Genomic DNA, 72089 nt, shown 5'->3' with positions numbered 1-72089 from the left:
AACCCATTAGTTAACAAGTGGCAGACAATAGGGTTGAGTCCCTGATGATGTTTAGGGGCAACTGGGTATTAGGGAACAGAATGGAGGACTAAGGAGTGTTTTCTGCTGCACTTGAAGCATAATGGTGGGGGCTCAGGGTTTTAGATTTTTTTTTCTCTAGTCTGTGTGTTATCTCAAGCCCTGAGTGCCACTCATTGCAGCTGTACCTGCTGTGGCCATAAATTGGCCTTAGAGTTTCAGCCTGGAATGCAACCTTTTAATGGCCATCTTGGAATGTAAGATTTTTAAGGTCATTGTCTATTATTGAATACATGAAAAGCCATATGTAAAGGGTCTCCCTAGGGGGATTGAAGACCAAGGTCTAGTTTTTTTTAACTTGATCTGAATGTTTGGTACTGCTTGAGAAATGAAATGACTTTAACAGGATTGTAGGACTGGGTGAACCTTAACATTTACATAATTACATTTTATCTATTAACATGACTTTTCTTTGATGAGTAAATGTGACTTTAATGCATCTTAAAGTATGGTGTAAATTTGTGACTTTCAGTTTGTTTTGAGAGCCAAGTCATCCTCCTCTAAATATGAATAGGATAATTTTATCCCCATGACAAGGCTTTGTCTCATGCTGAATTAAAAGTTTCAGATTGGGGAATTAAATTCTTCACATCCCTCTCCTCCAGGGTCTGAGAACACAGAGCTCTTCCCTCAGCCACATCATTTCAGGAGACTTTGTTTCCAGGATAAGCACGAGCAGCATGTGCAGCACAGTGCTTAGGAGAGGAGGGAATAGGTGCAGCCTGGCTGCACTCAGGACACTGTTCAAGGCCATCACTGAACTCTTTCTGCTCATGGTAGCTGAACAGGAGTAGGGACTGTACTTTCTGTATAAGGCTTATAGGGATTTATTCAAGACAGTAGTAGTATTCTATCATTTGGATATGTATTTACCTCCCTCCCTACACACATATATAATCTCTCTTTTGGCTTGGTCCCGATGTTCTTTCAAAGCCTCATGCACCTATAGGCAAGACTTCTCAGTGGTGCCTAGACCCAGGGCTTATGACTAGGTTTTAAGAGAATGTGTTAATTAAGTGGCTTCAGTACAGGTCTGGGATGGGACAGTGGAAACACCAACCTGTGCATCATATATGGCTTATCCCTATTTGAAGATTATGCAGAATGAATTTTCCTGTTAATAAGACCATTGCTGTGCTGGTGTCTGTATTTCCAAAACTTAAACTGCTAGTAGTATTTGCAAAACATTCTGCCAAGTCCTTCAATGTGAGTTTTCTGGCAAATTATCCATTTTTATTTTCTCAAATAGTTTCCTTTTCTCTTGTCAATTCAGATGCCATTCAATCACCCTCTCATTGCACAATTCTACCTCAGGAACCAAATCCAGGAGCTCTTCCAAATAATCCTAATCCACAGTTATGGTGGTATTTTTACTCAGCTCAGCAAGTTTGCTCACTGGAAGGATAAACTGATTTGTTGTTATTCTTGTTAATTTCCCTAAGCCCAGAAACGTTTGTGTCAGGTCATGGGAAGTGTATTTCACTTGTTCTCCTCCCAGGACTTGAATGCATGTGCCAGGTCATGGGAGGGAAAAATTGGCATCTTTTTTTCTTGTTACTCCTCTCAGGCTCAGCCTGGCTTCTGCTGCCTCACGGAAATGGGAAATTTGGCTTGTTCTCCTCTCAGGACCTGCATGGTTTGTGCTTATTAACAGGAAAGATGAAATGGCTTCTTGTTCTTCATCACATTCCTCCCAGACACAGCATGGCTTTGAAAGTGTTTTTGCTTTTAATAAAACAGACCATTTTAAAATTTGTGGTGACACTGAAACACGTGAAATGCTTTCAAGTGTAACATCATACACAAAATTGCAGGAAATGTTTTATGTGTCACAAGAGTACATTCAAAAAGAGCAAAATTTTACAACATTAAACAAGTGGATAAGTAAAATAATCATTCAATTTTGTTAACTACTATTATGTTTATACATGATTGTGAATTACTGTATGTGTTTGATGGGGCAGTATTAAAGTCATCAATTATAGGGATACATATTTATGTTACCAGAGCTCATAACCGATAAAATATGGAAGTGACCTATTTGTACTAATGCAGCATAAACGAATACTGAAAATGAGGTTGTACCTACCGGATAGAGCAAAATTAGAATTGATTTAAGGAATATGAGTGGATCTTAAGAAAATAAGTGTAAATTAATTCAGACAAAGAAATTTAAATATCACCTGACATGCATTAGAAACAATACACACATTAGAGACACACATTAGAAACAATTCAAAGAACAATATAAACTTGTTAAGGAACATAAAAATAACTTCTTTGGGAAGGTGAAGTAATTTAAAGCAGAAAGAACTACAGAGGGAATGTAAACATGAGCAAATTAAGACACAAAACCATTATATATCACAAACATGATAAAAATTTATAAAGAATGTTGGATAAAAATAAATGGTAAAATAAACTTGAAACATATTTCAGGTGAAACAGTAAACTAGACTATTGGGAAGAAAAATAAGGTGTCTGTAATACAAAATGGAAAATGGGGATGTTTACAAAGCACTATATGGTAAATGTGGAAATTTAAGAAATGTACACAAGAATATATTGCAGAATAAATATTCAAGCAAGATGTTGAAGGTATGAGTTCACTTCCCTTGACTGCAAATTGCTGAAAATATTGGATTTATTTATTGGCCATTTATTTTACTTTATTTTAAATTGGATAAAAACAGGGAAAAGAAGTAGAATAAAACCAATCAAAATAAACCAGGAGAATTGTCACAGGAGTTTAAAATCTTATGAAATAAACAATAGTTACCATAATACCTTTGTTAACTTCAAAATAGCTACAGATACCTTTGGGCACAGTAAAAATGAAACAGAGCAGAATAGAATAGAAACAATAAAAACAAAACAATGAATGCAGTCAAGGTCTTCAAAACAAGTCAATAGTTAATCCAATAGGGCTATGACAATGTGTCTTGCTATCTTTTAAATATCTGCTCTGCCATCAGATTTAACATAATCAAAACAAAAGAGAATAAAACTCAATCTAAGAAAACGAAATGAAAGGTTTTCAGGCAGGGATCACTTCCTGGTGAGGCCTTGCTCTCTTTTTCACAGTCTGCCAATGGCACTGACTCACAGAGAAAGGGCTGGCAAGGTCTTTTTAGAACAGAAACCTGCACTTGGGATTCATATTTAGACAATATATAATTGAATATTTTTAGAATAAACTAAATTTTACTGTGTGTGTTTTCATATGTTATAAACAATTGTATTCAATGCCATGCATGCATTGAAGTATAGATCTGAATTTAACAATATAACCTCCTCTGCAGTCTGGGTCTAAAGGATGCACTTCACACCCAGAGTGCCCTTAGGCTTCTTTGCTTTCATAAATCACCAATGTTCCCAAAACTCACTGATCTGCACTCATGAATAGAGTTTAGATAAACTTTCATAATTTTAAATAATGGTGCTATTTAAAGACATGTTTTAAATAGTTTAAATTTGTAAAAGTTTATCCTTTTAAATATTTTCAAAGTAAATTTCAAACATACTTGAGACAACACAGGTGTAAAATCTTAAGTTCCATGAAAAAAACCCAACTACAATAGTTTGCAATACTGTTTTAGGTCTGTTACAAAAACAAAGGGTTCTGCTTAACGTTGTGGGTATACATATCCTATAAAGGAAAATATACTCATTTGTAGCTAATATTCTTGTAACACAATGGAAAGACTTTAAAAGGTAGAAATCTCTTTAGGGTTTTATGTGACACAAAACATTTCATAAGAAAATGAAGAGATGAACACAAGGACAGTCTGGGTGTTTTTCAACTAGATTGGATACATCAGTGGATTACCAAATGTAGCTGAATAAACAAGTGTAGTCTCTTGATATTAATCTGAGTATAACTCAGCAAGTCTTGTGCAATTTCCACTATGTGTAACTGCACCTAAAGAGACAAGTTGAATTTCTTCTCTGTTCAGCAACATCCTGATTATTTGAAGGCTTTATGACTTTCTTTGCTGAAAGGTGAGCAATTCCATACTAGATTTATGATGTGCTGTAGAAAAGTGAGTGACAGATTAGTATGAGCTTCCAGGTTCTGTTGTTTTATCAAGGGCCAAAGTGGCATATTGTATGGCAGCAGTCCCAAAATTCACAAATATAAAAACTTTCTTTTCAATAATATGTTTTGCATTTGGGGATTCAAGTTGTGTCTACTTAGGTCTACTGGCAAATATGGCACCATCTTTGGTTCCTCCACAGTGTTCCTAAAAGCCCTTCTCCCTAAAACTGTGATGTAAAGGTTATGGATTAAAGATACCCGGTCCGTCTACTTTTTAATTTTTATTTAACTCACTTTGGGTATCTTGAGAGGAAGAAAATATTACTAATTGCCAATATGTGGGTTTTTCATTGCTCATAACTACTCATAAAATCAAGATACTTTCTTATTTCAAGATATGAAGAATATGTATTTATCTGTTTGGTTTTGTGTTTTCTACTTGATTGATTGTACTTGGTTTAAATGTGTGAAACTGTATGTTGTAGCATTTACTATTTTTGTAACCATTTTAAACAGTAATAATAACATACATTCATTAACTCTTTTCCTGTTTCTTAAAATCTTTAGGGTCATAAATTTTCCTCAGCTTTCCAGGTTTCCTGTGTTCAGGGTGCTGAAATAGGATGGGAAACCTCAGGAAATGAGACATGGCCTTTTGGTCTTTATTCATGACCTCTGACCCACTGAAAATGACATTACTCCCAAATTTGTATCCTTTGCCTCCCTTTATTAATAGTGTGTACAATGCACTCTGCACTTATCCCTCATTCTTATTGCAAAGAACAGATAAACTGTAGCATAGAGGAGATTCCAGGGACCCCTTAAAGTACAAATCGCCAGTACTACATATCCTGCAAAGAGAAACCCCACAATAGCCTAGGTCCACACTGATAAGACCTGTTGTACCCAAAGGAAGCCATAGAAGCCAATCCCATTCCTTTGTCAATGGGATTTTCTAATCATGAGAGCTGTGTCCCCCCCTCCCCACCCGGGACTTCTCACCCTTAGGCCACTCACTGTTTCTGTTTGTTTCTATCTAATACAGTTGCCTGTATATGCTAGTATGGGATGCATCCTGAATTGTCTTTGTGTTTTATAATCTGACAAACTTCCCTGTGAGCCCCATCTTCTTCCCTTGGGAGGCTTTACTGAAATCTGACCAGTAACTTGTGAGTTTCATGTTTTCCCTCAAAATTGAGCCAAGCCCTTGGTTTCCTTGAATCAGTGCTACCAGTAGACACTCAGAGGGGCCACTGAACATGCAGTGCATTATATTTGTCCATCTTCCTCCTTGTTGTAAGTGGTGAGGAGATCCACAGCATCACTGCACTTAACTACTATCACAGTCATACAAAATTAGAGTGTAGAGAGTAGAGAGAGTGTAGAGTGTAGAGAGATTCCTTAAGGGAAACAAATGACAAGGAAAATAATAGAATATGCACAATGATTTGTGCCCACAACTCAGAGTGAGTGGGTCAAGCTGACCCTTGCTACCCCTGACAATAGAGGTAGAATCTTTTATCTTAGCAGTAATAGTAACAGTAATGGGGAGGAAGGCCAATAAGTATGAGAAGGCAGATAAAGCTTTAATTGGAAATTAAAAGAAGCTGGGTAAGGCAGAAAGTGACTTCAACATGAGGAGAGCTGGTGGGCATTTGGCACTGATGGTGATCAGGCTGCACCCTAACTGCAGGAAAGTAACACCTCATGAGGTTACTGACATGGGCCAGCACCTGGTTGATCATTCATTTTGTAAACTGGACAAACATAGGAAACATGGACAAAGAAGAAAATGCAAAGCATACACCTAAAACACCTGAAATAATAACAACTGAATTACAGAGAGAACTCCATGAAGCTGTAAGGAACACAGATCCGAAATAATCTCTCTCAAAAAAAAAAAAAAAAACAAGAAATGACAAATGTAATAAAAGATATAATGAACACATCTAAACAAGACAAAGTTAAAAAAATGAGGAACATTTTAAAAAGATGCAAACCTTGAATGAACAACAGAGGAAAGAAACAAAATGCATGAAATAGATACAAAGAGATACCCAGGAAATCAAAAATTACATCAAAAGATGGTAAAACTGCTTCAGTGAAAGTAAAGATAGATTTTCAGGCCTTGAAGACAATATTGCAGGTAGTGAACAGGAAAGGGAAGATCTTATTAAAAATACAGAAAGTCAGGAAATAACAATTCAACAGCTGCAAGATGATGCAAAGAAAAACAACGTAAGATTGACAGGTATAAATAAAAAAGAAGGTGATAACATAAATGATATTAAAAGATTATCTGTACAAGTAATAACCAAATACTTTCCAAATATGGGAATGGACACTGACATACAGATAAGTGAAGCATATAGAACTCCAAATATCCATAACAAAAAAAAAAACTACACCCAGACATATAATAATCAATATCCCAGAAATTCAACATAAGAACATAATGTTAAAAGATGTTAGAGAGACAGATAACAAATAAAGCAAGGTCGATCATAAACACAGCAGACCATTCAACACAAACAGTGAAGTCAAGAAGAGCATGGAGTAAAATATTACAGGTCCTCAAGAAAAACAACTTCCAACCCAATTGTTGTACCCTACAAAACTGTCTTTCAAAATTGATTGAGAAATAAGATATTTCTATGACAAAGAAAACCTGAAGAACTTCATGACTACCAGACCAACACTGCAAAGAATACGAAAAGATTTTCTAGATAGACATAAAAATAATTATGACTTCAAGAATGCCAAGAGAAAAATACAACTAAGCCAGGCAACAAACAATTAAACAGAGGGGAAGGGTAAAGAACGAACAGCAGAAAGCTAACATGACTATCCATCCATATATATATATATATATATATCCATCCATATATATATATATATATATATGTATATGTATACACACACATATATATCTATATTATAATGACTAATGTAAATGGCCTCAATTCACCAATTAAAAGAAATAGACTGACAGAATGGATCAAGAAACAACATTCAACCATATGCTATACACAAGAAATGCATCTAACACAAAAGGAAATTCACAGAATGAAAGTCAAACATTGGAAAACAATATTTCATGCAACAGGAACCACCCTTCCACAAAAAAAGCATTGGGAGCTCTTCTGTTTGCAGACAATGTGAACTTCAAACCAAGATTTATCAAAAGAGACAAAGAAGGTCACTGCATACTAGTTAGGGAAAACTTCAAGAGGAAGGAAATACAGTGTTACACATGCATCAAGTTCTGGAGGACCCAGCTATAGAAAATAAATATTAACAAAAATGAAAAGTCCAATAAGCAAAAACATAATTATAATGGGAGACCTTAAAACCCCATTGATACAGAGACAGATCAACTAGACAGAAAATCCACAAAGAAATAACAGAACTGAATCACATCTGTGAACAAATGGACTTAGTGTATGTGTAGAGAAACATGAGAATCTACATTCTTCTCAGCTGCATATGGGACATTCTCTAAAATAGTCAACATACTAGTCCATAGAACATACTTAAGTAAATGCATGAAAACTGAAATTAACCCATGTATGTTATCTGATCATAGTTCATGAAAGTAGAAATTAATGACAAAAAATACAAAAAGTCTACACATGGAAATTGAATAATAAACTCCTTAGTAATCAGTGGGTCACAGAAGAAATAAAAGAATAAATTAAACAATATCTACAATCAAATTAAAGTGCAAATACAACTTACCATAGCAAGGAGTGGAAAGCAATGGAAGCTATTCCTCAGAGGGATATTTATTGCAGTGAATTCCCACATCAGGAAGCACCAATAAACAGCCTCATGCTACACCTCAAGCATCTAGAAAAAGAAGATCAAGTCAAGCCCAAAATCAAGAGAAGGAGGAAATTATACAGAGCAGAGAAGAAATTAATGTAATAAAGACTGAAAAAAACAGTACAAGGAATTAATGAATGAAAGAGTTGATTCTTTGAAAGAATAAATAAAATTGATAAGCCTTCCACCTACCAAAACGAAAGAAAAAAACTCAAATTCGTACAATAAGGAATGAAAAGGATGAAAACACTACCGACACTGTGGAAACACAGAAGATCAACAATACCTACTTTGAAAACCTCTACTATCATAGGCTTGATAACACAGAAGAAATGGACAGATTCCAAGAAATATATATTAATTCCCAAAGCTAGATAAAAAAGATGGAAAACTGCTAACTATCCCAATCTCAGTATAATGAAATCTTACCAACAAAGAAAAGCTGAGGTACTGATGTATTCACTTCAGAATTCCTGAAGAAATTCAAGGAAGACTTATTAGAGGAAGAGTTCCTCAAACTCTTCAATAAAAATGAAAGGGAAGCCATTCTCCCTAACTCAATCCTGGATGCAAATATTACCCTAATACCAAAACCAGAGGAAGACTCAACCAAAAAAGGCACCTGCAAGCCTGTCTCCCTAATAAACATAGATGCAATAATCCTCATTAAAATACTAGCAAACAGAATACATCAAATCATCAAGAAGAGTATACACCATGATCAAGTTGGATTCATCCCAGGAATACAGAGATGGCACAAGATACATAATCAATAAGTGTAATTTACCATATCAATAGAGCCAAAGATAAGAATCATGAGATCTTTTCAGTAGGTGCACAAAAAGCTTTGATAAGGTCCAACACTCATTCATGATAAGAATCTTACAGAAAATTGGAATAGATGATCTTTACCTCAATATGATAAAGGCCATTTATGACAAACTAACAGCCAGCATCATATTAAAGGGATAAAAACTAAAGGTTTTCACCTTAAAATCAGGCACAAGGTAAGGATGTGCCTTATCACTGCTCCTATTCAACATAGTACTGGAAATACTAGCCAGAGCAATTAGAAAAGAGAAAGAAATAAAAGGGGTAAAACTATGAAAAGAGAAAGTTAAATTATCTTTATTTGCAGATGACATGATACTATACATAGGAGACCCCCAAAATTCCATTGAAAGACTCCTAGATATAATAAATAAATTCAGCAATTTAGCTGGATAGAAAGTCAATACTCAAAAATCAATAGCATTCCTATACACTACCAAAAAAAAAAACCAAAATCACTGAGATAAACAACAGAAGCAACACCCTTCACAGTAGCATCCAAACAAATGAAATACTTAGGACTTAAAATCTCATGAAAGAAGTGAAAGATATATAGAGGGAAAATTATAATTCCCTGAAAAAAAGAAATAAAAGAGGATCTCAGAAAGTGGAAAGATATTTCTCATTCATGGATAAGGAAGAATTTGTATTGTGAAAATGGCCATTCTCTCAAAACTGTTATACAGATTCAATGCAATCTCAATGAAAATACCATCAACATACCTCATAGATTTAGAGAAATCACTCATAAAATTAATCTGGAACCAGAAGAGACCTAGAATAGCAAATGAAATTGTAAGCAGCAAAGGCAAGGCAGGAGGCATCACAATCCCTGACTTGAAGTTATACTACAAAGCAACTGTAAGAAAATCAACATGGTACTGGAATAAAAACATATCTGAAGATCAATGGAATAGATTAGAATATATAACCACAACTACAAACACATTCAACCACCTTATCTTTGAAAAAGTGGCCAAACATGCCGACTGGAAGAGCGACAGTCTCTTTAGTAAATGGTACTAGAAAAACTGGCTCTCTATATGCTGAAAACTAAAACAAGATCCATGCCTATCACCATGTACTGAACTCAAATCTAAATGGATCAAATATCTGAATATTAAAGCAGAACACTAAATTTGTTGGAAGACAAATTAGGGAAAAATCTTGAAGACATAGGGCTAAGTAGAGAATTGATGAACAGAAATCAAACCACATGGGAAATACTTCCCAGAATCATTAACTCGGATCACGTCTTATTAAAGAGTTTCTGCATGTAAAAAGAAATCTCCAGTGTAGTGAAAAGAAAAGCCATGAACTAGGAAAAAATCTTAGTGAACTGTCCCTCACACAAAGGACTTCTGTCTAAAATATATAAAGAATTTTTTAAAAATCAGACCCCCAAAATTCAACCAACAATCCAAAAATTGGCATCTGAGATGAATTCACAGTTCTCAGTTGAAGAAATACAAATGGTAAATAAATACATGAAAAAATGCTCACCATCATTTATCATTAGAAGAATGCAAATTAAAACCACACTGAGATTCCATCTCACTCCAGAAGCAATGGCCAGGATCAAGAAAACTACCAACTCAAATGTATCATATTGTGGTGAAATACTGTGTTGCTTATATTGTTCTGTTCTGATGTGCTTTGTTACGTCCTTGTATGTCTTAATTTCTTTAAAATTAAAAAAAATTTTCAAAAAAGCTTTATCCAATCCCCTGCACTCTCACAAAACAAATCAGCTTACACCAGCCACCAGAGTAGTTCCCCCATCAGAGCCTCTATCAGAGAGAACCCTTTGTTTGTATAGAGCTGTCACATCCTTCTTTGTGGTGATTCCTTTTATGCCCTTTACATTTATTAAACACTTTTCTTGTCTATTTGCCTTCTTTCTTCAATATTCTTCACTGCTGTAGATTGATTAGAAATCATTCCATATATACTCAGGTGATTAAATTTGAGAGAATCTTTACTTACAAATTGTTTATTCCATAAGCCATTCATAGTTTATGCGCTGCAGGGCCCCTCATGACATGTGATGTAAGACAGAGAGGAAAGCACAGACTGACAGGAAACAATTGTTCCCACATTCTTTCTCTGCAACTGATCATGGGACGTCTTCTTTGCTCTGAGAATTCTCCATGCCTTCTGCTGGTCATGGACATCATTGAAGGAAGATTTGTGTCTGGTCTGCAATCTGTCCCATCAGTATTTCCCTTACACACTAACTCACCAACATGTGCTCAGTTCCACACTGATAATTCATAGATACAATGTTTTCTTGACCTTGAGTCTCAGTTGGTCAAGTAGCCTTACTGCAGTGTGCATAGAATGTGCTTCCTCCTCTAATTATAACTAATAAGACCCAATCTTCCCCTTCCATGAAGCCTGGCAGATGCAGTACATATTATATCTACTGAAGGTGAATGCAGAGGCTGCAAAGCAGTCCACAGGGCCCTGAAAGCTCCAAGAATCCCCAGCTGCACCTGCTGTACTGCACATTGGACACCCACAGAGATCTTGATCAAGAAGTTGTCATGCATGTCACTGGTTTATCTCACTTGTGTACACTTACACACTCAGCATCTACTATTCTTCATAAATCATCTTTTAAAATATTGGCAACAAAAAAACATTTTAGCCTCAGGTCCACAGTGACTGTGTTCTGCCCTGATCAATGAGTGGGAACACCAGGGCTGCCAGATCTGGGATCCATTCCTGAGCCATAGAATCAGGGCGGGGCTGTTTCTCTTCAACAGGAGGTCCCATGGCCATGTCAGTTTGTTATGCAGGCAGTTCTGGTGATGGATGTCTCAGAGAAGGCAGTGTGCACAGTGAATATGAGTGACTATGGTGAAGTTATGTAATAATGACAGCCATCATGAAATTATCATGGCTTATTGTGTGATAGTGTCTTGAGTATGTATCTCTGCCCCTCTCACTTTTATGCATGTACACAGCTCATGTGTTTTTGTATTAATGGTGTTATATCATATTCATTTAAGATAATGTAAATGTACTCAGTTGTGTTTTGTGTATAGAACTTGATGCCCTGAAGATGTTGCTCTCAATTTCAGGTCTGTTTTCCCTTAAGTTCTGAACACACTGCTCCATGATCCAGTGCCTACACATAGAGAGACATGCATGCTGAAGTTTGGAGCTCCCCATTCTTGAGTCGTGAACTAGGTTGACTTTCCAAGCCAGGCATGTTGGCTTATCCCTGTCATCACAGCAGACAGGATTTTGAGGATCATCTCTGTGAGTTCAAGGCCAGCCTGGGCTATATTAGTATCAATTCAGCCTGAACTGTGTATTGAGACTTTGTCTCAAAGCATAGTGTGACTTCATGTTGAATGAAACAAAATGAGACACAGAAGGACAGATACTTCAGAAGGTCACTTCTATTTGGAAGATAAAGTAGTTGATCTCACAGAAAAGTGAAGAAAAGTTATTGACACAGAATTCATGAGGCCAATGCACAAGTTTGGGATTGATCCCACGTGACAGAATCACAGAGAATGGAGGCAATGACTCTGTTCTTTCATACAGAAAGGTGGTGATAGGTAATAATATTAGGCTATATAATCCAAAAATAGCTGGAAGAAAGTGCTAGTGGCAATCTCATAATACAGAAAGGATTACTGCTTGAAAGGATGGAAAACTTAAATATCCCGAGTTCATCAATATGCAGATCACAAATGTATCAAAATATCAAAATAGAGACTAAGGAAAGCATACAATAGTTCTGGCTTGCTGAAAAGTGAAATTTAGGGTAACTCACTTTCCCTGTGCCTTGTATCTCTCTTAAAATTTATTTTCCTTTCCATAAGTTGCTCCTTTTCTTAACCTTTGTTCATCCTAAAACTCGTTTCTCTATTTTGTAGAACAGAAACTTTCAGTTACAGACATCTAGCAGGTTGAGTTATATTCTTCTTGTATTATTTGGAGGTCCTAAAGCTTAGGAACTATATCATTTGGAGGTCTTCCTCACTGATAAGTGGAAATGGGTAAGAGTTTCTCTTTCACATTCTGGGTTGTGATGCATGTCAGTAATCAACATTTTTTATGCTTCAAGTTTTATGTAATATCTTGTTTATAAATGCCCTTATACATTTTCATGTAATGCCTTGGTAAAAGTTGCTCATATAATTTTCTTAAAATGATGATCCATTTTAATTGAGAACATAGAAATTTCATGCTGTTTCTTTAATGGAACACTTTATTCCTGTTTACCATATGTAGCATTTGGACTTAGTTACTAAATTTTCTAGTGTTGCTTGTTTGACCTCACTGCTATGGTTTTATAACTCAGCAACTCTAAGAAAAAGTAATGTTTAGAGTTCCCCCTAGTATATTTTGACATAAAATGCTATGAAATGCTATAAAATGGTCTTTTTCTGAAATCTAGTTCATTGTTAGAAAATATAATTACTTGTTAATAAATAAAGAAACCGTAATTGCCAATTAAAAGTCAATAGGTTGGCAAGCAGTGTTAGCATTGGGAGACTGATTTCACTGAGTCAGAATGATCATCATTGTCCTCTGCTCTCTAGGGCACATGTCAAGTGTGTCCTGCATCCTTTCCTATTTTTATCTGATCTACTTTGAGAAGGCACTCTATCTCTTGAGATTCTCCATTTTCACCTCTCCAGGCTGAGAACAACGACACATAGTCAAGTTGTTTAAGTAACTTGCGTGATCATCAAAAGAAAAGTGTAATTGACACCATTTTGAGCTCTGAATTTAACTAGTGTTCTGTATTTGACTCAGTAAAATGGAAAATTGCTCAAAGCACAATCCCAATGGAAAAGTAGGATAAGCTGTACATACAGGAGAAAAATTAACCTGATCAACAAAAAGGATACAGGTGTCAACCAAAAATTAATGCAAGATACCAACTAAATTGTTTCCAACAGGATGTCTTTTTGTGGTTCTCTGTTTTAAAAGCTTTGTAACTTTCCAGTTCAGGGGCACTGGGTGAGACTCTGAAATGAGCGCATGCTAGTGGTCGCTGAGCTCATCTAATTAAACTCCAAGTTTATGGATATGGATTCCTATATTAATCAATCCACTTGGATTCCTATATTAATCAATCCATTTCAAAAAGAATTTCTTTCTCCCACTATTTCAAATCATTTTTTGCCATTTCATACACTCCATTTGTTGGATATATATGTGATTAGACAAAAAAAGTAAACTTCTGAAACATTTCCTCTTTCCCAATTAAGCTAACTCCATAAAAAAATGACTATTTGCTAACACCAAAGACAGGAAATTCATTGTAGATGAGATATACATATCTAATCTGTGGGTCAGATGAGACATCAGAATTTTTTTTCTAGGAAAACAAAGATTATCCATAAAATCTGTGTCTTGATTTAGCATTCTGGGCAACAACTTACCTAAGGAGAATGACCCAGAGACACAATGGAAATAACTGATTTCTAGGTAAAATCACTAGCTTCTAGTTTCAATAAACCAAACTTATGAGACTAAAGCACATGTATCTGAAAGGAGGATCTCCTATCTTCTCTCTTCCCTCATAGATCTAGTTATAATTTACATGTATAAAATACTTCAATAATAAATTTTGGACTTGAGACTCTAAGTGAAAGTTATAAAGTGCAAAGGAAAAAGTGCTCAGGCTTTTAACTATCCCTTGTAGAATTCGGGCAAACAGTGGCAACTCTGCCAGCTTTTTAAATACTTTAGAGAAATTACCACTGTTAGAGCAGAGTATAGATTTCTATAGCCTTTTTGGGTGGTCCTCCATTGAGGCCAATGACCAATGGAATTTCATTGAGCCAGGCAGCTTGATTTGTTTATGAACCCAGATATCTGGTTGTGTGGGATCAAGCAACTGAGAAAGTAACTTAAATTTTCTGCCCAGGGAGCTGTTTGTTGGCAGATTCATAAATGTTCCTCAGTGGAAACTGTCTCTCAGCTGCAGAAAAGTTTCCACTTACCTATTGTACATCTGTTTCATTACTATAAAGATGAAAACTCCACCTTTTTTCCAAATTGTTAGAAATTTACTTTAAATCCACCTTGTCATTAGTCTGTCCATCTTCCAAACATTAGGCCTACTTCATTGTACAACCTTTTGCCTTTTTTGAAGGAAGAAAACAGCTATCAGGGTAATGATTTACATATGTGCCTGACATATGCTTATTAAGAGTAAGAAAGAGATTTCAGTCAGCCTTTTAACTTTCATGTGCATGAAGAAGACAAATAAGTATGTCTTTATTCACATGTAAATTTGATGGTTAGGTGATGGGTATAAATTTAAACTGTGAGCTTCAGAGATATATAAATTGTAGAATGGATTTAAAAGATGTAGCCTTGTCTTACTGGTACAGTACATTGCTTAAGTGATTAGAAAAATAGCACATATGTCTTAGAGACTTTTTCACTCTAAGACACAGAGTAGGATATTTAGCCACAACATTTTTACTTATTTGTCTCTGGAAGTGACTTCTTTGTTTGCTGGGTATTGTTCAAACTATTTCCAACTCACTTTTTCATATTTCCCATCTTTTAAAGAACTAGAAGTTTTAATTTAATGCTAAATGTCTGAAATCAATTAAAGCATATCCTTATGAAACCACTTATGGGTGTTAGTACACCAATTTCTGGAGAAAAAATATTGCACACCATTTTGAGCATAGATGGGTTTGTCAGATTTTATCTTCTGAGTTCTTTTTGGATAGTGTCCACCTTTTCCCTGGACACCATGCATCCTTAAGGCATGATTGCAGAATATAAAATCAAATAGTAATTAATGCAAATGTCTGGTATTTTATTCTTTTTAAAAATGATGAATTCAACATATCTTACTCCTTTAGAATATATTCTTAAGCACTGAAAAATATTTTATCCTTCAATGTTGAAAAAGTGACTTTTGAGGACCAAGGTTTTAGCCTGGTAGCAGAAGAGCTTGACAGGAAAGCACAAAATAATGAGTTGAATCTCTGGTACAAAAATAAATTAATAAATAGATAAATAAATAGTGCCATTTGATATTTTCCGAAACTGCACAGGAACAACATGTATTCTAGAGCCAAAATGGAATTCACAGAGAATTATTAATTATGGTGCTATACTATAATTGGATCATATTGTAGAAATGTTGACAAAGGGTCAAAATTGCTTTATTTTGAACTTTCATTGTGAAAGAAGTAATTATTATTTGTGCACAAACAATAAAAACATCTTATGAAGCTCCCTAAGTTTGTGCTTTTCTCTCTTTCTCACTGATTGAAAGCAGACTAAACTTAATCTAGGAAACTTTTCAGGTGACACTGACAAATGCATTAAAAGCTATAGATGACTTGCTCAGACCTATGAGCAAGCCTAGAGAGATTTACTATAACTTTTAAATCAAACCTTGACTTGTAATGAGAGACAGGCAGAAATACAAACTGCTATTGCTTCTGGGATGAATATCAGATTATTTAGTAGAAAGGACCAAGAGATAGACAGTCAGGGATACAAGCAGTCCCTCTGGAGTTCAAGTAGTAACTATCCAAGAGATTTGTTTACCTAACAGCTGAATGGGACATCAAAATAGGAGACATTTTCATGTATTCATGATTGATGGTCTAAAAATCACAAAAATCAAGGACTTCAATTATATTTTTTTTTCAGCAAGACTGCAAATAGTTGTGTTCAGTAATACAATCAAAAATATTAATATGGTCATCTATTTAAAACACCTAAACACCCTTGCTGTTGTATCCTTTATGGCACTTTTTTTTTCACTCTCTTTATTACAACAAAATTTACACATTTTGGGTTTTATTGCTCCCTTAGATCTTATTACTTTTTTGTAAGAGAATAAAATCAAAATATGACAAAACAAAGCTGGGAGTCAAAACCAAGGATAGACATAGCACATGATGTAAAAACAGAGTACAAGGTTATCAACAATGGTTACCATAATGCCTCTTGCTTCCTTAAGAAGAATTGTCTATCTCATTAGGTATTATAAAGTTGAACAAAACAGTAGAGAACAAGACCAATAAAACCTAAACACTGTGAATCTTACAGAACCTCAAAAGAGGATAATAGTCAAACCAGGATGGGCACCATAGTGAATCTTACTGTCTTCAAAGTAGTTGCTTATACTCTGATACTTAATACTTTCATGCAGAGCAGAATAAAGTCTAATCAGTCAACACAAGATGACGGGGGTATTACAGGACTTCAAGGTAATAGGAAATCAAAAAAGTTACTATAATATAGCCTGCTAGTTTTTTTAATTTTTCCCTCAGTTTAAAAAAGAAATTTAAAAAATTAAATAATTTTTTAATGAATAAGGGAGAGGTTGAGATAAACGGGGGCATAACAACATAACAATACAGGTTAAAGCATGGCACTTTCAGCAACCTAGTGCTTCACCATCAAATAACCCGACTTAATAGTAGTTACCATAGTGTCTTTTTCCTTGAAATACTTGAATATAACTACATATGTTATAGCATCAAACATATCAAGACAGTGTAACACCATTCAAGTGGATGAAAGCATTGTAGAGTATTTAGAACCAGCTAACAGAAAAATGAACAATGGATTCTATATTGTCTCTTTGCCTATAACAATTTTTGTTTATACTACCACATATGATAACATCCAGCAAGATACAACATGATAAAATCAATGGAGACAGAAAAGCCATAGTTTGGTGTGGCTTCAAAACAAGATGGTATTAAATCAGCACAAGCTATTAGGATGTCTTGTTTTCTTCAAAATAGCTGTTCATTGCATCACAGGCCATAATATCAAATAGCCCAAAATAAAGCCCATTCCAATAATGAGTGAAAACTTTATAAGGCTTCAAGGCTGCATATTGGGGAATCATGGTTACTACATACTTTTATATATTTGAATCATTTCTTACACTAGGGAAACTATTCGGTGTTCACAGATGTGAGTTTGATTTATTTCACTTATGAGTATGGTTTCAAGCTGCGCCAATTTATTGATAAATACCTCAATGTGATCCTTCTTTATAGCTGAGTAGTACTCCATGGTATAAAAATACACAACTTTTTTATCCATTCCTCAGTTGATGGACACTTGGGTTGTTTCCAGGCTCTGGTGATTACAAATTGTGCTGCTATAAACATAGGTGCGCATATATCACTGTAGTATGATGCTTTCGGTTCTTCTGGGAATATGCCTAGAAGTGGAATAGCGTGAACAAATGGCACTTCCAATCCCAGCTTTTTGAGAAATCTCCAGACTGACCTCCACAAAGGTTCTACCAGTCTACACTCCCACCAACACTGTAGGAGAGTTCCTTTTTCCCCACAGCCTCTGCAGCAAATGTTGTTGGTCTTCTTGATCCTAGCCATTCTTTCAGGAGTGAGATGGAATCTCAGTGTGGTTTTGACATTTCCCTAATGATCAATTGATGAAAATTTTTTCATGTATTTATTTGCCATTTGTATTTCTTCCTCTGGGAAGTGCATATTCATCTCAGATGCCCATTTTTGGATTGGATCTTTGAATTTTGGGGGTCTGAGTTTTTTTAATTCTTTATATGTTTTAGAAAAAATTCCCTTGTTTGAGTGGGAGTTCACTAACATTTTTTCCCAGTTTATGGGGTTTCTTTTCACTATGCTGGAGTTTTTTTTTTTTTTTTGACTTACAGAAACTTTTTAATAATAGGTGGTCCCAGTTATTGATTCTGGGAAGTATTTCCCATGCAGTTTGAATCCTGTTCATGAATTCTCTACCTACTCGTATGTCTTCAAGTTTTCTATCTAATTTGTCTTCCAAGAGATTTAGTGTTTGTTTTCATATTCAGATTTTTGATCCATTTAGATTTTAATTTAGTACATGGTGATAGGCTTGGGTCGAGTTTTAGTATTCAGCAAATGAAGAGCCATTTTTTTGAACACTATTTATTAAAAAGACTGTCGTTTTTCCAGTGAACCTGCTTGGCTCCTTTATCAAAGATAAGGTGGTTGACTGTGTTTGTAGTTGTGGTTATATCTTCTAATCTATTCCATTGATCCTCTGCTCTGTTTTGATTGCAGCACCATGTTGATTTTACTACTGTTGCTTTGTAGTACAACTTCAAGTCAAGGATTCTTATGCCTCCTGTCTAGCATTTGCTCCTTAGAATTGCCTTTGATATTCCAGGTCTCTTCTGGGTCGATGAATTTTAGGAGTGATTTCTAGATCTGTAAGGTATGTTCATGGTATTTTTATTGGGATTGCATTGAATCTGTATAACAGTTTTGGGTGAATGGCCATTTTCACATTGTTTATTCTTCCAATCGATGAACATGGGATGTCTTTCCATTTTCTGAGATCATCTTCAATTTCTTCTTTCAGGGTATTATAATTTTCCCTGTATAGGTCTTTCACTTCTTTCATAAGAGTAATTCCTAAATATTTCATTTTTTTGCTTGCTAGTGTGAAGAGTGTAGCTTCTCTTATTTCTCTCTCTGTGATTTTGTTGTTAGTATATAGGAATGCTATTGATTTCTGAGTATTGAGTTTGTATCCAGCTACATTACTGAATTTATTTATTATATCTAAGAGTCTTTCAATGGAATTTAGGGGGTCTTCCATGTAGAGTATCATGTCATCTGTAAACAATGACAATTTAACCTCTTCTTTTCCTATCTTTACCCCTTTTATTTTTCTCTCTTGTCTAATTGCTCTGGTTAGTACATCCAGTACTATATAAAATAGGAGAGGTGATAAAGGACATCCTTGTCTTGTGCCCGATTTTAAAGTAAAGGCTTTCAATTTTTGGCCATTTAGTATGATGCTGGCTGTTGGTTTGTCATAAATGGCCTTTATTATATTGAGGTAAAGACCAACTATTCCAATTTTCTGTAAAATTCTTATCATGAATGAATGTTGGACCTTGTTGAAGGCTTTTTCTGCATCTATGGAAATGATCATGTGATTCTTACTTTTGGTTTATTGATATGGTGGATTATTGATTTATGTATGTTGAACCATCCCTGCATGCCTGGGATGAATCCCACTTGGTCATGTGTATAATCTTCTTGATGATTTGCTGCATCCTATTCGCTAATATTTTATTGAAGATTTTTGCATCTGTGTTCATAAGGAGATTGGTCTGTAGTTCTCTTTTTCAGTTGGGTCTTTCTCAGGTTTTGGTACTAGAGTAATATTTGCTTCCAGGAATGACTTGGGAAGGATTGCTTCCCTTTCAACTTCATTGAATAGTTTGAGAAGTGTCAGTATTAGGTCTTCTTTCTTGTAGAATTCTGCAGTCAATCCGTCCGGGACTGGGCTCTTCTTTGTAGGTAAGGAATTAATTACGTGTTCAATTTCTTTGATAGAGATTGGGTTATTCAGCAATTTTACATCCTCTTGATCTAGCTTTGGTACTTTATATTTTCTAAGAATGTGTGTATTTCTTCTGTGTTATCAAACTTTGAGAGTAGGGGTTTTTTAAATAGATATTGATGATCTTGTGTATTTCTATTGAGTCTATAGTAACTTCACCTTTTTCATTTCGTATTGCATGAATTTGAGCTCTTCCCTTTTTTAAATAAGGTTGGCTAGGAGCTTATTGATTTTATTTATTTTTACAAAGAACCAACTCTTTGATTTGTTGATTTTTTGGATTGTTTTCTTAGTCTCTATTGTGTTGATTTCTGCTCTAATTTTTATAATTTCCTCTCTTCTTTTGGCTTTGGGCTTGACTTGCTCTTCTTTTTCTAGCAGTTTGATGTGTAGCATCATGTTGTTTATTTGTATTCATTCGGTTTCCCTGATGTGGGAACTCAGTGCAATAAATTTTCCTCTGAGGATGGCTTTCATTGCATCCCACAGATTCTGGTAAGTTGTATCTGTATTTTCATTTGTTTTTAGGTATTGCTTAATTTCTTTTTTAATTTCCTCTGTGACCCACTGATTACTCAACAGTGTGTTACTCAGTTTCCATGTGTTTTGGGGATTTTTGCAGTATCTTTTATCATTAATTACTAATTTCATAGAGCTATGGTCCAACAGCATGCAAGGGATAATTTCAACTCTTTTGCATTTATTTAAATATGTTCTGTGAGTTAATATATGGTCTATTTTAGAGAATGATCCATGTACTGCTGAGAAGAATGTGTATTCTGTTGTTGGTTGGGTGGAATACTCTGTATATATCTATTAAGTCCATTTGTTCACAGGGGCAATTCAGTTCTTTTATTTCTTTCTTGATTTTCTGTTTGGTTGATCTGTCCATTGGTGTCAATGGTGTGTTAAGATTTCCTGTTAGAATTGTGTTACTGCTGAGTTGGTTTTTCATTTCTTTTAGTAATTTTTTATATAACTGAGTGCTCTGGAGTTTGATGCATATATATTTAAGATAGTTATCACTTCCTCTTGGAGTTCCCCCCCCCACCCCAGTATGTAGTGACCTTCTTTATCCATTCTGATCATTATTGGTTTGAAGTTGACTTTGTCTGCAAACAGAATAGCTACCCCCACTTTTTTTTGTGCTCCTGTTGTATGAAATATTGTTTGCCATCCTTTGAGTTTTAGTCTGTGAGTATCCTTTTGGTTTAGATGGGTTTCTTGTAGGTAGCATATGGTTGGATTTTGTTTCTTGATCCATTCTGCCAGTAAGTTTCTTTTAATTGCTGTATTGAGACCATTTACATTAACAGTTAGAACTGTTATATATTGGTTTATTGTTGACATATTGTCTTTCTATTGTTGCATGTTTATCTTTCTGCTCTGTTTTTCTGCTTTGTTTAGTGGTTTTTTCCTAAATGTATCTAGGCTGTCTTTCAGTATTCTTTGCAGGGTTGGCTTGGTGATCATGAAGTTTTTCAGCTGATCTTTGTCATGAAGTATCTTATTTTTCCATTGCATCTGAAGGACAGTTTGGCAGGGTACATCAGCCTAGGTTGGAAATCATTTTCCTTGAGGATCTGAAATACATCACTCCATGCTCTTCTTGACTTTATTGTTTCTGCTGAGAAGTCTGCTGTGATTCTGATAGGTTTTCCTTTATAGGTCATCTGTCTTTTCTTTGACAGCCTTTAATATTCTATTTTTTTTTCAATTTCTGGGATGGTCAATATTATATGTCTGGGTGTAGTTTTATTTTGGTTATGGCTATTTGGAGTTCTATATGCTTCATTGATCTTGATATCAGTTTCCAATCTTGTGTTTGGGAAATTTTCAGCTATTACTTCTCTAAATATCCTCTTGACATCCTTTATGTTGTCCCCTTTTTCATTTATCTCTATCAACCTTATGTTGTTTCTCTTTGCGTCATCCTGTAGGTGTTGAATTGTTATTTCCTGATTTCTTGTTATTTTTAGAACATCTTTTCTTTCCTGTTCACTGGCTACAATCTTGTCTTTGAGGTCTGAGATTCTATCTTCACATTCATTGAGGTGGTTTTTACAACTTTCAATGGAGTCTTTGATTTCCTGTATATCTCTTTTTATGTGTTTAATGTATTCTGTTTGTTTCTTATATTGTTCATCCAGGGATTCTATCCTTTTGTTTAGTTCCTCCAATTTTTTAACTGTATCTTCTTTAGCTATGTTTTGCATCTGCTTCATTTCTTTTATCATTTCTTCTTTTATCTGAGAGATTATTTCTAGTTTGAATTCCTTTAAGGCTTCCTATACTTGTTTCTTTATTTCAGTTACCATTATTTCAGGTATTTCAGTTATGTGGCATGTGTTTTCTTCTATGCACGTCACTCCTAGGCTTTCTTGGGATGGGCTGGATGTTTGAGATTGCATTTTGGTCTTTCATTTTGTCATTTTCCTGTATTTTGGAGCTTCAAGTGTTGTTCCAGGTGTGGGAGAGAGTTCCAACAGCCTGGGATGGGGTTCCCTGTGATGGCACCATTCACTCGACCTGGCAGGGAACCATGGCCTGGTCCCCAGGCCAGGAAGAGTGTCCCATCAGGCTGAGTGGGATTCCCAGGCACTCTGCTCCTCTCACAGGTCTGGTCAGTCGGGAACTGGCCTGGTCCCCAGGTCAGAAAGTAAGTTTCTGCATGCTGGACGGGAATCCCAGCTGCTGCTGCTATGGTCACTGATCTGCCCTGGTCCCTGGTCCGGTGGGGAACTGGCCTGGTCCCCAGGTGAGGGAGCAAGTTCCCACAGGCTGGGAGGAACTCCCAGCTGCCTCTGCTACAGTCACTGATCCGGGCTGTTCCCCTGTCCAGTAGGGAGCCGGCCTGGTCCCCAGGTCAGGGAGTAAGTTCCCACAGGCTGGGCAGAACTCCCAGCCGCCTCTGCTACAGTCTCTAATCTGGCCTGGTTCCCGGTCTGGTAGGGAACCGGCCTGGTCCGCAGGTCAGGCAGAAAGTTCCTGCAGGCTGGGTGGAACTCCCAGCTGCCTCTGCTACAGTCTCTGATTGGGCCTGATCCCCGGACCAGTAGGGAACCGGCCTGGCCCCCAGGTCAGGCAGAAAGTTCCCATAGGCTGGGTGGGACTCCCAGCCGCTGCTATTACACTCACCAGCCTGGCCTGGACCCCTGTCCAGTAGGGAACCAGCCTGGTCTCCAGCTCAGAGAGAAAGTTCCCGCAGGGTAGGCAGGACTCCCAGCTGCCTCTGCTACAGTCACTGATCCGGCCTGTTCCTCTGTCCAGTAGGGAACCAGCCTAGTCCCCAGGTCAGGGAGAAAGTTCCCACAGGCTGGGCGGAACTCCCAGCCACTGCTGCTACAGTCTATCTTCAATTATTTTTAAGTTGTCAGTTATTCAGCAATAACATTACATTGAATAAAACATAACAACCTATCTTTCTTCTTAGATTTTTACAAGAGGCTTTGGAAATATTCATATTCATAGCTCCAACCAAAAAAAAAAAAAAAAAACCAATATACGTGAGAATAAATCTAACCAAATAAAAGATCTTTTCTTGAAAATTATTGCTTTCTAAAAGATTGATTGAATAGGATACCAGAAAATGTATTGATATCACTTATTCTTGTGAAAGAAGAATGAATATTGTAAAAATGGCCATGCTTCGAGAGTTATTAAAGAGATTTAATGCAATTCATAGCAAAATAACAGTAGCATATCTCACAGAGTTAGAGAAAACTATCCTAAAATTTATTTGGAACCAGAAGACACCTAGAATACCAGAAATATTTCTGAGAACAATTTCAAGGCAAGGCACATCCCAATCTCTGATTTGAAATTGGACTGCAAAGCTACCGTGATTTAAAAAATACACCTGGCTACTGCCAAAGAAAAAGAAAATGACCCAAAAATAAGGGCAACAAATTGTAATATGTAGAGATATCTACAAACATTCTCAGTCAACTTATCTTTAAAAATGGAGCTGAACAATTTCACTAGAACATCATGAATGGTATTGGAAAATCGGGCTTCCATACACTAAGGGTTAAAACTAGACTCATGTTTTTCACTAGACACTTAACTATAACTGAAATAGATCAAAGACATAAAAAGTAAAACCAAAACACTAAATGTAGAGGCAAAAAGAATAGAAAGTCTTAAAGACATTGGTACAGGTCAGCTTTATGAACAAAACCTCAATTGCACAGAAAACATCACAAAGAATCAATAACTGTGACCTTTCACTAAAAAGTTTTTGCACTGCAAGAGAAGCCACTCATAGCATGAAGAGACAACACAAAGAGTTGGAACTCAAGTTGTCAGCATTTTATCCAAGAACTACTATCTAGAATATATTAAGAAATAAAATAAAAATCAGACCTCCTAAATTTAAAGATTGAATCTGTACATAGGTATCTAAAATGAATTAGACATTTGTCAGATGAAAAATATGAAACGCCAAATTTATATATGGAAAAAAGCTTTCATATCTCTAGTCAACGGAGAGACATGAATAAAAGAATGATGTTTCCAGGTCACTCCAAAGAAATACATATTATCAAGAAATCAACGAAGAGCAAGTGCAGGTGAGCTCGGTAGAAATAGCAAGCCTTCTACACTGTTGATGGGAGGCTAAAAAGGTGCAACCAATGTCAAAATCACTGTGGAGATACTTCAGAACAGCAAAGTTATGGGCTGCAGTTTTGCCTAAGTGGGACAAGGACCTGTAAAGCAAGGCAAAAGTTGTGAGTTCAAAGCCTGATAAAAAAAAAAACTAAAATGAGAGGTTCCTTTTTGACCCATCAAATATCCTACTTGGTATTTTACTGAAATGACTAAAAGCATCATACCACAGTGATATATTCACACATATGTTTATAGTTCCTCAATGTGTAACACATAGATCTTGAAGACAGCCTAAATGTCCACCAATAAATCTGAACTAAAGGACATTTGGTAATTTTATGCAATGGGGTACTATTCAGATACGAAGAAGGATAAACTTAACATATTTTTTCAACACTGGAAGCACCTCAATACCATGTACTTAAGTGAAATGAATCATGAATCAGCGACACATATAAATAGTACACTGTCTCTCTGTTTTGAGATATTGAAAGTGTATTTAGGGTCAAAACCATATAAGAGATATGGTGAAACAGGAAGAAAAGTTTCAAGTGGCAAGTGAAAAAGGAAGAAAAGTAATAGAAGGAATGAAAAATAAAAAAGAGGAAAAGGAAAACAGAAATCAAGATGTTGTAAATAAGGAGGGGAAGTGTAATTGATGAGAGATTACTGGAAAAGGAAAAGAAGAATCAAGATACATTATGTAAGGAAAAAACTCCCTGTAATGAATGTGATCATTTTTATACCTAGAATACAATAATCTTCATTAAATAAAAGAAAAGTAACAAAAGCTTAAGCCAAACATTACCATACTTGACAATTTTACAAACCACTATCAATATTGCAATTTTAATTTATGATTCTACTTATTAAATGTGCTTATAAAACACAGTTTGAGAGTCATTAACTTGCTCATATTCTTGGATAATTCCAGATAAGCAAACAATATCTTTCAACAAATATGACCTACTTTTCTCTCTATAGTTCCATTTGGGTGAGATTTTTGATCCTTTGCTAGGACAAATAAATTCCCTTCCTCACCCTGAAGCAGTCACAGAAGATGGACCATGTAGCCTTTTACAGAGTTTAATAAGGAGTCAAATCTGATGGTGAGATATAATGGAAGAAATAAGGTATGTAACAAGGAGACTGGTAAAATTCATGCTTTTGAAAATGAAAACTATACTTTCACAACATGAACCCATTTTAACATTTCTTCTCTACTCAAGGAGCAGAATAAGCAGGGAAAATTCCCACTTACTTAGAAGATTGTTTAGCCTTCCATTTCTTAGCAGCAGATGGACTTTTCCCTCTAAATAGATCACTGCTTACCTATGGAATAGGTTTTCTTCATTGAACCTTTCATTATCATACTATACATGGGCCATTCTACTCACCTATCCAAATGAAGAAGACTGTAAATGGTCAAATTTTAGATTCCCACTTCCAAAAATACATAATGTTTCCCAGGTCCAAACTATAGTACAGCTCACACCCTTGATGGGCCACACTCAATTCGTAAATATGTACTAAAATTTCAGCCTAATGAACACTTTCTGTACCTCCTATTTACATATTCTCAAAATTCTCCCATTATCATCAATTCTATTAAATGTATTTCTGGAAACAGTAGCCAGAGAAATTGAACTAGAATAAATTAAAGCAATAAGGAAGAATAGAAAATGTGAAACAGGAGCAAATAACTCAATAAAAAAGCTAAAAAGAAACAGTTAAATTATCATTATTTGCTAATGACATGATACTATGCTAGACATGGTACATATACTGTAACACCTCACACCTTCCCAAAAAAGGAATTCTAGACATAAGAAACCAATTCAATCATATATCTAGATGCAAAGTAAATACTAAAAACCCAGTAGTGTTACTGTACACAAATAACAAACTCACTGAGAGAGGAATAAGTGAAAATTCCCCTTCTAAAAGCACAAAAAATTGAAATACTTAAGAATCAAAGTAACAAAAGGAGGAAAAAAGAGTTCTACACTGAAAACTACACTCTGAAAAAGGAAATATAAGAGGATATCAGAAAATGAAAAGATATTCCTTGTTCATATGTAAGAAGAAACAATGTAATTCATTTGGACCTATTTCCTAAAATTTTACATGGATATAATGCAATTCCAGTCATGGTACAATTATTATGTCATTGAAAAACAGAGAAAACTTCCTAACATTCATACATTTAGGCCAGAAATGATCTAGAATAGCAAAATTAATCCCAGATACCAAATACGAGGCAGGGTGCATCACAATCTCTGAATTGCAACAATAACAGAGAGTCACTATGATAAAAACATTAGATACTGGGAAAATAAAAGGATCAGTGGAGTAGATTAGAAGATGCAGAAATGACTAACTGACAAGCTCCTGATGTTTTACAAAGGAGATAAACACATTCCCTGGAAGAAAGGTAGACTGTGTAATAAACAGCACTTGAAAATCTGGATTTCCACATACCAAGCAATAAAGTCGACCCATGTGTCTCACCATGCGCTAAATGAAAGTACAAATGGGTCAAAGATCTAAATTTTTAAAAACATCTAATTATGAAAAGAGAAACACAAAACCATTTGGGAGCGCAGATAGGCCTAACAGTTGAGTACTTAGTGTAGGCAAAGTCTGTATGGGCAGAACTAACAACACACAAAAATATCACAAAAAATCAACACCTGGGATCTCATCTTATTAATAAGCTTTTGTTCAACAAAATAAATTGCTAAAGTGAAAACAAAACCTATTAATTGGGAAAGTAATTTTGGATCTTTACTCTCAGACAAAAGACTAATATCTGAAACATATATAAAATTGGAGAAAATCAGAACCTCCAAATTTAAAGACTGAATCCAAAAATGGGCATCTCAGATGAATACACTCTTCTCAGATGACAAAGTAAAAGTGGCAAATGAATATATGCAGAGAGGTTCCATGTATTTGCCTTTTGAGAAATGCAAATTAAAACAACTTAGAGATTCCATTTCATTGAGATTCCATTGAAAAAGGGAAATGATCAAGAACACAACCAGTAAAAGTTGCTAAGAAGAATGTGGGAAAGAAAGAAGCACTTCACTGTTGATAGACTTGTAACCAGACACACCAATTTGGAAAATAATTGCAGTCATTCCTAAAAGCAAATCTAGTACTACAGGACTCATGGCAACTGCTGTCCATCATGGTATTTTCCCAAAATAATTTAACACATTTTACCATAGTGATGCATGTGTACTCATATTATAAGACAACATTTTGTAATACGTAAACCTTGAGAACATCCCAAACACAAATCAACTGATGAGTATATAAAAAGACATGATTATTTTATAAAATGGTCTAATGCTGAGCCATTAAGGATACACTTCAGACATTAAAAGCTAAAATGATGGACCCTTCACAATCTCCTTCAGTGAAGTAAATGACAAGAACCTGCATGAAGGTTACAATGTCTCATTGGTGAGAAGATTTGAAATTTTAAGCAGGAATCAAATTCAAAATAGATATAATGAAATAGAAACCATTGTTCAAAAACAAAAGAAAATTAGAGGAGTGTGAAAAAAAGGAGAAAAATGAAAAAAGGTGGAAAAAACAGAGCAAATCATTGACAATAAGAAGGGAAAGAGCAATTGTAAAGAGTAAAAGGGAATGAAAAATGGGGGAATCAAGATATACCATGTACAGGAACAATCTACCTGTGATGAATGTGATTACTAAGTATAATTCAATTGTAAAAATAAATAATATTGTAACTTTCATAAAAACCAGTGTATGTTGTATGCAGGCTAAAGTGCACCAAAATGTAATCCAACATTCTGTGTAATTTGCATGAACTTATAAATCCATTCAGAGATTCTATGTATGTGGAAAGATGTATTAATGATCTATTTTCTTTTCCTTTGGTACTAGAAATTGAACTCATGACTGCATGCTTGCAAGGCAGGAATTTATGCTGCTGAGCTAAATCTCTAGTCCTCTGTATTAATTACCCTAATATTGCCATTCAGCTATTTATACAGAAAAGATTAAAAACTCCAGTTGATTTTGGTTTGAAGAAAAAAATCATTCCCCGTTAGAATTGATGAGCACACATACACACACACTCTCTCTCTCTCACACACACACACAAACACACACACTCACATCTAGATTTGCTACAGCCAGATTCTTTCTTAACAAAATTCCACTGTTTGAATTAATCATTGTAAATAAAATGATTGAAGGATTGATATCAACAGCTTACCCACTAAATTTCCATTGGATATTTGGATATAAAGTCTATGATCTCCTCTCATCATGAGTCAGGTCAAGACCCAGGCTTTATTTTTCACTAAGAAAGGCTGACCTGAAAAAGACCTTCCTTGGTCCCAAAGTTGGTATTGCCATGCTCCATCATCCCCTGGGTCTTACAGTATTGTGTTCTTCTTTTGTGCTTATTTTTGCCTATGATTAAGATGCTGGTACAGCACACATTCTGTGTATCTCCAAATTTCTGTATTATTTTCACTGAATCATTTTATATCTCAGGCACTATTCATGTTTGTGAAACAAGGTTAAAAAGCACTCCATGGCAGAGACTGAGTCAGAGAAGGAAACAGCCTCCACATTCTCTGAAAACCTAGTCACATATGATGTGTATGTCCATGTGGAAATTATCTAGAAAATTGAAATTTAATTCCTACCTTATAAATGCTTGGTTGTGTATTCAGTTCATGGACTTGACATTTTGTTTCCAAAATATTCAGTAAATGCAGAGCAATCAGGATAGATCTTGAGACAAAATAGGGAGTAGGCATGGAGAAAAAAATTACTTTTTTATGTAGAAACTACAGATGAACCTGTAGACTCCACATATACTAATGAAGTCACCATAAAAGAATGTCAAGACAGAGCTGCAGTTGAATTTGCTGAATGGGTGCCAATTTGCATGATGCTGTGTTTGAAACAGGAAAAGGACGGGCACTGAGGTCCCCAATGCCAGTCAAGCTTCATGGTACAGACCTGAAGGGACCAGGTTGAAGCCAGTATAGAGGTCAGATCACAAACCACAGATTTCATGGGGAGATTCCAACTTCATCAGATAACACCTAGTCAATCCTTATCCAGCTCAGAACACCTGGCCCCACACTTACATTTCTAGCCTCCAGGTTGTTTGCTTCTGTATTTAATTTCTCTTCTCTGAGGAAGTCATCCAGCAGCCAGGCTCAAATTCTAAGGCTTTTCTTCAGCATATGACTCTGGGTCCAACCTGGTGGCAAAAATATAAAGGAAGGCTCCACATAATGAATTGTCCTGATATCCCTGTGTCTCTTTCCAGTTGACAATGCACACAGCCTTCCTGAATCACTGAATAGCTGGAGAACAAAGACAAAATATTTGAGACTGAAGGGACAGGGAAAGTGATCCAAAATGTGTATTGATTAGCAAAGTGATGGGTGCCATTCCTGGATTACAGCAGGACTAATGAAATGCTCCACAAGGACATTACTGCAATTAAAATAAGGTTGCTCTTGTCTTTACATAGCAGGGACTGAATAACTGTATGTTTTACAATTTTACACCTACATGCAGGAAGTAGGATGGAAACTGTATTCTGGTGATTTGAGGCTATGTATTCTGGAAATTACTCCTAAACTCTGAGGGGGGATGGTGACAACAGGCCAGGTCTACTCAGAGTGTGAGATGAAGCCAGTGGTTTACCACCTTATCAGGAAACAAGGCCTTATTTTAATCTTTAAGGGCTGATACTGGAATCCAGGATATTTATACTGATCTATCTCCCCAACACTATTTTTTATTTGCAGACAGGTTTTCACCATGTTTTCAAGTTGCTTAGCCTGGATTTAAATGGCAAAGTTGAATTTCTCTTGCCTCAAATTCCCAGATTGCTTAAATCATGTAAAATCTCTACCTTGCCTATGTCTGAACCATTTCACTTAAAACATGATAAAACACTAAAATAAAGAAATAAAAAGTAGGAACTACATTGTAGTAATTTGTCATGATTGAGTGTACAGAAATGCCAAGTGCCTCAAAGTATATTTTGAATAGAGTATATTCTGAATATTACTAACATGGAAAATTATACAAATAACTATATATACATATATTGCTACAACCTAGGCATGGTGGTGCATGCCTGTAACCCCAGTACTTGGAAGGCTAAGGTGGAAGGATTGTGGCAAGTTCAAGATCAGCATGAACTACAAAGTGAGCCTAAGATCAGCCTAGACTACAAAGTGAGCCCAAGATCACTCTAGATTCAAATGTGAGCCCAAGCCCAACCTGAACTTCATAGCAAGACTGTTTCACAAAAAAAATATAATACTACAATTCTCATACATTTAATTTGCATACCTGTGATTATCACCTTACTTATTGCACACTGGTGACTGTTTTTTGGTATCATGATATGACACCCATTCCTATCCTGAGAATATTTCAAGCATTTTCCTTTGAACCTTAGGAACTTGTGTGAAATCCCAATTCACTTGCATATTCAGGATTCTGCTACTAAGTGACTGATGTAATACAAGAGGGATGGAGTTTAAATTGGTATAAAAGTACATGATGTATGGGGTTGGGGATTTAGCTCAGAAGCATAAGCACCTGCCTTGCAAGCAGGTGGTTGAGTTCGATCACTGGCAATGATTAAAAAAAAAAGGACATGATGTGTAATAGGAAGAAGGGGCATATATCTTTCAAAAATGGAGAGGAGCAGGAAATAGAGGAAAGAACTCATTTCATGTACAAGGGTACAATGTTGACTGAAAGATTTCCCACATTGTTTACCTACATAAGGTTTCTCTCTACTGAGAGTTCTATCATGTATATTAGAACCTGTTTTTGTACTGAACATTTTGTATATTTGTTGCATACATAAGATTTTTCCCTAATTTAAGTTCTTTCTTATTTCTAACAGTGACTGAGTCTGCTTTAGATCCTGTAATGTTGTATCTTACCATAAGCATAGCAATACAAGCACAATTTTGTATATGAATGTATCCATCATTCAGGGTAAACCGACACAAGAGTTACAGATTCTGGTGGGAAAAATGGTCATGAAAAAATTGGGTGTCATCCAATAAGACAAAACAGTGGTGGATAAAGAACATGGGAAAAAAGATTCAGCATACTTAAATTTCTTTAAACACTGTACTTTTTTATTAAGACTACAAAAATAGATGAGATATTTCTGTGTGATTTATAAAAAAAGAAACAAAACATTTTTTGATAACTCTGTGCTTAAGGGTGTTTTCAAAAAAACTTTTGAACATATATTTACAGCACTAATTAAGCATTATTTTTACGTCTCCCCTCCATAAGAAATTTATGAATTATTTTCAAAATAGTCATGTATGTACCTATGATTTCTTTTTATTATGATTACTTACACAGGATTAAAAATAACCATGTATACCAAATGCTTTCCCACATTGCACTCATAGGTTCAGGCCACAATATGACATTATTCAGAATGTTTGCACCTCTGACATCACAACTTTTTCCAAATACTTCTTACGTGCAGTTACTCCCTAATGTGAAGGAATCTTTTATTTGGAGAAGGGAAAACCTGCAGCATATCTTTTCCACACTGACTACATACACAGGATTTCTTTCTTGTGTACATTATTCCTCTATTTGATGGCACTTTTGTGCACTAAATGCTGTCAACCATTGTTGAAATACTTAGAATTAGTACACAGAGGGAGTTCTGTCATGGAGCAACAATCTCTCTAGTAGTGGAAAGTTTTCCTACACTCGTTATATTCATAAGTATTTTTCCCTAGTGTGGGATATTTTATGTTTATGCAGTGCAGATTTTTCAACAAATCCCGGTACTCATATAGGTAGGGTTTATCTATGGAGTGAATTCTTTTATATACACAAAAACTACTACTATAGCTGAAAGATATCCCAAATTGCTTACATAGACAGCTAGGGTTTATTTTAGCACCTCTGCATACTGAATGCTTTGCCATACTGGTTGTATCCATAGAGGTTCTACCAACTGTGAGTTCTTTCATGACAAGGGTACAATTTTGACAGAGATTTCAAACACTGTTTACATACAAAGGGTTTCTCACCAGTGGGAATTAGTTCATGTATAATAAGGATACCACTTTGACTGAAAGATTTTCTACACTGATTACATCTGCAGAGAATTCTATCATGTAATTTACAACCAGACACTGTACTGAATTCTTTTCCACATTTGTTAGATAAAGTGATTCTCCCCCAGGTGAATTCTTTCAGGAGTTTTGCAGAGGCTCTTCTAAATGCTGTCCAACACTATGCACATCCATAGGGTTTCTCCCCAGTATGTATTCTTTCATGTCTAATAAGGTTATTTTTTTTATTGAAAGACTTCCCACATTTCTTACATACAAATGGTTTCATCCCAGTGTGAATTTTTTCATGTGTTTTACATTCTGACACACTCATGAATGCTTTCCCACATTTGTTGCATACATAGGGTTTCTCCCCTGTGTGAATTCTTTCATGTGTAATAAGCCTGTACTTACGGTTGAAAGATTTCCCACATTGCTTACATACAAATGGTTTCATCCCAGTGTGAATTTTTTCATGTGTTGTACATTGTGACACACTCATGAATGCCTTCCCACATTTGTTGCATACATAGGGTTTTTCCCCTGTGTGAATTCTTTCATGTGTAATAAGCCGGTACTTACGGTTGAAAGATTTCCCACATTGCTTACATACAAAAGGTTTCTCCCCAGTATGAGATCTATCATGTTCTTTATAAGCAGAGGCTGTACTGAATGCTTTCCCACACTTGGGGCATCCATAGGGTTTCTCCCCAGTATGAATTCTTTCATGTGTAATAAGGCTATTTTTTTGATTGAAAGATTTCCCACATTGCTTACATTCAAATGGTTTCTCCCCAGTATGAGTTCTATCATGTATTTTACATTTTGATGCAGTCAGGAATGCTTTCCCACATTTATTGCATACATAGGGTTTCTCCCCTCTGTGAATTCTTTCATGGTTAATAAGACTGTCCTTTCGGACAAAAGATTTCCCACATTGCTTACATACAAATGGTTTCTCCCCAGTGTGAACTCTTTCATGTATAATAAGCTTAGCATTTTGACTGAAAGATTTCTCACATTGCTTACATGCAAAGAGTTTCTCCCCAGTGTGAGTTCTATCATGTATTTTACAATCATATGCTGTGATGAATGATTTCCCACATTTGTTGCATACATAGGGTTTCTCCTTAATATGAATTCTTTTATGTCTAGTAAGATTGCACTTTATACTGAAAGATTTCCCACATTGCTTACATACAAAGGGTTTCTCCCCAGTGTGAGTTCTATCATGTGCTTTACAAGCAGAGGCTTTACTGTATGCTTTCCCACATTTATGGCATATAGAGGGTTTCTCCCCAGTGTGAATATTTTTATTTCTTTCACAGCTACTGAGTTTACTAAATGCTGTCCCACATTGCTTGCATTCATATGGTTGCTTTCCAGTGCTAAGTTTCTTATGTTTTTTAAAGAAACTACTGTGAGGTAATGCTTTTGCACATTTCTCAGTTATAGGATGTTTCTCTCTACCATATTTTCTAACATGTTTTTCAATATTGAATGAAGACATAGAATTATTCTCATAGTATTTTTGTATGTATGAGTTTCCCAAACTGTGGTTTGTCTTGTGGATTTGAACACTGTTAGGTGTTGTGTGGGCTTTCACACTTTTGTTACCTACAAAGATTTTCTGGCCAGCGTGAGTTTGTTCACTAAGATCAGATCTGACCTCCTCATATTGCCCATATTGACAGGGTCTCTGAGCAGTCTTCCTCATTTCATGCTTCTGAAAGGACTGGAAATCACTGCAGGTCTCTACATTTTCATTACATTTATATTGCTGCTCTTCAATTCTCAAATAATTGTCTTCATCATATCTATAAAGAAATACAAAGAAAGATATATCAGTCACAATGGGAAAAGCTCCTGAATAACAACTGATATTTATTATGACTAGCTTGGCTTGATGCCTGCTAAGTAATTCTGATGGTTAACTGACTCATTGTCCTGCAGGACTTCTTTCAAAGTACTAGTCATTCTAAAGAAGATGGTTTTCATTTGAAAATTTTAAATTGGTACATGATTCTGATACATAATATGATTTTAGGATTGGTACAAATGACTACCAAATATTGATCATTGTTTTTTAGCCCCTCATGTCTTCATTTTCCCCATCATCTATTTAGCCTGATCATCTTTCTCATCTACAGAAAGTAAGGGTTTCTGGTCTCATATTATCTCTCTTTACTTTTACTCCTCTTATATGCTATTAACTTCCCATTTACAAGGAAACCTGTGATATTTCCATTACTGTGTATGATTTATTTCACTTAAGATCCAATTATTTTTGTTCACTGGGAAACAAAAACAGCCTTATGGTTCCTTGTATAGCATGTTTTTCAGTGTAGAGTTAAACACAGGTATTAGACTGAAGTAAATTTGCTGATGCATTATTTGTTTTTATGAGAGATTCTCATTGAACATGAACTTGCTCAGCCTGAGCATCAGGTGGGCATCCTGCTGTTTCAGCCTCCCAGAGTGCGGGGATTGCAAGGATACACCATCATGATGAGCTGACTCCACATTTTCTTTACCTTGGTAACCAGTGATGGGCATCAGGGCTCCTCCCATAGTTTAGCTACTATAAATTTATTCTTTAATTAGAGATTCTAAATGTTCTTTCATGGGTTGCATTAAACAACACACTGTGTGGATCATTAACATTTGATGATTTTGATATTTTTGACAGTATACTGAGAACCAATGCACATAATGATATAGAACAACTCACTTAACAGTCAGGAGGATGCCTCTTTGTTTTTGGCCAGTATGGGATACACAGCAAGTTCAAAGTCAGCCTGAGCTACAGTAAAAAATCATGGCTCAAAAGTAAAAAACAAAAGTATATACTGTGTATGTTAAAAAATATGAAACTTTATTTTAACTTTGAGACATCTGAATATTTATTACTATGTTTCAATTTTATGTATACATCAACAATGTATGAGGAAATTTAAACATGAAAAGCTCAACATTCTATAGGATATTTTCAAAGTACTTATTATAAACAGTAACATTCATTTGCATTTTGAAAGTTGAAATTATGTAAAAAATTTTTTACATTATGAAAACCTCAGTATTCACATATATAAATAAATGGACATTTTGAAGATGAGTTTCTATCAAAATTCAGTTATTTTTATTTCCTACATATTAGAATACTATATTTAAATTTATTCTCATGCATCTCCATGATGTTTACCATGAAGGCAGTTTTTAAACTGATGTATTAGATAGTGTTTTTTTGTGACATAGTATCAGCACTACCTCTGATTCCTACATTCAAATACTTGTCTATGGATTCCCAAATAAAACAAAATCAAAACAAGTGTATCTCTTGATATTTTTCTAAGTTTAAATAAAGAGTTCCATGATCTCATTTCTTCAAGTTCCTTTGTTGCAATATTCATGCTTAAATACTGACACTAAAGAAATGCTCCCTTTCTCTTATGTGTGTCAGTTACCTTAGATTTCTTGAGAAATTTTTTTCCTCTTCTTTAACTTGCTGGTTATACCATATTCTTCCTGTATTACAGATATACACATAAAAAATTCACTATAACATTACATTAAAATATCACTGGTTCCAGTTATACTCATGGTATCATATAATCAGGCCTGAGATATATAAGCCAATATTATAATTATCAAATAAATTAAACTAATATCACTGAGTAATCATTAGTGCTTTTTGTATAAATAATAAAACATATCATCCTTACCCATTTCAGTAATATTCATATATGTTTCCCACATAACACCTCTGTAGAGCTTCTTTTGGCATGGAGACAACAAATCCCACTCTTCTAGGGTGAACTTCACAGCTACATCCTCAAAGGTCACTATCTCCTACATAATGACAAGAGTACTCAAGGTTAGAAACATAACTAATATATCTCAGCTTCACTTATAAAATGTCTAACTGAAGGTCATTCTTTCAAGAATTGACTGCATGTCATGGTCATCAAAACACAAGCACATTCAAATATAGTCACTCAGTAATACTGACGCTACACTATAACACACTGCCAAAGCACCACAGAAATTTAGCATGGCTTGACTTGCAGAGCTGCCTATATTTTACTTTTTACTGACTGCAAAGAAGAGCTCAAAGAGGGAGCCTGCAAATGAACATTGACAAAACACCAACATTGACAAAACAACAATAGTGTTATTCATAACACTGAGTTCATCCTTCTTTCTAGACAGCATTTACACTCTTGAAACTGGTTTCCTAGATAAATATTTAGTTGCATATGAAAGGAGGTTTATGAAGTACTGAAATTTAATGGAAATAAAGATTTATTTGATCATTTTTTAGACAAGGAATTTAGGGAAAGTTAGTTATAAACCTATAGCCCAGGAACACCAAGGTTGTCCTTGTACCTGAATACTAAAAATTCTACTTGCGTGTAAAGGAAGACAATGTGGGAAAGAATATTTTGGAAATGCAATGAAAATGAAGGTATAGCAAACTAACTGGTCACAAATACAGAAGGAAGAGTTCAGCCCACTGGGGTAACACAGGCCTGTTCTCCCTGAACTTGAGAGGCTGGTGTAAGAGGATTACCAGGAATTTCAGCAATGCCATGTGTAGTGTCCAATCTTCGCTATGTAATAAGGACAGTTCAGACTACAAAATGAGGCCATTCATCAAACTCCATCACCAAATGAAATCTAAAATTAATTCAGTCATTTACCAATCACAGCTTTGTACCAGGGATATATCTTGGTGGTACAAGCATCTGGCTGATATGTGCAAGGACCTGAGTTCAATTTCCAATACCAAAAGAACCAAACTAAACACACCTTTGATTTTTTCAACAATTATAGATAAAAGTTAGAAAAAAGCCTACAAATGTTTAATGCTTGTGAGCAAGGAAATATTTTGCACAATAAACATGAAAAACATTCAAAGTTCAACATTCATATTGCTGGACAAATTGATCTAAGGAAAGGGTGACAACCTTCCGCATCCAAATAGAAGCAGAATATTGTTGCACAATTCACCTCATGTTGTGACTCTCTGGAAGGAAGCACAATACATTTCATTTACATTCAGAGAGAAACAGGTATGTCCTTAGAATTCTGGACTGTACAGTCTCCTTGCCTAAGTGCACTGAAATGGGAAAAAGAAACATGAATGACTATGCAATTTATACTACAAAACATACAGTTGACTTCCAGGAGAACATGGTGGACAGATAGCAGCAGCTAAGGAGGCTCTCTGAAAGACCCAGCTTAGAATCCAGGAATGGTGCAGAGTGAGGAATCCTAAGCAAGAGAGGAGATATGCCCAGCTGAACTGGGCTGAGAGAAACCAATTGGGAATGCAATCCTGATGCTATAACAGGAACAGATAAAGCCTCAGTGTGGAAGCTGGAGCCCGTGCCATTGGAAACTGCGATTTGGTTTTCCTGCTGCCACAGTTGCGTCTGAATCGGCTCGGCAGGGAGAGAGACGTGCGAAAGCTCTGAGAACGGGAATTGGTGAACAGAGTTGAGAGCAGGACGGGTGGGGAGCCGTGCATTGACCTGCAGTGAGTGAGAGAAGCTGGGACTCTTCCACAATCTAGGAGGCTCTAACAGAGGACATTCTGGGAATAGGCAGACTTGCCAGAACAGGGCGCTGTAGTGATTTCAGTTATATATACCCTATCAAGTGGGACTGGTGAGCAGTGCCTAGCCTACATGACGCTGCTGGCTGAGACCCAGTAGCCTAGCACCGCCCAGGTCCCAGCACCTGAAGGTGACCTAGGGGGGGTGGCCTGCACAGGCTGCCTGGTCCATAACTCCCTGGTGCGCTGCAGTGGGCGGGAACACCTAGCCAGCGCAATTCAATCAGACTGTGGCCAACAGGGAAGGAAGCTGGGCCTCCTATATATGCTTGCATATATAAAGGAACAAAGAATATGGGAAGAGGGAGCAATAAGAAAGGCCCCTCGGCCCCCAATCCTGAGAAACAGGCAATAGCAGACACCGCACCAATAGACATAAAGCGCTATGTCCAGAGCCTCATAGACGAGTCCAGGAATGAAGTTATTAATGACCTGAAGCTAGAAATAAGCAGAATAGTTAGAGAAATGCTAAGCACCACCCAAGAAAAAACAGATGGTGGAATGGAAGAACAGAAAAAGAGGGGAGAATTGTTTGATGGAGAAAATAGAGAAAGCACAGAATATGTGAAACAGGTTCAAAGAGATTACCAGGAAACTAAAAACTCTATCGAAAACTGGCATAACAGCTTGAAAGAAACTAAGGATAGATTATCTGAACTGGAGGCCAGATTTGTATAGGAGCATGAAATGAAAAACTTGTTAAAAATAACAAAGAAACAAACAGCAATAATACAAAGACTAGAAGATGGTAAGAGGATCTATAACTTAAGAATTAAGAACATAAAAGAAGAAGTAGAGACACAAACAAATGAAGTACAAAAGCTACTCACAGAAATAATTCAAGAGAATTTTCCTAATTCAGCAAAAGGTAAAGATACTCAGATGCATGAAGCATTCAGGACCCCAGCCACCTACAACCCAAACACAGCTACACCCAGACATATAATAATCAAAATACCAGAAATCCAATATAAAAACAGAATATTAAATGCCATCAGACACAAGAAACAGATCACTTACAAGGGAAAACCCATCAGAATTACAGCAGACTTCTCAGCACAAACCATCAAATCATGAAGAGCGTGGGAGGAAATAACTCAAGGTTTGAAAGATAATAACCTCCAGTCAAGATTGATATATCCTGCAAAACTATCCCTGGAAATCAGTGGAAAAACAAGGTGCTTCCAGGATAAAGAGGAACTAGGGGAATATGCAACTACCAATTCAACTCTATAGAGAATACTGCAGGATATTCTAAAAAAGAAAAATATGAAGAATCCAGAAATAGTGGCAGAGAGGCCACAATGAATGGAGCAGAAAACAAAATGAAGAAGACAAACTGACAACTAATGACAGAAAAAGAGCTCAACAGAAATGAGGCAGAGAAGACTGGATGATAGGAACGGCTATTTTGGAGAAAACGTCGTCATAATAGGTAATACTGATTTAGTATCATCTTGTTTTGAAGTCTCATCAAGCTTTTGCTCTTCTGTCTCCATTGATCTTAGCATGTTGTATCTTATTGGATTTTATTATATGTGATAGTATAAACAAAAACTTTTATAGACAAGGAGATTATACAGAAACCATTGTTCATTTTCTGTTAGTTGATTCTAAATACCCTGTAATACTGTCATTCTCTTGAATGGTTTTACATTGTTTTGATATATTTGATGCTACAGTATACAAAGTTGTACTCAAAGATTTCAAGGAAAGATACAATATGGTAACTACTTTTATGTCAGGATTATCTTGTGGTAAAACACTATTTTGCTTAAATGGTTATGTTTTTTTCTGCACTGTTTTGTTGTTATGCCCTCTTTTATCTCAATCTCCATTTTATTACTTTATTTTTATCCTTTTAATGAAGGGAAAAATAAATAAAAAAATAGGAGAATATATTATAGTAACCAACTTTGATTTACTATTAACTTGATTTGAAGCCCTGTATTGCTCTCACCATCTTGTTTTGACTGATGTTCCTCTATTCTGTTTTGCTTGATAGTACCAGGTTTGAAAGTATAGGCAACAGCTGTGAAGATAGTGGGATTCATTATGACGCCCATTCTGGTTGACTATTATCTACTTTTGAAGACCTGTAATGTCTCCAATGTTTTGGTTTTGTTATTATAACTGATGATATAGGCAATTCTATTAGAGATAGCGGGAGGCATTATGGTAACCATTGTTGATCACCTTGTATTATTGTTTTTACATTATCCATTATGTCCACCCTTTTGATTTGACCGACTCTGTTCTGTTATGTCACATTTGGTTTTACTCTCTTCCAAAAAAAGTAATAAGAACTGTGAGAGCAATAAAACCCAAAATGTGTAATAGTCATTGTACAAAAGAGAGGAAAATAAAGTGCTCTAAATGATATAAGTGCATGTATATTTAAGTGTATAAGATAGACAATGATATTACTGAGTTTTGTTGGATCATTGAACAGAACTGTTTTATCTCACTGTTTGAATGTCCACTATATAAGCTTTAATTTTGTAATTTGAACAAATATTTCTAAAATGACAATATCTAATCCATTAACTAGTGATTTCCTACTGTTTATTTTTTTTCTGAAATTCTGTATAACTTGTACCCTTTTTCTGCTTTTTTTTCTTTTTCTCCTTAAATAAAATTTAAAAAAAAATAAAAACACACAGTTAATGAAAAAGTTTCCTTAGACGAAATGCAAGCAGCCAAGAAAATTAGAAGAAACTGAAACTATGAAACTGAAATCTATGAAGAGGGGAATTAAACAAGAAAACATTTATTGGAAACAAATAAAGATTTTACATTCAGAGTAAAGATCAATGAGCACAAATCTAAAAATAATCAAACACTTATTGACTCAGGAGAAATACTGAATAGAAAATAAAATCTAAATCTAAATCTGGTAATTTGTGAAAATTACCAAATATTGAAGTTTGTAAGAACAAAACAATTAGATTTACTAAATCACCACTCAGCTCCTAAATTCCACAAACACATTTACTATGGGTTTATAAAAATCCACAGGAAAGGTACTTCTTTACAATGTCTAGAAAATATTTTGTGCTATCATTCCTGGAAATACATGTGATTCTTTTCAAGTGAAATTAAAGAGTCAGAAACTGTGACCAAAAGACTAAATGACAAAGAACTTTGGCCTTGTTCACCAGCCCTGGAGAACAAAAGTAAAAAATGATTAAATTGAGAAATACAACAAAACCTCACAAAGTATTTCTCTGTGCAATTTCTAAAGCAGTTCCTGAAAAGAAAAAGGCAGAAACTAAAATAAAAACAAAAACAAAAAAAAAAAACACAAACACCAAAAACAGTCTCCATGAAAAAGAACACATTGTAAACATTGGAAAATTTCCAAAGAAGTATTTTTTTTTTTTTGTCTTTTTGCTTTTTATTGGTACCGGGGATTGAACTCATGACTGCCTGCTTGCAAGGCAGGTGCTTATGCCGCTGAGCTAAATCCCCAGCCCCCTCCAAAGAAGTATTGGCCTTCAATAAGGCAATAAAACCTTCTGATCTGAAGGGATTTTATCACTGGGTTACTTTATTTCTTGCTAAGATCCAATGCTAAATCTCTGGGAATACATGTGGGACACTTTCATTGTTATCACTAAATCTAAACAAAAAAATTTTGAGAATAAGCTTTTCTTTAAATTTATTGTTTTGATTAACAATAAATTTCAATTCAGGTATTTATTTTTTATGTCTGCTTATCTGTCTTCAGACATGAAATGATGAGACAATATCCATAATAGTTGGTGCTAAGCAAACTACAGTTGCAAATATCAGTGCAATAAATCCACAGCTAAGAGTTGTATAATGCTAAATTCACCAAAAGGAGAAAAGGTCAACCTATCAGGGCAGCAGGTAAAATTATCAGGAGAACAGGTCAGATTAAAAGGAATGGAGAGAACACATGACAAAGCTGATGGATAAGTACAAAACTATGTAATGGGCAAATACTCACACCACCTGGAGAGCAGTGGTTATTAGGTGGACACTGATGATGATAGATTAAATAGAAAACTGTGAAAAATGACATACCTGGGTGGACCTAATTCAACAAATCACTGAAGCTACATTAGTTTGACTATATTCCATGTGTACAATCTGCAGTTCTTTAAAAACAAATATCATTCCTTAATAGATATCCCACTATAAAGAGCAACTAACTACCAAAAGAGAAACAGGAATGGAAGAGAAAAATCAATCATTTATAAGAATTTATGCTCTTACACAGTGCTGGAATTAAATTAGAAATGAAAAGCAGAAACAAATTAAGAATACTCTTAGAATGAGACATCAAACCACAAATTTTAAATTACATGTTTCAAAAAAAAGCTTAAATAATTAAGGATTTCATAATCATGACAGTGAATGCACATTTTTTGAGTTATTTCAGTTGCTCAAAATCAATGCCTCAAAACATATTAACAAGAGTGGATATAGGTACTGGAAAAGAACAAACACTCCAATTTCAGAACATTACAGAACACAAGGCAGAACTATGAGCTGAGTGCATGGCATTAATCTGCATTGCAGTCTTAGATAAGTCTCAGACGAGGGCCAGCAGTGCCCTTAACAGGGCCGTACCTGAGCCTGTGGGATCTGAGTTCCCAGACAGAGGTACAGAAAACTGCTGAAATATAAAATGTTAATCACCCTACAGAAAACAGGATATTTCATTGCTCTATATTTGTGCATATTCTAAAGGACAATAGAGAAGAAACTCTTAAAAGTATTGGAGGCATTATTCAATAATTAATGTAACTAAATACATTAAAATCTAGAGAAAAACATCCTGTAATGATGTCAGTGGACACAGAAAAGACACAAACAAAATAAAATTAGCAGAGAATCAGTTGGAATGCATGCAAATGTAGTCACTTTCAAATAACAGTGTTTATGGTAGGAAAATTAAAGTTCCATCAAAAATTAATAGAACTTATAAGATAATGTACCACAAACAACATCTCTGGATTGAAATACAGATATGTGCAATCTAAATATTGAGCAGGTATAAACAAGTGGATTGAAATTATGAGCATATACCAAATGCAATTCACATTGACATAATTTCAAAAATGTGAAAACCATATAGGAAAAAGCTATAAAAAAAAAATCACAAGGTGCGTCATTTAGCATGTCCTCTTCAACAAAGTCCAGTAACTGACAATGAATTAGAATAGTCATATGACCAATGGTCCTTCTCTCTCTGCACTCAGAAAAAATTCTTTTACAATGCACAGAATATAACTCAGCAGCACAGTGCCTGCCTGGAAATGTAGGATTTTGAGTTTGAATTCCAGTTTTTAAAAATTGCATGTACAAGTGAATTTCCTAAGTCAAAGAGATCAGTTTATGTGTTTAACAGCCAGTAACTTTGCAAGTTATTTCACCTTTGGTTATTTAAATTCCTATCATAACATCCAACTTTTATCATTATAAGGAATAGAACTAATGTATTCAACAGTTTATTCATTTATCACATGACTCCAGATACAAGACAGAAGTTTACACATGCCTGGCAAGGTCCTAACAATTATTTTAATCATAGCCTGTAGGGAGCAGTTTTGAATAGCTGCTGCTGCCCTGCCCCTCCTGCCTGAGGGCATTTTGTGTGTCAGCCTACATTTCCCATGATCCTCCCCTTGCCTGCAATGCACATGACAAGCAAACTTCCTGTTTCAGTCTGCCTACATTACCCATAATCCTCTCCTGCTTATTTCATATAACCGGATGTGACCATGACCTATCAGATTAAGCCTTCTTCCTGCCTATGGCCCGCCCCCACCATATATAGGTTGTAGCCATTTTAAAAATAAACGAGACTCGATTGGAACCTCATCCTGTCTCCATCTCTCTTTTCTCTTGTCCTGCCCCCATCCCCGATCCCCTCTCCAGGTTGAGAACCATAGATTGATCCGCAGGCCGGATCAAGTGGCGACCACGAAGGGACCTCACCTGGCACGAGGGATAACGACGCGGGACCGTTCACAGGAGTAAAGCGCTGGCCAGCGTGACTGATTCAAGGATATTGTTCCTGTGATCTGTGCAGACGGCCACCTTACGTCTCGCCTGAATCACGGTAGGTGAACAGCATTAACATGGGACAAGCACTCAGTGAGCACGAATTGTTCGTGACTGGCCTCAGGGAGGCTCTCAAGATTAGAGGGATCAAGGTTAAGACAAAAGAACTAATAAAGTACTTTCAGTTCATACATTCAGTGTGTCCATGGTTCCCTCTAGAGGGTACGATTAATTTAAACAGGTGGAATAGAGTAGGAGATGCTCTTAAGGACTATTATGAAGTTTTTGGTCCAAAAAAGGTTCCTGTAACTGCTTTTTCATATTGGACTTTAATCTCTGAGCTGCTGGCACAACGTCACGCAGATCCCCAGATCGCGGAGACGCTTGCCCAGGGTGAGGCTGCGTTAGCTGCCTCCTGCAATTGTACTCCGCCACCACCAGTCTTATCTAAGGCACCCAGCCCTCCCAGCTCTGTTGTCCTTGAGATCCCGGAGCCTGTTCAAGATGGCGATGTGCCGACACTCCCTTTGTCTAGAGACCACGAGGGTCCTCAAAATGGCGCCGCCATGGTCCCTCCTCCATACCGCCCTATTTACCCTGACCTTTCCAGTGGCCAGGAAGTTGATTGGTCACAATTAGCAGAAGAGGCTGCCCAAAGCCATCCCCACCGGGATTTATGGCCCTCTTCCCAAGGGCACTTGTGGGTTAATTCTTGGACGCGGCAGCACAATATTGAAAGGGTTACAAGTTGTTCCAGGAGTCATAGATAACGACTATACTGGCGAAATTGTTGTCATGGTATCCTCTATCTCTGGCCTAGTTTCCATTAGCCAAGGACAACGTATTGCTCAGTTGGTGCTGCTGCCTTTAGTTCAAACTTCTAATGCAGATGTGGCTTCCTATAGGGGAAATTCTTCCCTTGGATCCTCAGATATATATTGGGCTCAATTCATTTCCAAAGATAAACCCCTTATGGCTTTATTGCTTAATGGGAAAAGTTTCTCAGGGCTCATAGATACAGGTGCTGATGTAACAGTCATTAGAAAGGAGGACTGGCCTCCCACATGGCCCTTAGAAACCACTATGACGCACTTACAAGGGATTGGACAATCTAAAAATCCACAACGTAGTGCCAGTCTACTTACCTGGAAAGATAGTGAGAACAATCAGGGGCACATACAGCCCTATATTGTAGAAGGGCTGCCCCTTAACTTGTGGGGCAGAGATTTGCTAACTCAAATGGGAATGATGATGGGCAGTCCCAATGCTGTAGTCACCAAACAAATGCTCACTCAGGGCTTCCTTCCTAATCAAGGTTTAGGCAAACGAGGCTCAGGCATTAAAGTGCCTATTTCCCCAACTCCAAACCCCTCTAAAGCAGGCCTAGGCCATTTTCAATAGGGGTCATTGACCTTCCTGCGGCCCATGCAAAAGAGATTACTTGGTTATCAGACAAACCTGTTTGGGTCGATCAGTGGCTCCTTACCTCTGAAAAGCTCGCAGCCGCACAGCAGCTGGTGCAGGAACAGTTAGATGCGGGCCACATTGTCCCCAGTGATTCCCCTTGGAACACACCCATCTTTGTTATTCGAAAGAAGTCAGGGAAATGGAGGCTGCTACAAGACCTTAGGGCAATAAATAAGACCATGGTCTTAATGGGACATCTGCAGCCAGGACTCCCTTCACCCAGTGCCATTCCTCTGGGATTTTTTAAAATTGTCATTGATCTTAAAGATTGCTTTATTTCTATTCCTTTACATCCTAATGACCAAAAGCGTTTTGCCTTCAGTCTTCCATCAATTAATTTTAGAGCCCCTATGCAGAGATTTCAATGGCGGGTCTTACCACAAGGTATGGCAAACTCTCCAACGCTATGTCAGTCTTTTGTCGCTGCTGCAATACAGCCAGTTAGAGATCATTGGCCAGATATATATATCTCTCATTATATGGACGATATCCTCTTGGCGGGAGAGAGTCAGAACCAAACTTTACAGTGTTACCAGGCATTACAAGCTGCCTTACAAAAAGCTGGGCTTCAAATAGCCCCTGACAAGGTCCAGCTTACTGACCCATATACATATTTGGGTTTTCAGTTACAAGGCACTCAGGTGTTTTCTCCAAAGCCTCAGCTAAGGCTTGATGGCCTTAAGACACTTAATGATTTTCAAAAGCTTCTGGGTGATATTAATTGGCTTTTGCCCTATTTAAAATTGACCAAACATGACCTGCAACCCCTTTATGAGATCCTCCGAGGAGACATTGACCCAACTTCCCCTCGAGAGCTTACACCTAATGCTAGAAAAACACTCCATGCGGTAGAAGAGGCTATTGCTCGACAAACTGTCTCATTCATAGATTATAATAGGCCACTGCATTATCTCATTTTGAATACAAAACTTTCTCCCACGGCAGTATTTTGGCAACAGGCTCCTCTTATGTGGCTTCATTTGTCAGTTTCCCCAAAGAGAGTATTATTGCCTTACTACCAAGCAGTCTCTGACCTGATAATTCAAGGCAGAAGGCTAGGAAAATGTTATTATGGAAAAGAACCAGATATTATCATTCAACCCTTCACCAAAGATCAAGTGGACTGGTTACTTCAGACCACTGAGGCATGGCCTATTGCTATAGCCTCCTTCTCAGGAACCATTGATAACCATTACCCTCCAGATAAGTTAGTTGATTTTGCTAACCGTCATCCATTTGTATTCCCCAAAATCACAGCTTCAGAGCCCCTTTCTGGTGCCCTAGTGTTTTTTACTGATGGCTCCTCCTCTGGCAAGGCTGCTTATGTAGGCCAAGACAATGTTTTTACCCTTCAGACAAACACCTCTTCCGCACAGCTAGCTGAATTACAGGCCATTCTTGCAGTTTTCACTGCTTATCCTAACCAACCCTTCAATTTGTACACCGATAGTGCCTACCTTGCTCAGTCTGTTCCATTACTAGAAACTGTTGCAACCATAAGCCATGCCTCCCCAGCTGCAGACCTATTCAAACAATTGCAGGACATGATTCGGCTTCGCAGTCATAAGTTTTTCATTGGCCACTTACGAGCTCACTCTAGCCTCCCAGGTCCCCTTGCACAGGGAAATCACTTGGCTGATATTGCCACCCGGGCACAGGTATTCATGGCCCACTCTGGGCCTGTAGATGACTCCAAGATATCTGAGGCCCAACAGGCTCATCAGCTACACCATCTCAATGCCCAGACCCTCCGCCTCCTCCACAAAATTACTCGGGAACAAGCCAGACAAATTGTAAAAAACTGCCTCTCTTGTGCTGTTCATTTGCCTGTTCAGCATCTGGGAGTCAACCCGAGAGGTTTGATCCCCAATGCCTTGTGGCAGATGGATGTCACTCACTTTAATGAATTTGGCAACCTAAAATATATACATGTAAGTGTTGATACATTCAGTGGTTTCATCTTCGCCACACTCCAGACTGGAGAGGCTACTAAACATATTATAGCCCATATGCTATCAGCTCTCTCAGTTCTGGGATGTCCTCAACAACTCAAAACGGACAATGGACCAGGCTATACTAGTACCTCTTTTGCCAAATTTTGTAAGTGCCTTAATATTCTCCATACCACAGGTATATCTTACAATCCTCAAGGACAAGGCATTGTTGAGCGTGCACATCGTTCCCTCAAATCTACCATAGACAAGGTGAAGGGAGGAACCTGGTATCCAACCCGAGGTTCTCCTAAAAATATTCTTTCACATGCTCTTTTTATTTTGAATTTTTTATCCCTGGATGCCTTAGGCTACTCTGCAGCATCTCGCTTCTGGCACACACAGACAGCCACACAATATGCATCTGTTCTCTGGAGAGATCCCCTGACCAACACATGGAATGGTCCAGACCCAGTCCTCATCTGGGGACGAGGCTCTGTATGCATTTATTCCAAACAGGAAAAAGGAGCTAGATGGCTCCCTGAACGGCTTATAAAGCAAATAGACAGTTCCTCATCGAGAACCCAACGTGACGCCCAGGAATAAAATCTCCTCCTGAGGCACAACTCCCTGTGTTCTCTTACAGATGGTGCGACTTGTCAAAACCTTATGGATCATCGTTGGACTTGTGACACAACTACATCTAATGGACAGCAACCCCCATCAACCCTGGAAATGGGAGCTTAGCCGCTGGAACAACGAAGAAAAGGTTTCGACTTGGGTAGGATCAGGAAGCCCATGGTTTGCGCCCACACCCTGTTGGTTCTTTCCAGGGCTCCAGTGTCCCAAACAAAGTCATTTTTACCTTTGTCCCGCAGCAACCGGGGGCAGATCATATTGTAATTCCCCAGGAGAATATTTTTGTGCTTATTGGGGCTGTGAAACAGCTGCAACAGGGTGGCAACCTGCCTTCCCCGATAAACACCTTAAACTGACATGGGGGCCACCGGGGTGCAGCCTAGGTGACTACCCACTGGCCAATCAAAGATCCTGTCAGGTTCTAAACGTCACTGTCACCACTCCTGAGGACCCAGGTTGGCTGACAGGACGCACCTGGGGACTGCGAGTTTATGAGTCAGGTAAAGACAGGGGAAGTCTTATTCTCATAAAAAAGGTCCCCCTACAGACTTCATTTGTGCCCATAGGCCCAAACTCTGCTCTAAAGCCAAAATATTATCCAAATCCAAAATACAATCAGCCCACTACAGATCCTGTTACTACTGTTCAAATAACCACAGTAAGTCCCTCAGCCATAACAGTTTCTCAAGCTCCGCTACACCAGACAGATCATGTACCTGCCTCTCAATATTCACATTCTAACCTATTCAGTTTGATTAAAGGAGCATACATGGCTTTAAATCATACCCAACCTGATCTCACCCAATCATGTTGGTTATGCTTGGTTGCTCCTCCCCCATATTATGAAGGAAAGGCCCTCAATTTAACCTTTATCAGTTCTTCTAGCTCATCTGCCTGTGACTGGAACAATCACCACAAGCTGACTCTCCCTGATGTCTCAGGTAGAGGAACTTGTCTTGGGGATTCCAGCCATCCACCAGCACTGGCAGCACAACTCTGTGCCCAGATTCATTCCAAATTCAAGCCAAATAATTACCTCATTCCACCCCCAGGAACGTCTTGGGCCTGCAATTTTGGCCTATCACCCTGTATAGCAACTGCTGTTTTTAACAAGTCTGCAGATTTTTGTGTTCTTGTACAGGTTCTTCCTCGCATAACCTTCCACCCAGGAGACTACTACCTCCAGGCATCGCAGATCAGCTATATATCTAAGAGAGAACCTGCGATGCTCACTTTAGCTGTGTTACTAGGATTAGGAGTAGCAACGGGAATAGGGACAGGGACCACAGCTCTAGTGTTAGGAAATAAGCATCTAGCTCAATTACAGGCAGCAGTAGATCAGGATTTAAAAGAAATAGAAGCATCTGTGACAGCTCTACAGGTGTCCCTGACGTCCTTATCTGAGGTAGTCCTGCAAAATAGAAGAGGACTAGACCTCCTATTTATGAAGGAGGGTGGCTTATGTGCAGCCCTCAAGGAAGAATGTTGTTTTTATGCTGACCACTCAGGAGTAGTCAAAGAGTCCATGAGTTTACTGAGAGAGCGCCTCAAAGAGAGAGAAAAGGAGCGCATCGGAGCAACCACCTTCTCCTCCATGTGGGAGGATCTCTCCCCTTACATTGCCCCCCTCTCGGGACCCCTAACTGCCTTGCTGTTGCTGCTTACTGTAGGACCTTGTGTTTTCCAGAGGATCATAACACTCATTAATAATGTTAATAACAAGGTTGACACATTTATGGCAAAGCCCATTCAGGTATATTACCATCGGTTGGAAATGGCAAAACAACAAACATCGGGAAAATTCACCCACTGACGGCCCACATGATGCTGTGGCCCAGACTCCCTGAGGCACTGGACAGGCAGTCAGAGACAGGCAACTAGGACACATATGTAATGCCAATCGGCCACCTAAGACAGGTCCAGGACCAACAGCTGTCCTGCGGGCCCATGACGGGTAAGGCTCGATTGGGTTCATATGAGGAGTCCTTGACCCAAGGCAGGCGCTGTCCTCCCAGGGCCTGCCATGTTCCAAAAAATATATATAATAATAAGGGAGGAGATGTAGGGAGCGGTTTTGAATAGCTGCTGCTGCCCTGCCCCTCCTGCCTGAGGGCATTTTGTGTGTCAGCCTACATTTCCCATGATCCTCCCCTTGCCTGCAATGCACATGACAAGCAAACTTCCTGTTTCAGTCTGCCTACATTACCCATAATCCTCTCCTGCTTATTTCATATAACCGGATGTGACCATGACCTATCAGATTAAGCCTTCTTCCTGCCTATGGCCCGCCCCCACCCTATATAGGTTGTAGCCATTTTAAAAATAAACAAGACTCGATTGGAACCTCATCCTGTCTCCATCTCTCTTTTCTCTTGTCCTGCCCCCATCCCCGATCCCCTCTCCAGGTTGAGAACCATAGATTGATCCGCAGGCCGGATCAATAGCCAATGCTAAAACATATATTAAAATTTACTTATGTTAAACTTTTTTAAAAATTCTGATGATATTGTTAAACATCTTTAAATGACTTTGGAATTGTGAGAGTGTGTTCATTAATTTTGGAATTCAACTTCATGACAATGAAGCTCATTAATGAGGATGAAATTTGTCTGTTTAACAACACATATTTAAGCTGTCATTTAATTAGCACAGTTAGATGTCTCCAGCATTATGACTTTTATAAAATATCCAACTATATCACTTAACTTTACCCTACATCACAGGGGAATCCTGACTTATGACAAATCCTAGCAGAAGGGCTAGGGTTCCTGTTAGGAGGGCAGAATGAGAGCAGCATGCAGCCCCACCCTCAACTCCTTCCCTGTGAGTAGACAAGGATTTAGCATGGTAAATTTTCCCTAATACCCCTTTCCTTCTCAAGGGTTGAAAATTAATCCCTTGTGGTTTACTAATATTTCCAAAGTAATGTACTCAACTTGACACCTCTGATGCTTAGCCTTCTATTGTCACATTTTGTGAGTTTGAAGACACCTGGGTTACTAGGAAAGACATATCTGCATGTGGATTCATGTGGAGAAGAAGCATGACCTATGAGATTGCATCTCAGCCATGACTCCTGTCTCTCAGGTTCTCTCTATACTGAAGTATCTCCACTGGAAAGTTGAAGATTTTAATCTGACAGGATGAGAAAACCTGAGGCCAATAACCTAAGACAGTGGCAAACATCTGTGCTCATGTACCGAAAGTGAGAAGCCTTGTTTTCCCCTTACTATACCACCCAGGTTATACTGGTCGTTGCAAAGCACATACAAAGTGAGTCTTTTGCCATGTGCTACAAACCAGTTATCCACTAAGAAGTGCAGAGCTTTAAAACTTGGTTGGAAGATTCATACTCATCATGAGAAACACAAGTAATCAGCACAAAACACTAATCTTTACTTTGGTAAGAATTCCATTCACAGATACTGTAATTATTTTCTGATTCTCTTAAAATTTTGTAGGAGAAAAAGGAAATATTTTACCAAAAAAACTCTATAGCAATCAAGTTACTTCCTAAGACTCACAAAATCATCTGTACATGGAATGAAATCTTTCCAGTATTCTGCAGCTTGTCATATTTAAGAGTACTACCATCATACTCATGGAATTAAAGGAATAATTTGTATCTTGAAAAATCAAATACTCCCAAATCTTATTTTTAAATGGAAAAATTAATCACAAAACATTTATTGAGAAAGGTTTTCTTTTCCTGTGCATTTTCTCTTTCCTGATTCTACTTAAGTATAGCCCCCAGATGCTCTATCTACTGATTTTCATGGTATATTCACCTTTTAGAACTCTTTCTGTATGCTCACACAGCTATGCATGTAGTCAGTACTCTAATGAGTCCTAGGTACCTTAGAAGCTCCTCTCCCTTTAGAAAGGTGAAACTGCCAAAAGTTCAAATCCTTCTGAGGCTGCATGACACCACTCAATTGAAATTATAAACCTGAAACTCTATTACAGAGATGACATTAAAAGATATTTTACAGAAATACTTGTTATGACTCATCCTAACTCTAATGGCTAACCACTCACCTTGGTTTCTACTAATTTAAAATTTCCATTTTATCTTCTTTTCTGAGGGACACATGATAAGCAGTATGACCAGATTGGACCACATCAGTACAATAAGAAAAAAAAAATCCCAGGAAACAAAGACACAAAATGCCCACAGTACTGTTCACATTTCCAAACAGGATTGCACTGCTCTCCTGATAGAGCTGCTCAGGAGTAACAGGTGAATACAGCTCTTTAAACTGGAAACAGCTGGGTAAGGCTCATGTTCTACATGGGATAACATGAAGGAATGACCCAAAAGTACAATTTGAGTTTCAAAATTAAAACAACTTGATCCACCTATGAGTAAATGACAAACAAAGTGCATTGATAATGTAAAAAGACAAACCTGCTATTGTAAACCTCATCATTAAGCATTAGATTTTTTTCAACCTGCTAAGTACAAATGCCTTGAACTTTTTTTCAGATCAAAAAGAAAGACAAATTTATAATATAACATGAAACATCACACATACCTCACTGAATGAAGGACACTCTGAATCACTAGTTGATTATCCATGGTGTCCTTTTCCTGAGACCAAAGACTCATCTCTGCATCACTGACATGAGCATATAAACTTTGCATTGTGCCATGAATCACTAGTAGAAACTTTGTGTCAACTTAAAAATTCAATATAAGTTTAAACTGCAAACATTTTCTCCTCATTATCTAAGGCCCCCATACACTTTAGTAAAGACAATTTTGGGTGTACATAAACCCTAAATGTGCATCTCTTATTAATAAAGCTCTTGCTCAGTTATCCAGGGTAGTCTTGGTTTTGAAAAATGTTTATGCTTCCATGGGGCTTGCATTATATTCATGCACCACCATGTCTCAGTGCTGTTTACTTTGCCCCAACACTGAAAGCTTGTTGAAATGTGGTGACATAGAAATGAAAAGACTGATCCAGTCCTGCCAGTGCATTCCCGAAACCCTAGAACTACAGTGGATGATGCATGACACTGAGAGTTAAGGATGGTGTGGACTACAGAAGGAGAAGCACAGGCCCAATAGTATAACTAACAAGGTAGCACATGTCTGTCAACATGTTACAGGCTGCTGATCTAGTTAGAATTATCACAGGCAGCCAGACACACCTAGGCACTCTAAGGGGCTGCCACAAAGACCAGATGTCTAGTAACTTTGGAGACACACACCTCTTACTGTGGGCCAGATCTCAAAATAGAAGTAAAAGAAATGCAACCACACCCTTAAGTATAATGCTTAGGGATTACACAGGGATCACCTTAAGAAGCCTAGAGTCACCATTTCAATATCCTATAGGAAGAGTCACATTGATCCATAAACAATGCTTGCTTGCTACCTGACTGTCTTCCCCATTTGTTCCTGATTTAGTCAATTTTATCTGCACAATTAAACTTATTGGTTGATGATGGCTTTTCCCCACCTCATGCCTGCCTGGCTTCTGAGTTCTCATTTTTCCCTGTTTAGACTGGCCTCACCTCATAGATATACTCTATCAAAATTCCAAGAAAACACAGTCTTTGGTAATCCACTTGGGACCCCTTTTGTCTGTCAGAAAGAACCTTTCTTTCTCTCAAATAAATATATCTCATTTTAACCTGTGTTGTTCACAAAATTTATTCTTAAAATTCAGAGAACATGAACTTGTACTGGACATATAGGAGGTTGAGTGTTTCATTTTCCTATATCAAGCTCAACAGTCAAAGTGCTGGAAAAGTCTCAACATTTCTTCCACCTTGGGGAGAGTAGAAAGACCTCAACTGAAAAGGCAAAAGAAAGATTTTTTTTTAATTTTTTTTTTTTTCATATTTGGAAGGATGTAAGAAAGAGCCAAATTTCTGAGGTCAGTCACTGGAAAATAATTAACATCATATATGCCTTGAAATCTTTGGTGTCCAATTGAAAATCTTTCCCATGATACTTCAGCTGTGATGTCCAACATATCTTTAAGCTTCCAGTGCTAGTGTTCTAATTTCCTATCTAACCTTAGAGATGATTAGGGGAGCTGACCTGTAGACACAGAAGAAGTATTTATCCATGACAAAGTTTCCTTACTTTCTGTAGGCCTGTGACCATTTTCCTTAGACCTAACAAGCAGACAATCCTTCAGTGCTGTCACACTAGCTCAAGTTCACCTCAGAAGTTCTTTACTGTTCTAGTGCTAACTGGGCCTCCCTCCACATGCCTCTGCCCTTCCAATTCCTTTTAATCACCTTGGCTTTTCTCATTCAAAAAGAACTTTCATTCCTATTCTTTAATACTCATGCAGAACCTGAATATGTGAATATACCCCTACTTCAGGAAAAAGTTCACCTTAGAATTGCAAATTTTTTACTGTCTTTGAGACATGGTTTCACAATGCAGTACAGTATGTCCTCGAGCTCACTTCACAGCCAAGTTTTGTTTTGCCATAACTAAACTTGCAAGAATCCTCCTGTGTCAGATTCCTGAGTGCCAAGATTAAGGGGATATGCCACCATGCCTTGCTCTGTGTTTCTAACTTCAGGTTAAAGTCTAAGCACAGCCCTAAAGCTACAGCCATTCTTTCATAGGAGATACATTTCCCTTTCCATTCTCACATTAATCACATCTCTATATCCCTGTTATCACCAGTTGACTGTTTTTTTCAGTGTGGTATTAACATGCACCTCTTACAGGAAGTTGTTCTCTGCAGGAACTTTCCCTTCAGGGGCTAATGCATCACCATGCCCCAAATACTTCACAGCATTCTGAACTCTATGAAAAGCCTTGCTTCAGTAGTTCAATTGTAAAAAAGTGTTTATTTACTTAGTTTATAAATTAGGCACTAGCAAAGGAAAGGGCCTCTTTTAAAGTTGCAAAATTAGTTGCTTTGATAAGAATTATAATAAGAATAGCCAATGACCTTGGGCTTTGAACAAGAAATGAATTTTCTCCCCAAAATAAAACACAGATTTCCCTCTGCTATGGTGACTTGCAGTTGCCAATTACTAAACCCCTGAGCTAACAGAAATGTAAATACAAACAGCCAGTTTATCTATAAACCCTGTTTTCTGTAGACACCACAGGGTGAAGAAATGGGTTAGAGAAACTGGGCTCAAAGATGTTCTTTTTTCTGGGTGCAGTTACAAAGGCATATAATCTCTGCTGGAGGCTGATAGAGGAGCATGGCCAAGAGTTCACAGGCAGGCCAGACTACACAGATATGCTCTGTAACCAAACAATAAAAAATTTAAAAAAGAGTGGGTGCCAGGCTGCAGCTTACTGCCTGGACCAATGAGTGGAGCCAAGGCACAGAAGCCTGTCCCAGGAGGGTGGAACTCTCTCCCTCACCTGGGGGCCAGGCCACAGCTTCCTGCCAGGACCAGTGAGTTTGGCAGAGGTGCAGAACCCCATCCCAGCCTGATGCAACACTCTCCCTTGCCTGGGGGCCAGGCTGCCACATCCTGCAAGGAACAGTGAGTCCCACTGAGCCACAGAACCCTGTCCTAGCCTGGCAGACCTCTCTGCTTCACTTGGAACAACACTTGAAGCTCAAAAATATAGGAAAATGACAAAACAAAAGATGAAAATGCAATCTCAAAAATCCAGCCCATCCCAAGAAATCCTAGGCGCCATGTGCATAGAAGAAAATACATGCCACAGACCTGAAATACCTGAAATAATAGTAAGTGAAGTAAAAAAGCAACTCTGGGAAGCCTTTAAGGAATTCAAACTAGAAATAATCTCTCAGGTAAAAGAAGAAATGATAAAAGAAATAAAGGAGAAGCTGAACTTATCTAAAGAAGACACAGTTAAAAAATTAGAGGAACTAAACAAAAAGATAGAATCCCTGGATGAACAATATAAGAAACAAACTGAATATATAAAGCAGATGCAAAGTGATATACAGGAAATCAAAACCTCCACTGAAAGTTGTAAAAACCACCTGAATGAATGTGAAGATAGAATTTCAGACCTCAAAGACAAGATTGCAGCCAGTGAACAGGAAAAATCTTTTAAAAATAAAAAGAAATCAGGAAATAAAAATTCAACACCTGCAAGATGATGCAAAGCGGAACAACATGAGGTTGATAGGGATAAATGAAAAAGAAGGGGACAACATAAGGATGTCAAGAGGATATTTAGAGAAGTAATAGCTGAAAATTTCCCAAACATGAGACTGGAAACAGATATCAAGACCAATGAAGCATATAGAACTCCAAATAGCCATTACCAAAATAAAACTACACCAGGACATATAATAATGGCCATCCCAGAAATCGAGCTAAAGAAAAGAATATTAAAAACCATCAGAGAGAAAAGACAGATCACCTATAAAGGAAAACCTATCAGAATCACAGCAGACTTCTAAGCACAAACAATAAAGTCAAGAAGAGCATGGAGTGAAGTATTTCAGATCCTAAATGAAAATGATTTCCATCCTAGATTGATGTACCCTGCAAAACTGCCCTTCAAAATGGATGGAGAAATAAAATACTTCCATGACAAAGAAGAGATGAAAAACTAAATAATCACCAAGCCAGCCTGTGAAGAATACTGAAAGACAGTTTAGATACACTTAGAAAAAAAAACACTAAACAAAGCAGACAATTAAAAAGAAAAGAAAGATAAAGATGCAACAGCAGAAAGATAACATGTCAACAATAAACCAATATATAACAGTCATAACCATCAAAATAAATGGTCTCAATGCACCAAATAAAAGAAACAGATTGGCAGAATGGATCAAGAAACAAAATTCAACCATAAGCTCTCTACAAAAAATCCATCTAGCCCAAAAGGATACTCACAGACTAAAAGTTAAAGGATGGAAAACAATTACTTCATGCAACAGGAACCCCCAAAAAATCAAGGGTAGCTATTCTGTTTGCAGACAATGTGAACTTCAAGACAATAATGATCAGAAGGAATAAAGAACGTCAGTACATACTGGTTAGGTGAAAACTCCAAGAGGAAGAGATAACTATCTTAAATATATATGCACTAAATTCCAGAGAACCCAGTTATATAAAACAAGTACTAACAGAAATGAAAAACCAAATGAGCAGTAATACAATTCTAACAGGAGATCTTAACACACAATTGACACCAATGGACAGATAAAGCAGACAGAAAATCAGCAAAGAAATAAAAGAACTGAATCGCACCTGTGAACAAATGGACTTTATAGACATATACAGAGCATTCCACCCAACAACAACAGAATACACATTCTTCTCAGCAGTACATGGGTCATTCTCTAAAATAGAGATATATAAATTTACACACATATTTAAATAAATGCAAAAGGTTTAAATTATTCCTTGCATGCTATCAGACAATAGCACTATGAAATTAGAAATTAATGATAAAAGATACTGCAAAATTCCCACAAACACATGGAAACTGAACACCATGCTCCTGAGCAATCAGTGGTCACAGAGGAAATTAAAGAAGAAATTAAACAATGCCTACAAACAAGAATCTGTAGGATGCAATGAAATCTGTCCTCAGAGGAAAATTTATTGCACTGAGTTCCCACATCAGGAAAACAGAATGAATACAAATAAATAACCTGAAGTTACACCTCAAACATCTAGAAAAAGAAGAACAAGTCAAGCCCAAAGCCAAAAGAAGGGAGGAAATTATAAAAATCAGAGCAGAAATCAATGCAATAGAGACTTAAAAAATAAAAAAAAAAAAATCAATGAATCAGAGTTGGTTCTTTGAAAGAAAAAATGAAATCGACAATCCCCTAGCCAACCTTATTTTAAAAAGGGAAGAAAAAGCTCAAATTTCATGCAATAAGGAATGAAAGAGGTGAAATTGCTACAGAACCTATAGAAATACAGAAAATCATCAACACCTATTATGAAAACCTCTACTCTCAAAGATTTGACACAGAGGAAATAGACAAATTCCTAGAAGTATACGAAGTACCAAAGATAGGCCATGAAGAAGTAAATCTGCTAAATAACCAAATTTCTATTAATGAAATTGAAAACGTAATTAAATCTTTACCTACAAAGAAGAGCCCAGGCCCAGACGGATTCACTGCAGAATTCTACAAGAAATACAAAGAAGACCTAATGCCAACACTCCTCTAATTCTTCAGTGAAATTGAAAGGGAAGCAATCCTTCCTAAATTGTTCTTAGAAGCAAATATTTCTCTAGTACCACAACCTGAGAAGGACCCAACTGAAAAACAGAATTACAGACCAATCTCCCTAATGAACACACATGCAAAAATCCTCAATAAAATATTGGGAAATAGGATGTACAAATCATCAAGAAGATCATACACTATGACCAAGTGGGATTCATACCAGGCATGCAGGGATGGTTCAATATACATAAATTTATAAATGTAATACATGATATCAATAGAGCCAAAAGTAAGAACTACATGATCATTTCTATAGATGCAGAAAAAGCTTTTGATAAGTCCAACATTCACTTATGATAAGAACCTTGCAGAAAATTGGAATAGATGGTCTTTACCTCAATATAATAAAGGCCATTTATGATAAACCAACAGACAATATCATACTAAATGGCCAAAAATTGAAAGCCTTTACTTTAAAATCAGGCACAAGACAAGGATGTCCGTTATCCCTGTCCTATTTAATACAGTACTGGAAATACTAGCCAGAGCAATTAGACAAGAGAGAGAAATAAAAGGTGTCAAGATAGGAAAAGAAGAAGTTAAATTATCACTATTTGCAGATGACATAATACTCTATATAGAAGATCCCCAAATCTCCATTGAAAAACTCCTATATATAAAAAATAAATCCAGTAATGTAGCTGGATATAAAATCAATACTCAAAAATCAATAGCATTCCTATACACTAACAACAAAGTCACAGAGAGAGAAATAAAAGAAGCCACACCCTTCACACTAGCAACCAAAAAATGAAATAATTAGGAATTACTCTCATGAAAGACGTGAAAGACCTATACAGGGAAAATTATAATACACTGAAAAATGAAATTGAAGATGATCTTAGAAAATGGAAAGACATCACTTGCTCATGGATAGGACGAATACCATTCTACCAAAACTTGTATACAGATTCAATGCAATCCCGATAAAAATACCATCAACATAACTCATAGAACTCGAGAAATCACTCCGAAAATTCATCTGGAGTGGGAAGAGATCTAGAACAGCAAGGACAGTTCTAAGCAGCAAAGACAAGGCTGGAGGCATCACAATCTCTGACTTGAAGTTATACCACAAAGCAACTGTAGTAAAATCAACATGGTACAGGAACCAAAACAGAGCCGAAGACCAATAGAATAGATTAGAAGATACAACCACAATTACAAACACACTCAACCACCTTATCTTTGATAAAGTGGCCAAACATTTTCACTAGAAGAACTACAAACACACTCAACCACCTTATCTTTGATAAAGTGGCCAAACATTTTCACTAGAAGAACAACAGTCTCTTTAATAAATATTGTTGGAAAAACTGGCTCTCTATATGCCGAAAACAAAAACTAGACCCATGCCTATCACCATGTAATACAATAAAATCTAAATAGATCTAGTATCTAAATATTAAAGCAGAAACACTAAATCTATTGGAAGACAAATTGGGTAGAAACCTTGAAGACATAGGGATAGGTAAAAAATTCATGAACAGGACTCAAACTGCATGGGGAATACTGCCCAGAGTCAATAATTGCGATCAGCTCTTATTAAAAAAGTTTCTACATGTCAAAAGAAGTCTCCACTGTGGTGAGAAGAAACCCCACAAACTGGGAAAAAATCTTAGTGAACTGCCCCTGAGACAAAGGACTTCTGTCTAAAACATATAAAGAATTTTAAAAAATCTGACCCCCAAAATTCATAGACCCAATCCAAAAATGGGCATCTGAGATGAATAAACAATTTTCAGATGAAGAAATACAAACGGCAAATATATGAAAAAACATTCATCATCATTAGTCATTAGAGAAATGCAAGTTAAAACCACACTGAGATTTCATCTCACTCTTGAAATAATGGCCAAGATCGAGAAAACCACCAACAACAAATGCTGGAGAGGCTGTGGGGAAAAAGGAACTCTCCTGCATGGTTGGTGGGAGTGTAGACTAGTGCAACCATTGAGGAGGTCAGTCTAGAGATTTCTCAGAAAGCTGGGACTGAAAGCCCCATTTGACCCAGTTATTCCACTTCTAGACATATTCCCAGAAGAACTGAAAGCATCATACCACAGTGATATATGTGCACCTATGTTTATAGCAGCACAATTTGTAACAGCCAGATCTTGGACACAACCTAAGTGTCCATCAACTGAAGAATGGATAAAAAAAGTTGTGAGATTTTTATGCAATGGAGTACTACTCAGCTATAAAGAAGACTAGATCACATTGAGATATTTATAAATAAATGGACACACCTTGAGACCATACTCGTAAGTGAAATAAATCAAACTCACATGTATAAATACCGAATAGTTTACCTATTGTAACAAGTGATAAGAATACATAAAAGTACGTGGTAATCATGATTCCCAATCATATTTGTTTGAAGCCATATAATGTTTTCACTTATTAATTGCAATGGTTTTAACCTGGCTTGTTCGATTTTAGTATCTGTGAAAGTATGAATAGCTATTTTGAAGAAAACAACAGGTCATAAAAGCTAGTGCTGATTGAATATCATTTTGTTTTGAAGTCCCATCAAGCTGTTGTACATCTGTTTCCACTGGGTTTAACATGTTGTATGTTACTATATTTTACTATATGCGATAGCATAAACAAAATTTTTTATAGGCAAAGAGATAATATAGAAACCGTTATTCATTTTTTGTTAGCTGGTTCTGAATATCCTGTAATTCTTTCATTCTCTTGAATGGCTTCACACTGTCTTGATATGCTTGATGTTATAGTGTACGAAGTTATACTCAAATAATTCAAGGAAAGAGGCACTATGGTGATTATTGTTATGTTAGATTATCTGGTGGTGAAACACAATGATGCTTAAATTGTTCGGTTCTGACCTGTGTTGTTCTGTTACAATGTCCTCTTTTATCTCAATCTCCCCCTCCTTTTTCTAATTAATCTATTTTTTCTTTTCAATTAAGGGAAAACTAAATTAAAAAATAGCAGGATATATTATAGTAACATTTTGCTTTGCTATTAACCTGATTTGAACCCAAGTATTCCTCTCCCCATCCTGTTCTGTCTGATTTTACTATATTCTATTTTGTTTGATAGTATCAAGTATGAGGGTATAGGCAACCACTCTGAAGGCAATAAGATTTACTATGATGCCCATTATGGTTTTACTATTATCTTCTTGTGAAGTCCTGTAAGGTCTCCAGTGTAGGTTTTATTGGTCTTGTTCTGTACTGTTTTAATCAATTGTAATATACCTGATGATATAGGCAATGCTTTTTAAAAATAGCAAGAGGCACAATGGTAACCTTTTTTGATCACCTGGTATTCTATTTTTGCATCATGTACAATGCCCATCCTTCTGTTCTAACTGACTCTGTTTTGTTTAGTCATGTTTGGTTTTATTCTCTTCAAAAGAAGTAATAAGAACTGTGGGAGTAATAAAACCCAAAAAGTGTAATTGTTATTATAAAAAAAAGAGATGAAAGGAAGGTTTTCTAAGGGATATAATTGCATGTATGTTTGAGTGTGTAGGATGGAAAACGATATTACTGAGCTTTTGTTGGATCACTGAATGGAACTGTCTGCAATCTCACTGTATGAATGTCCATTTTATGTGCTTTAATTTTATAATTTGGACAACTGTTTCTAAGAGGACAATATGTAACCTATTAACTAGTGATTTCTTACTGTATATTTTTTTCTTGAAATTCTGTATTACTTCTACCCTTTTACTGCTTTGTTTTTTTAATTTCCTTTCTTTTTTCTCTTTAAATAAAAAAAGATTGAACTGAAACAAAAAACATTTATATGGGACACAACACACAGACTTTACATAAAGAGTTAAGGTCAATGAGCAGAAACCTAAAAATAAGCAAAATCTTATTTGACTCAGGATAACCACTGAATACAAAAAAAAAGTCTAAATCACATTTGTGAAAAGCACCAAAAATGTTGAATTGTGGAATAAGAAAATAATCATGTTTATTAAATCAACACTCAGCTCCTACATTCCACAAACTCCTTTACTATGGAGTTTATGAAAATCCAGACACGTGACTTCTTTCTAATGTCTAGAAAATACTGTATGCTATGATTGCTGGGAATACATGTGATTCTTTTGAAGTGAAATTAAAGAGTCAAAAACTGTAACCAAGAGACTATTTGAGAAAGTAGTTTGGCCTTGATTCATATCTCGTGAAGAACGTGAGAAATGAGTAGATTGAGAAACACCACAAAACCTCTCAAAATACTTCTCTGTGCAATTTCTAATGTAATTCCTGAAATCTTAAAGGGAATAAGCTAAAAGAACAGTCTCTGAAAAAGCACACGTAGTAACCTTTGGACAATTTTGAAAGCAGACTTGTCATCAATCGTGTAATAATACCATCTGAGCTGAAGGAATTTTATCCCCTGGTTACCTTCATTCCTTGCTTAAGACACAACGGTGAAACTTTCTGAATACATGTGAGACAGTTTCAACGTTATCATTAAATCTAAACAACTTTTGAGAGTAAGATTTTCTTTACATGATTAAAACAATAAATTCCAATACAGGTACTTACAGCTTCCTATCTGTTTATCTGTCTTCGGACATGAAATGTTGAGACAGTTTCCATAGTAGGTAGTAATAAGCAAATTACAGTTGCAAACACCAGTGCAACAAATCCACAGCTAACAGTCATGCAATGCTATGTTCACCAAAAGGAGAAGAGCTCAGCCTATCAGAAGAGCAGGTCACATTCCTCAGGAGTACAGCTCAGATTAAAAGGGACTGAAACATAGCTGTGGGAGCTCAATAATAGCTAGAAACCTAGCAATGGGCAAATACTCTCACCACCTAGAGAGCAGTGGCAATTAGGTAGACACTGATGAGAATAGATTCAATGGAAAGTTATGCAGAAAGTCATACCTGGGTGGCACTGATTCAACAAAATCTACTGAAGCTACATTAGCCTGACTATATTCCACATGTATAATCAGCAGCTCTTTAAACACAAATAGCATTGCTTAATACATATCCCATCATACAGAGCAACAAACTACATAAACAGAAACAGGATAGGAAGAGAAAAATCAGTCATTTACAAGTATATATTTAAGAATTCAAAAGAACTCCATCAGTGACTGACAGCTCAAGAAGGCAGAGCAGTCTTTAAATTTACACATAAAATCAACAAGATAACTCAAAGAAACGTATCAGATGGATTCTATCAAATGTTTTATCACAGAAATACATAGCACACTGTCCTCACAACAAGCCAAGAAGTATTCACACCAGTGGCCCAGGTTCAGCGCAACAATACAAAATGCACAGTAGTCATTGGAGTGGAAGTCATGCAAAGAAGGCTCTTCTTACACAACAGTGGATGAAATTAGAAATGAAAAGCAGGAGAAATTTAAGAATACTCTGAGAAGGGGTGATCAAGTCATAAATTTTAAATGACATTTTTCAAAAAAAGAACTTAAATAATTAAGGATTTCACAATCCATGACAAGCAATGTACATTTTGAATTATATTAGTTATTCAAAATTGGTGACTCAAAATCTATTAAAAACAATGAATGTTAGGTACTGGAAAAGAACAAAGACTTCAATTTCAGAACATTAGAGAACACAGGGGAGAGGGAAGCTCATCAGTGAGACTGAGACCTGAGTTCACAGCATTACTCTGCATCACAGTCATTGGGAAGTCTGAGATTAGGGCCAGCAGAGCACAAAAGTGGCCCATTCCTGGGCCACCAGGAGCTGAGTTCCCAGCAAGAATTAGAGAAAGCTGCTGCAATACAAAAATGTTAAATCACCCCAAACAAAACAGGATATTTCACTGCTCTATATTTGTGCACATTCTAAAGAACAAGAGAGAAGAAACTCTTAAAAGTACCAGAGGCATTATTCAATAATTAATATAACTAAATACATTAATATCCAAAGGAAAAACATTCTACATTCAGTGGAAACAGAAAGACACCAAAAACAAAACAAAACTAGCAGAGTTGCAAGGAATACAAATGTATTCACTTTCAAATAACAGTGTATATGGTGAAAAGCTAAAGTTCCAACAAATATTTAATAGAATTTATAAGAAAATGTAGCACAGACAACATCTCTGGATTGAAATACAGATATGTGCCATCTAAATATGTGTCACATTTAAACAAGTAGATTGAAATTATGAGCATTATATCACATGTAATTCACATTGACATAATTTAAAAAATGTGAAAACCACATATGAGACAACTATAAAAACACAAAGTATGTCACTTAGCATGTCCTTTTCAGCAATGTCCAGTAACTAACAATGAATTATAATAATTACTGAACCAATGGTGCTTCTCTCTCTGCACACAAGAAAAACAATTATTTTACAAGGCCAGGGATATAGCTCAAAAGCACAGTGCCCACCTCTCAATGTGAGACTGTAAGTTTGATTCCCAGTTTAAAAAAAATTGCCATGTACATGTTAATTCCCTACTTCAAAGTGATAAATTTGTGGGTTTCCCACGAAGCCCCTCAGCAAGTTGTCCTGTACAGCATTATTTCCCCTTCTGTTATTTAAATTCCTATCATAACATCCAACTTTTAGCACTATAATATATAGAAGCAAAGGTATTCAGCACTTTATTCATTTACCACATGACTGTAGATATAAGACAGTAGTTTACACATGCCTGCAAGGGTGTTAACAATTATTTTCATCATACCCAGTGTTAACATGTATTTTAAGTTTTATATTTGTTAAACTTTTATAAACAGCGTTATGACATTTTTAAACAACCTAAAATGGCTTTAGAATTGGGAGCCTGTGTTTGTCAATTTTGGAAGGCACCATCATGACAGTGAAGCTCATTGTGGAGGATACAGTTTATCTCTTTCAGAACTCGTATTTAAATTCTCATTTAATTTAGCATAGTCCCATGTCTCTGGCACTTTCTATGACTGTGATAATATCCAACAATATCACCTGACTTTATACTTTATCACAAGGGAATCCAGATTCATGAAAACTAATCCTAGCAGGGGGGCAGAATGAAAGCTGCATGCAGTCCCACCTTCAACCCCTTCCCAGTGAGGAGGCAAGGACTCAGCATAGTAAATTTTCCATAATATACCTTTCCTTCTCAAGGGGTAAAAGTTAATCTACTGTGGCTTTCTAATCTTTCCCAAGTAAAGTAATCAACTTGACACCTTTGATGCTTAGAATTCTACTGTCACATTTTGTCAGTCTGATAACATCTAGGTTGTAGGAAAAACATGTCTGGATGTGGATTCATGTGGGAAGGAAGCATGACCTATGAGATTACAACTGGTGCATGGCTCCTGCCTCTTATGCTCTGTATCTGCTGAAGAACGTCCACTGGAACATTGATGATTTGATTCTTACTGCATTAGCAAGCCCAAGGCCAATATCCTAAAGCAATAGCAAACATCTGTGCTCATGCACAGAAAAATAAGAGTCTTGTTTTCCCCTTATTATTCGACCCAGCTGGTCTTGATTTTTGTCAAGCACATAAAAATTGAATTATTTGCCATGTGCTATAAACCAGTTATCTACAAAGTGTGGAGCTTTAAAAAAGGACTGGGAGATTCATACTCATCATGAGACATGCTACAAGTAATCATCACAAAACAATAATCTTTAATTGGCTAAGAATTCCCTTCACAGATATTCTTCATATATAGTAATTATTTTCTGGTTCTCTTAAATCTTTGCTGGAGAAAAAGGAAACGTTTTAGCAAAAAAGCTCTATAGCAACCACAATCACTTTCTGAGAATGAAAAGATTCACATAATTATCTGTACATGAGACACAAACTTTCAAAATTCTGCAGCTTGTCATTCTACATCACACTCATGGATTTAAAGAAACAATTTGTATCATGAAAAATCAAATATGCCCAAATCTTATTTTTGAAATGGAAAATTAAACACAAAGTACCAATATGAATTTTCCATTTTTTTCTGTGCAATGTCTCCTTACCATTCTACTTGAGTGTAGGCCCCAACTGCTCTACTCCGATGACTTTCATTCTCTTTTTAACTTTTTGAAATCTTTCTGTATGCTCGCACAACTACACATGTAGTCAGTACTCTAATATGTCCTAAGCCACTTAGAAGAGCATCACCCTTTAAAAAAGTGAAACTGCTGAAAGGTTGAATCCTTCTGAGGCTGAGTCACATCCCCCAGTGAAATTACAAAACTAAAGCTGTGTTACATGTGATAACTCGGACCCCGGTATAAAATCCAAGAAAGCAAGAAATTTGGGAAGCAAAGGCTTTATTAGGTAAAATCCAGGCCTGGTGACAAGTCTCCGGGAGCCAATTTGGAGACTGCACACCTCACAGCTAAAGTCAGGACTTTTTATCTTGTAAATCCACAAACATCTGCTAGTCACACAATGTAAGGAGGGGGATGGGGGTGTGACGCACTACAAAGCAGAAATGGCAATGGCAAGTTTCTTTGCATACTAGCAAGTTTAGATAAGAAGAAATTTTGGTTTTCTTAACAAAGAATAGAGAGGTCTAACAGCAATTAACAACCTTACTCATCTTACTTTAGCACCACAACTGTTCTATTTGTAGAGGGCAACAATGGTTAACATATCAATTAGGTAAGATTTTACAATTCTTTACAGAGGAGAGCACTGATTAACATATCAATCCTTTGCCCAGAGGGAAAGGAAAACACACATTTACAGTAAGGCCAAGTTACAGTTATTGTTACAATATAAACGAAGCTATTTTAGTGAAGAATGCACAATCTAATATAATCTAATGTAATTAACACAACTTGTGACGGGCTACCGGGTCTTTTTGGGTAGGGAAGACCAGGGTTGTCAGGAGCTATTACCTCAGGCCTTTGTTTTATGGCCTTTAGGAAGTTAAAACTTAACCTAGTTAGATTTGAAGGGAGAAGGGGAGGGGAAGCAGCAGGTGGGCTTATACCTTAGAACAGACCTTAGGATAGTTAGGGAGGCTTAGGTTATAACATTACACAGATAATGTTAAAAAATATATTACTGAAACACCTGCTATGTCTAACCCTAACCCTACTGCCTAACCACTCAGCTCAAGTTTCTGCCAATTCAAAATTTCCATTTTATTTTCTTGTCAAGCACTATGCCCAGACTGACCACATCAGTAAAATAATAATAATAAAATACTGGGAAATGAAGACACAAAATGCCCACAGTACCATTCACATTCCCAAACAGGATTTCACTTATCTCCTGATAGAGTTGCTCAGGAGAAACAGGTGCATACAGCTCTCTAAACTGTAAACAACTGGGTAATTCTTATACTCTACAGGAGAAAATATGAACACTAGAAGAAATGATACAAAAGTGGTAATTCAGTTTCAAAAGGAAAATAAATTGATCAACCTAAAAGTAACTGACAACAAAATGCATTGAATATGCTCAAAAACACACCTGCTATTGCAAACACCATTGCTAAGCATCAAATATTTTCAACCTGCTGAACAAAAATGCCTTGATCTGTGTTTCAGATCTAACAGGAAGACAAATTTATAATACAAAAACCAAACATCACATATACCTTTCAGAATGCAGGAAACTGTGAGTCACTGATTGTTCATCCATGGTGACATTCTGCTGAGACCAGACACTCATCTCTGCATCCCCAGACATGAGCACATAAATTTTGCATTGTGCCATGCATCACTACTAGTAGAGACTATGTGTCAACTTAAAAATTCAATATAAGTTTAAATTGCAAACATTTTCTCTTCATTATCTAAGGGTCACACATATTTTAGAAAAGATAATTTGGTGTAGACATAAACCCTAAATGTGTATCTCATGTTGAAAAAGCTCTTGCTCAGTTATCCAGGGTGGTCCTTGTTTTAAACACTCCTAACTCTCCCAAGGGGATAGTATTATACTTTTGAACCACCAAGATTCAGTATTGTTTACTTTACCCCAACACTGAAACCTTCATGAAACTTAGTGAAATAAAAATGAAAACACTGATCCAGGCATGGTAGTGCATTCTGGAAACCCTAGAACTACAGGGGATGATGCATGAGACCCTGAGAGTTTAAGACAGTGTGGACTACAGAAGGAGACCCAGTGCTCTCCACCAAAGCAGAAGCACAGCACTGTAACTAACAAGATAGCACATGTCTGTCAACATGTTACAGACAGCTGAGCTAGTTAGGATTATTACAGGCAGTCAGACAGGGCTAGGCACACCAATTAGCTGGAACAGAGGACCTGATGTCTGGTGACTTTGGAAGAGTAACACACCTCTTGAGGTGGGGTAGATCTCAAAAGAAATGCAACCATACCCTAAGGTATAATCCTTAGGGATTACACATGGATCACCTTGAGAAGACTGGAGTCACCTTTCCAAGCCCCTACAGGAAGAACTATACTGATCCATAAATAATGCTTGCTCTCTGCCTGACTGGCTTTCCAATTTGTCCCAGACTTAAGTCAATTTTATCTGAACAATTAATCTTATTGGTTGACCATAGCTCTCTTCCAACTCATGCCAGCCTGCCTTGAGTTTTTTTTTTCCCTCCTTAGACTGGCCTCACCTCATTGTTTTACTCTATAAAAATTCCTAGAAAATACAGTTTTTGGCAACCCAGTTGAGACCCATTCTGTCTCTCTGTCAAGACACAAGCTTTCTTTCTCTCAATAAATACATCTGCCTTTAACCTTCTTTGTTCACATATTCATTTTTAAAATTCAGAGAGCATTAACTTGTACTGGACATACAGTAGTTTGAAAGTTTCATTCCCTATATCAAGTTTAACAATCAAAGTGCTGGCAAAGTCTAAACATGCTAATGCATCACCATCCCCCAAATGCTTCACAGCATTCTAAACTCTATGAAAAGCCTTGCTTCAGTAATTCAACTGTAAAACATTGTTGATTTACTTAGCTTATAAATTAGGCACTAAAGAAAGGGCATGAGATAAAATTACAAACTTAGTGGCTTTGATAAGAATTAAAGGGAGAATAGATGAAGACCTAGGGCTTTGAACCAGCAGTGATTTTCTCCCCCACAGTAAAATGCAGATTCCATTCTACTATGCTGACTTGCAGCTGCTAATTACTAAATTCCTGAGATAACATATTTAAATATAAATAGCCAGTTGATCTCTAAACCCTGTTTACCTTAGACCACACAAGAGGAAGAAATGGGTTAGAGAGCCTGGGCTCAAAGTAGTTATTTTTTCCGGGTGCAGGGACTTAGGACTATAATCTCTTCACACTGGAGGCTGATGGAGGAGCATGACCCAGAGCTCAAAGGCAGGCCTGACTATGTAGATATGCTCTGTATGCAAACAATATAAAATAAAACAGAAAAGAAAGAACAAAAGAAAAGAAAGAAAGATAGATAGATAGCTGGAGATCTATTTTAAACCCACAGAGCCTAGTGTAGCTGCCATCTGACTACCCAGGAGGGAAGCATTCCGGAAGTCAAGGAGCTCTTCTCATTTTGTATTTTGGATCCAGAACTCCACACTCAGTATGCTGAGACTGAGAGTTCTGTTTATGTGGTAACATCATTGTGAGCAGAGATCTCACAAAAGGAATTCAGATGTTTTTTCTCACTGAGAACTCAGATTTACCCCCAAATCACTGAACTCCTCAAACACAGCAGTGCCTGGTGCTGCCCAAAAGGCTTTCTAAGCTTACAGTGTTTCTGCTTACCTCCTTCCAAAATCCACACAATTCCAACCCTTTCCCAGCTCAAATGCCATCATATTACCATTGTGATGCTTGAGGGTGTCCGAGGATCTTTGCAGCACTCAATAAGAAGTCCAAGAAAATAGATGTGTTCTCAGCTCCCAGGCTCTCAGCACCAAACTCATAGTAAGCACTTCTGCACCTGGAATGGAAAGAGCCCTCCTCCCTTGGCCCTCCTGATTGGGTGTGCAGCCAGCACTTCCTCACCAGGACTGGGAAGAGCCCTCCTCCCTTGGCCCTTCTGATTGGGTATGCAGCCAGCATTTCTGTACCAGGACCGGAAGAGCCCTCCTCCCTTAATCTTCCTAATTGGGTGTGCAACCGGACGCAACATTATCAATGATTGGCTTTTGGATCTGTCTTTCTCATGTGATGTCACCCTCAGCAGCCACGATTAATACTTCCCTTTAAGAGTTTTACTTACGTTTTTGAAGCTGTTCTGTGTTTGCTTAAGGGCTCATTGCACTTTCCAAGATGGGTCGTAAATGTTTCCAGTGAATGTCCTCTGGCAAAAACAATCCCTTGAAGACAGAAATGTTATACTAAGATGCTGAAAAATTAAAATAATTGATTAAAAGATAATTAGCAAAAATAGTTAAAAGGATAGTTATTAGCAGTATTGTCATTCTTTACTGAGCTGGTTACCCTAGTAACCAAGCACCAACCACATAGTTATAGATTAACTGACCACGTTGTTATGCTGTTCTGTATGCATTGCCCCCAAGTGACCTGTGTGCTATGTCAACCTTTGTTCTCCCTTGTAAGAGACAAATGAGGTTGTGTCAGCCATTGTTCCATTTATGAGAGACAAATGTTCCTGAAATTGGCAGACCAAGGGCTATAAATTGGCTAACCACCCACTGTGAAATGTCTCTGACCTCAGCAAAGGGGAACAAAGGCTCACCTTGTTTCTGTTTTTCATCACTATGTACTTAATGATCAATGAGCTAATCATAAATGAACTATAAAAATCAGTCAAAATTCTAACTCAGTTGCACAGCTTTGCAAATTCCATCTGCACTGTGTCACTGGGCCAGCTAAAATAAAAGCTGTTCTTTTAAAAAGACATCTTGCCCCATTTATCATCTCGGGGGGCTTGCCCCATTTTTCATCATGGGGCCTTGTTTTTTGGGTGGGTTACAAAAAGAAAAGATTACTTGCCCAGGTCAAACCAGGACAAACTGGCAGGGGTAGAGGCTGCTGTCAGGAAAGAGACTATAAAATTTACTTCCCAGATTTTCACCAGGTCTGTCTCAATCTGCTTATTTTCATTGAGCTAATTATAATATCTGCACCAAGAAAATTCCATTACAGAGTGAATGAAGAAACTACACAAAACAGGTTTTTGGAAAAAGTAAAGATGAAGGAAAATCAGAGTCCAAGTGCTTCATAAAAACTTCATAGCATATCCAGTGTCATAAATCATACATAAATTTTGAAGATAAACCTATAGAAGCATGAGGTCCCAAGGATTGCTGAAACAGAGTATTGCATTAGATCCAGTAGATCACTTCCTGGTATCAAGTGTGGGATACAAAAAGACTTTAGACTGGAAATGAAAACATTCTTGCATGTATGGGTAAACTCCACTCTAAGGTCATTATATTAGAGCATTAGCCTGTCACCTAATTGTTGACTTGACTACATATCTAAGATTGATTTTAACCAAGCCATAAA

At 36.9% G+C, this 72089-nt stretch overlaps 1 protein-coding gene across 2 annotated transcripts; it reads right to left on the bottom strand.

Moving 5' to 3' along the window:
* Positions 1-31883: 31883 nt before the first annotated feature.
* LOC101788187 (zinc finger protein OZF-like) lies at positions 31884-70601 on the bottom strand. Of its 2 annotated transcripts, XM_023563670.2 has the most exons (4): positions 70435-70601; positions 36576-36702; positions 36318-36378; positions 31884-34670 (listed from the first exon to the last, which is right to left on the bottom strand). In XM_023563670.2, the coding sequence occupies exons 1-4, from the start codon at positions 70435-70437 to the stop codon at positions 33035-33037; spliced, it is 1827 nt and encodes a 608-aa protein (XP_023419438.1). In that variant the 5' UTR covers positions 70438-70601; the 3' UTR covers positions 31884-33034. The 2 variants fall into 2 exon arrangements, with proteins under 2 accessions (XP_023419438.1, XP_063109992.1); XM_063253922.1 differs by lacking the exon at positions 36318-36378 and having other exon boundaries at positions 70435-70593.
* Between the last annotated feature and the right edge of the window lie 1488 nt (positions 70602-72089).

The sequence above is a fragment of the Cavia porcellus genome, unplaced genomic scaffold, assembly GCF_034190915.1.
Source record: "Cavia porcellus strain 051 isolate PalLab524CR breed Dunkin Hartley unplaced genomic scaffold, mCavPor4.1 scaffold_7, whole genome shotgun sequence".
In the NCBI taxonomy this organism is placed as follows: domain Eukaryota; kingdom Metazoa; phylum Chordata; class Mammalia; order Rodentia; family Caviidae; genus Cavia; species Cavia porcellus.
The sequence above is the reverse complement of the archived record's forward strand: the minus strand, read 5'-3'. Positions and strand labels throughout refer to the sequence as shown.

What these genes read in the sequence shown, in the direction of transcription:
- LOC101788187 (XM_023563670.2), bottom strand. An exon ending in TATGAATATTACTGAAATGG is followed by an intron (nt 36,379 to 36,575) that starts GTAAGGATGATA and finishes TCTGTAATACAG; the next exon opens with GAAGAATATGGTATAACCAG. An exon ending in AATTTCTCAAGAAATCTAAG is followed by an intron (nt 34,671 to 36,317) that starts GTAACTGACACA and finishes ATTTCTTTATAG; the next exon opens with ATATGATGAAGACAATTATT.